A 72,089-nucleotide genomic window follows, 5' to 3' on the forward strand; every position below is an offset into this window, starting at 1 on the left:
GTAGATTCCAAACAGTAGGGGTTCCAGAACCGATCCCTGTGGATCACCACTGATTATGGGTCTGCTGGAGGAGGTGTAGTCCCCTATTTTGACCATATGATTTCTATCAGTGAGCCAGTTTGCAACACCCATGACAATATATGGGTTGATAACTAGCTGGGTGAGTTTATCAATGATCCCAGAATGGGGATTGTGTCAAAGGCCTTGGCTAAGTCTAGGTAGACCATATGCACAGATCTGCCTTTGTCTAGGGCTTTGGTGACTGTCTTGAAGAAGTCCACTGAGTTTTACAGGCATGATCTCCCCTCGACAAAGCCAAACTGGGTGGGGGTCAAGTGTTTTGATATTACCAATATCTTTTTTAATAAGGTCCATGATGATTTGTTCCATGACCTTGCAGATAAGACTGGTCAGGCTAATGGGTCTATAGTTCCCAGGGTTCATGGATGCACCCCATTTGTCCAAAGTGATGACAGTAGCTGTTTTCCATTCTGCTGGGATAAAGCCATTGCTTAGTCTGTTGATCGAAAAGTGATCCCAATAGTGTTTTAACCCATGTAGAACACAGTCCAGGATGTTGTCTGGCCCCATGGATGCAGTGTTTTTGGCCTTGGAGAGGGCGTTTAAGACCTACTCCTCAGAGATATTAGGTGGGGGACAGGTGTTAGGGATGCTTTGGAGTATATCTGACAGGGACAGGGGAGTGAAGTTTGCCATATCCACAGGTTTTGGATGTATAGTTCCATTAACTGTGAGTTCAGCGCAAATCTGGACCTTACCTTTGAGGTTACGGATGTAACTAAAGAACGCCTTGTGGTTATCCTCAGTTAGGGAAGCTAATTTGGATTTTTAGTTAGCTTTGGAGGACTTCACTAGGAGTCTTATTTGCTTGTTTATGTTGTGGAGGGAGTGTTTCCAGTTTTGAGACCATTCCTTCCTACTCTTAGACAGCAATTTCTTTCTCCTGTTGTATAGCCTGTTAATGGCAGTTGTCCACCAGGCAGGTTTGTCTTTCCTTGAAGATCTTGCTTTGGTTCTATCGGGTACATCAGAGTCAATACAATTGTACAGGTGCTCGTATAAAGCATTGGTGTATAACTCAGCATAGGTGTCTGTTCCATCAGTGGCAAGAGGGGCTATGAAGCTATTTATGCTGTCACATAAGAGGTTGTAATTGGCCTTGAAGTTTTTTAGTCTAGTTGTTGCTAAGCAGGTAGGAGGGTCATGTGTTATAGTTACCTCTAGTGAGACTGATTTGTGGTCAGATCTCACCAGGGTTGGCCGCACCACTGGAGGTGGTGCAGCTGTCCCCCATGTTGTTGAGTACCAGATCCAGGATACTTGAACCCCTTGTGGGTGTGTCAATCACGTGGTCCAGTGCATTGGAGTTAATGAAATCCAGGAACCTTTGGGCAAGTGAGTTAGAACATGTATAATTTACCCAGTCAATGTCTAGGTAATTAAAGTTACCCAAAACCAGGATGTTTGGTTATATCTTGATTGACTCAAGTAGATCCAAGTAGGCTAAGTGGATGTCCTGATTCATGGAGGGGGTCCTATAGCTGGCAATGACCTGAAGAGGGGTCTTACCTACAGTCAATTTCACCTGAAGTAATTCAAGGTAAACATGCTGTTTAACCAATCTAGAGGTGTGTTTATCTTTAATGAATATTGATACACCACCTGCTTTAGTTCTCATGCCTTCAGTTTCTGGTCTGAATGTGTGGAAGGAAATGTAACCTGGTATAGCTGGGGTGCTCTCCACAGCCTTAAATCAAGTCTCGTTAACAGCACAAATGTCAGCATCTTCCAAGGTAAGGACTACTTCCAGTGAGTGCAGTTTCTGATTTAGACTCCTGGTATTTAGCAACATAACCTTGAGGTTGTTTTTAGAGGGTATTTTTATGTTGGGAATTTTGTTCTTGTGACATTGCCTAAAAAAGGCACTATAGGGTTGGCAACAGCCTTAGCCAATAACCAAAATCCAAGGGGTGATCGATGAAGACCATCTCTGACAAAGCATCAAGGTCTGTTGACCATGTCATCCCAGGCTGACAGATACTGGATCCCCTTTGAATGACACCAGAAACCAAGCCAGTTGTCGAAGTCAATCATTTTTTGTTTGTATTGAGGTGTCATCCTAGGTGAAGGTAAAATGCTGCTTAAGACCAGGGACATACCTGTCTTATACACATAATCAGAGAGCTCAGTCATGTCTCTTTGGGTCTATATTAGTTCACAAAAACTCATCTTCAACGAACACCGTTTCATTGACGTATTCAGCAAAAATCACTTCCGCGATTCACAGAATTGTCCAAGGGCAATGAAGTAGTTGGCCAGCTACACAACTTTGCCCTTTTCCCCACTGTAATATGATCTCAGCATTGGTATACATAGTTAAGGGGTGTGGGAGGGGCTGAGACCCACACTTGGGTGGGTTTGATTTAGTTACTTTTGGGTTCCATTGTGCTGTGATGCAATTGTTTCATTTTCCTTGGAAAATTCAGTGAATCGCAGAACTGATTTTCGCTAAATACATGTCAATGTAAAGGTGTGTGCTGAAGATAAATTTTGGCAAACTAATATAGACCCCCTTTTCATATAGTCCAGTGAGGTATGTCTCAAATCATTCACACCAACATGGACTATGACAGAGTCATAACATTGCTTGTTGTTGAGAGACATGAGTGCGATTGTGTTGTGGTGGATCCTGGCACCTGACAGACAGCTGACCATGACCTTTTCCTTATTCAACCTAGTGAGGGGGACATCTGTGTATCTCACAACTGAGTTGCCTATGACTAAGATGTTTGTTTTTGTGTTATGCTTCAGGGGCTTGACTGGTGAGATACTGGTGTGTTATATATTATGTGTACTATGTTCTGCAGATGATGTATTATGTGAAGCATGCTTGTGTTTGGGAGGTCTCTGATGTCTGGGTAAACTTCTGGTAAGGACCTCTGCATACATAAGTTTATGTGTTGTTGGTTTAGTAGGTGTAGGAGGTGAGGTGTGCATGCTGACAACCTGCTTAGTATCAGCTGAACTGACTGGTGAGCTAGAAAGCCTGGATTCTAGTTTCTTGATATGGATGCATCTCTCACATAATGAATTTGTGTGGACTAGAAGAAGTGGGTTGTTAGTGTACATGAGACAATTGCTACATTGCCTCAGGATGCCCATGTCAACCAGGCTGGCTGGAGAAACTGAGGAAAATTGTCCATACATAACACTAGGTAAGTTGATGTGGTCAGAAAACAGGGAGAGGACAGAAGGGACCAGGTAAAGTACAGGACAGGAGAAGTGGACAAAAAATATGAAGGGCTAGTGGGTAGGATTTGTGTCATTACCTCAGTAGCTTTGCTGAATGTATCACCTGTCAGTGAAGGACAATCATGAGAACTCATAAATGGAGCACCAGCAGAGTACTAAGGGAAAATTTTCAGACAAAAGTGTTTGCGTCTATAACCACCAACGGTGCCCACTGCTGCGTGGCAGTGTGTACTGCACAAACATGGTGCTTATGTAGCAAATGAACGCAAACTGATTTAAACAAATTAACTAACAAAAAGCTCAGAACTGAGCCCTGTTCCAGCAGCCTTCAATCAGATGAGCTCTAACTGCACACTCCTGCCACTAGAGTGCAGGGGAACCCTTTCCAACCAAAGATGGCTTAGTTTAGTGCTCAAGTTATACAAACAGAGCTAGATTCAGCAGGTCTAAATCTAGTCTGTACTACAGCAAACAAACTGTAAAGATTTCAGAAAAAAAACAGTTCAAGTAAATAGTGATATGGTAAAAATGCAGTTGAAAAGTGCAATATACAGTGAAAACTTCGGCTTAAGCTTTGCAGAGATCAGCAGATGTCTTGGATTGATCAGATACATACAGCAGAGCAGTAGCTGGTCGCCAAACTCTGTGGAGCTTTGCTAAAATAAACAAAGATTATTTCAGAAGCAATCCAAATCTTGTATTTACAGTTGTCCAAGCCAGGAACAAGAGAGCTCTGAATAAATGAGCACGCTCTTACAAAAATGTAAGGCTTTTTGTAATTTGTATTACTTTTCTTACAACCAGTTGTTGGATAGCAAAATTCAACTCTGTCTACAAAACCTGTGACCTTTTTCTCATCTTCTATGTGAAGATGTGCTCCTCTATCACCAAAGAAATCTGCAGGCAAGTCAAGAGGCACGATATAGGGTATGAGTGACTCTTATGATGAGGGGGGTAAAGGTAGGTGTTAGCAAACTTAACCTAAAAAGATAGCTGGAAGGTGGCCTCACATTTATTTCTAATAAGCAAAAATAGCATCTAGACTGTTCTATCTTTACTTTTATATTTTGCATATGTAGCCCCTTCAAAATGACATGCTCCATTCACAATAAATCCTAAGAAAATCTAGCTTTGGGGTTTTCTGATGCTTCCGCAGTCATTTAGTTTGTCTGTATTCATATTTTAGTATCATTGCAGCAAGAGTTTCCAACCCTATCTATTAATAACAAAAGAAACACAATGGTCTATATTCATTATGAAATGGTGAGGTTAGAGTGGACTTGATTTATAAAATGAAAATCCTATTTCAGAATTTTGTGAAGATATATTTGTTGCCATTTAGACAGGGTGAAGATACATGTTTGTAGCTAGTAATTAGCATTTGCTTAATTATCTGATTTATTTGATGAGTAATAAAGGAGATAATGTATTTTTGTTACAAAAACTACAGCAGCATGTGTGGACAAGAGTAATGCAGTTATATTCAAAGCAAATGTATGTCTTTATTTTGAAAGTAATGTCATATAATTTCTTAACTAAATATAAGATGTCTTAAGCAGCCAGAGTGCAGTGAAGTCACAGTACAAGAAATGATATTGGACTGAAAGGTTAGCAAAATCATCAATAAAACTTACAGATAAAGGGAGTACAAATTATGACTGAATGAGAAGGCATGGGAGAGATATGCAAGATGTTTATTTAATTTTTGACAATGTTACTCCAAATGGATGAAGTCTTGTTACATTGGTAGCCTCGAGAAAAAAATACTCAGAAGCTAATTACAGAAGTTATACATATTCTGGAGGTTTCATAATGTAATAAATTACTAACATTCAGCAAAGTATCGGGGAATGAGTTCAGAGGTACTAAATCAAAATTCTGTAAATTGAGAAAGGTACTAAAAGGAACGCATCAAGCAGATACTAGGCAATTTTTATCAGAATCGTGCACAAGTCACATCATCAGTGTTTTGACAGTGTCCACTGCTCTACTAAAATTATTTAGTTTATTTACATCACTATGTATTGGGGGGCAGGTTTTAGGTTACTGTGCAGCTGTTGTGTTCTGTTTATAGGTAATGATTTATGACAAGCTGTTCAGATGTTATGCAAAGCAGGGCCACAGAGATTCAATAGAATTTTCAGCTGCTGTTATGAAAGTGAAATGCACTATCAAAATTATCCCTCTCAATTGACAGATTCAACATCTCTGAATATAATTCTGCTTACCTAGTTCATTAGCAGTGTGAAAAGACAATAAGAGATGCCATGTTCTCACAGTTTCAATAGATAATTTCTTGTTGGTACAAAAGTGGTTACATATCCATGTGTAGTAAATAATCAGCTGTTAATTATTGGGAAAGGTTCAAACATGCGGCTTGTACTGGCAACATCAGGTAGTTGTAACTGATCCTGGGGTGCTTGTGTCAGGAAAAGGAATCCTACAATTAGTTTCCGTTTCAGACAAACGGGTACAAAACTCAGTAATGTGCACACACACACACGCGCGCACGCGCACACACACACACACACACACACACTTAAGGTCTGGCAGCTTAGTGTACCTTGCTTGGTAAGCCATAATGCAGAGGTAACTTGGTTCTATCCTGAGCAGAATATGATAAGTAAAAAGAAGAGCTTACAGCTTCCCCCTCTGGCCACAAATACGATGTGGTACTCCACTCTTAAAGTAAGATTCCCCAGTAAAGTGCATTTTGCATATATTTTGCCCTGGGGAAAAGTAGGTATGGAATGCAAAAACATGCATCTATACTGTTCAGAATTGCTCTTTCATGTGCATCTGAGGTGCTTGAAATGGTCCTGTTATGAATCCTAGATGGGAACTCATTGTAACCACTCCAACCTATAACCTCAGAAGCCAGTCTGTCTCTGCTCTGCAAACCCCTATCACTAAGCTTCGTTGCTCTGACTACAGCTTCTCCATTCCAGCCCCAAAACTTTGTCAAACCTTCCCAACTTGTATCATTGAAACTTCCTCCAAGCAGATTCTTGTAATATAAGTGTACATGTAATAAAACAGGAAACATCACCTAAGTGACTTGAGAACACACTTCATCACCAGCTTCACTTTAACCACTGAAGCTATACTGTAAATATGCACACGGTCCTATAACTGTATTCAGCACATCGTATACTTTAACTGTTTTCTCCCATGCAATGTTATGCAACTTCTTTTTCTCTCTCTGTTATACAATATGGCCATCTCTTTTCAAATGTATATTGAGTGTTAACTCCAAGGTTCATTTATATTTTACTTAATTTCTATATAATGTTAATTTCCTCCATGAGTCTTTGTTGTTGTTCTGTTTTGGTTGTTAAATACAACCCGGCCTGAGACTTGGTCCTACTCTGATCAGTGTTCTACCCAGATAAACAAAATAAAATGAATAAATAAATAAATAAAAGAATAAAAGAAAAAATTAAGGAGAGCAAGGCAGAAGGAAGAAATAGTACAGCTAAGAACATGATGAATTAAATGTGTATTTTTAGTCCAAATGGCTCCTGCTTAACTTATCTGTAAGCACAGCAGCTTTCAGAGAGAAAGGGGAAATCTGTAACATTGTGTCATTGATGGTACACCCTAATTACACTATAACTGCTTTCCAATAATCACAGATTGTATGCTCTCTGTGTAATACAATGAATGATTCTTTTCTATAGTTATGCTATTGAATAAAACATAATTTCAGCAATTTCCTATAATTAAAAAAATATTATGTTGTGAGAACAGATATATGGACACATAAACAATATTCATATATATTGCTGGTGACCAGATTCCAAGTGTTCAGATAATGAGGCAAACTTTTAGAATGATGATTTGAGTAACTCATGCTTATAATAGTGCAAAACATGAGTAACTCATGCTTGTAATAGTGCAAAATAAGTCTCTTATAAATCACAGCATATTTTATAAAGTTCATTTCTTAGTTAATAACATTAATACTTCAGTTTGAATAAATACAAATTGAATACGTAGGTCTGAGGTGTTCAATGACATTTTATGCATTCTGTAGGAGTCAGGTACTACTGTAACCAAAAACATCTGATTAGGAGGCTTCTAACACTTGCAAAGTTGTAAAACTCTCAGGCAAAACATCCACACATCCAGCCAGTGTTGTCAAGTCACAACGGACTCCTTTAGCAGTGATCCCATAAGAAGCATATTATCCTGGAAATTAATTTATATAACTCTTGTGACATTTGACAGGTGCTGCTATTTTCATTGTCTTTATCATTCAACATAAACAATTGGTCCACATCTAAGCAGCTTGAAATTACTTAACAATGAATTTACTGTGATTGACAAAATTCATTGATAAGGGGTGATAAGTGGCACTGGGAAAAGTCATGGCTGCATATCTGAAATGAGCACTAGGAACTTGATGTATGTTTGCTGTTGTCATCTGCATGAAATAATGCTGAATTATAGCCAGGGGTATTTTTAATTCAGTGTATATTGAATATTACTGAAGCACTGAAATATAGAAACATAGCAGCGAAGATGCAACTAAAATTCATATTTTGGGCAGCTTAGAAGAGATTTATGCTGAAATATTTTGTAGGGGTTGGGATGAAAGCTGTAGCTTCCCTTATCATGTGTGATGGAAAAAGTTCAGCTGAACAGAATGTGTTCCTTTTCTCCTTATAACTGTGAAACTATCCTTATAACATTTATGTGATACAAGGCCTACAAACCATGCTTTTCCCCTACAGAGCCATTCTGCAGTACCTCAAACATCCATCCTACTACATTTCTGTGCTCCTTGGTGTCCATTCTGAGGCATCTCTTCTTCCCTCTGACCATGTATATTTCAGACTTTGAGTTATTCTGCTAGTCAGATATTTCTTTCCTAGTGAGTGCTCCTATTTGTGAATGTACTACAAGCTGTGAGAGTGCAGTGGGAATTATGTATTGGCTTTCTTATTTGAAAATGTCTCGAGCTGCCTATGTTCTCTTTCATGACCATCTTATGACTCAAGTACTTGAGTACTTTTGGGCACCCATCCTTTGATGCCCACATTCATTATGCTTATAAATAGTGTGGGAAGAAATAGCCAGGGAATTGTTATGGCTAGGCTTGTATAAGCCCTAGGGCCTATAGCCTAGTACCAACCTATGAACCTATATCACTCAAAATCTCTCAGACCCATCTTTGTTAGTGCAGCAACAGTGATCCCATGCTGTTAACTTGGGATTCTGCAGCATGACTCAGCTACACCTACCACCTACATGTCCATGCACTGTTTCCAGGAGAATTATGCATCGGAGTACCCATTTTTTTAAGGATTTCATCATGGAAAACTACATTCTATATCCAGGAGTCCTGATCCTGTCTGAATCAGGAAGCTATCTGGTTATGTCACTGTATGCCAGATTGTTCATAACCCACAGCCAGAATTGTACTACTCAATATAAATACTGTTTTCTATGCGCTTTGATCTCTACTGCTTAAAGTCTACCTTTTGCATCCACAGTTGTCCTGTATGATTCAAATACTTGGTTGAGCATAAGTTCTGTTGAAAAGTTTGAACTCTGCTTTTATAATTATGTTGCTTGAGTCAGCCATTGTTTCCCAAAAATGTTCCTGCTCCTGAATCCTAGAATACCACCTAATTTTATTTTCATTAGGAGCTGTTTGGTTGCTGGCCTCACATGCTCTGTAATGGAGCTAGCACTGTTCTGCATCTGACTTTGTAATTCATAAAGCAGATATTTGGCAATAAGTGCAGAGGACTAAAGCTGTGAACTGTTAATGCCCAAGATAAAGGGTTTGATTCCTTCCACCTTCATTTGCCTACTGACTTACTCTGAGCAAGTCACTTATGCTGACAGGATCATCCCTGAAAAGGGAAAATTTGTCCAATAGGCACACATGGCCTAAAATCAGGTAAAATGTCTGTTGACCTACTAGTGTAGTCCCCTCCCAATGATCATGTCTGAAAGCCAGACATAGTCTGCACATACATGATGAAGGCAGTCTTTGTAGTTTTCTACTGAAGTATCATCCTGCAGATTCTCAGCACTAGCTGATCGTTTGACATAAAGTGCCACATTTTCAAAGTATATGTGTAAGCTACAGGATTTAAAGTTTTAAGTCCATGCTTCAGGATGTAAATTGTAAGTACTTGCTGCAGGATTTGAAGTATAACTTCAAGCTGTAGGCTTTAAAATATTAAGTGCAAGTTACAGGATTTGAAATGTAAATACAAAGTACATGATTTAAATTATAAGTGCATGCTTCAGGATCCAAGCTATAAGTGCATGCTTCAGGATCCAAGTTATAAGTGCATGCTTCAGGATCCAAATTATAAGTGCATGCTTCAGGATCCAAATTATAAGTGCATGCTTCAGGATCCAAATTATAAGTGCATGCTTCAGGATCCACATTATAAGTGCATGCTTCAGGATCCACATTATAAGTGCATGCTTCAGGATCCACATTATAAGTGCATGCTTCAGGATCCACATTATAAGTGCATGCTTCAGGATCCACATTATAAGTGCATGCTTCAGGATCCACATTATAAGTGCATGCTTCAGGATCCACATTATAAGTGCATACTGCAGGAGTTAAAGCAAAAGTGCATGTTGCAGGATGCTTGTGTTTCACGCAGTAGAGCTTATGTGTTATGACAAGGAAGTAACATGACCAACTGATAAAGAACCTTAAATTGAAAGGTTATGCTATAGCCTGCAGTAAACCTGGAGCATTATTAATGAGATCTTCCAACTATGTGCCACCACAATAAAGCAGGTATGTTCTTCAAGTTACAACCTAAATATAAAAATCAAGTATAACTGCAATGAAGTACGTCACTTCACAAATCAGAACCAAAGTATGAAAAAGGACGGGCTGAAATCATCTGTACCAGCACCATTATTTTTAACTACATTCCCATCACTCTGTATCTATGTTTTTCCTGCATGAGTCAGGCATCCTCACATTTGCAGTTCTTTGATTCTTGACATAGTCATCCGCAGCCGTTTAACAGCCAAGCACTTGTTTGTCTCCTAGTTCTTTCCCTGAATCTTAGACATGTCCCATGATTTCATTCCATTTCCAAGTCAAACACTTAATTTCTTGTAGCACTTTATCTCTATGTGACAGTTTTCCACAGCTGCATTCATACTGCATAAAACAGGCCATTTCTACCTTGGGCATACTTTTCTCAGAAGAGCAACACCATCAATTTATCTAAAGTTTGTTTACTAGAATCTCAGAAAAATCCATTACATGTTTTGGATTTCCCTTCCTATACATTCATTACTCCTGAATCCCTTTACTTCTTATGTGGAAAAGTCTGCTTGAATTAAACACACATTTTATTTTGAGTCCTTTTCATGTGTTTGTATGCTAGAATTGTCCTATTAGCCATACTCTTCTTTTGTCACTTGTGCACTGCCATTTTCCGTCACTAGGTGGCAGAATTACAACACCACCGTGTTGACAGAGTGGAGCAGTACCTCACAAAAACTGCAACAAATAACCACAAATAGTTTTATAATGATAGTTTTATTTGTAGATCTTAAAATATACATTGAGTATGTTATTTAAAAGTCACAATTGTTAGTATAGTGGTCTACATATAAATATATTAAAATAATAACTTTCAGTTTTTGGTACTTGAATAAATAAATAAAACAATTTTGTATAGTAAATAAATAATGACCATAATGTATGTGTTTATATTGTTCTTAAGAAATATGGTAGGTGATTTACCACCATGAGTAAATGGTGTCACTGTCCACATATGGGATATTTAGGTGTGCTAATTTATTTTCTTCCATAGGACAATAATTTCAATCACTGTGCATATTTTCTCCTTTGGAGTAAGAGCACCATCTTCTTCTACAGCTGAAGTTACTGTTATAAAGCTTAAGTTCAATCTGCACTGAATTTTTTTTTCTGACTACATACACATATCCTTATATTCTAGTTTTCACTGTTTTAGCAGGTATGGATTATTGCCATAGTGTGGCAGATATTACTGGCAAATGTTTTTCTTGACAAAAAAAAAAAACATAATCAATATCTCACCCCACCCCACCCAGCTACCATAACTGACACAGACTTTTTTACCAACTTGTCAATCAGAAGGCATAACCCAGCCCCTGAGGTGCAACATCGAAAGACCTCACAAGCAGCAGCATCATACAAATTTGCCATGCCTTTGATTCTTCAGCTTTGGAGGATATTCCTTGAGCCAGATAAGTAGAATATATTTTATTATCAATAGCAGCTGTTTTAAAGTACTGTTTCTTAGTCTACCAAAAGGTTTTCACTTCTGCAGCAGAGTATTGTATAGTGCTGTGACTTAATTTAAGTGGAAACTAATGCTAATTTGAATATATATTTTATAGCTTCTTAAATCCTGTTACTGGCAGTTTTACTTCAGCATATATTTTGACAATCTGTTGTGGACAAGGTAAAAGGACATCTTTAATTGTAATCATTGTTACTTGTATTTATTATATAACATATTGGGGGTGTCTTTTATGCCCTTTATACTAAATGGATTGAATTAGTTTTGTAAAACAGGTTAGGAAAGAGATTTCCAAAACTGTCAGGAATGGCAGTATCTTTCTGACACTGTTGAAACTTAATTTCTGTATTGTACAATGACAAATGAAGATAAACTTCAGAGTATTTATTTTCAAGCACTGAGGATTTACTGAATGTTTTGTGCATTTATTTTAAAGTCTGAAATTTCTTTAGGTAACAAAAAAAATAAAATGAAAAGAAAATGTTTGATAGGAAAGCTATTTATATAGTAAGTCCCAAATGACATACCATTAAAAACTGCAGAAATGTGATCTATTCAGTTGCGTGGTTGATTCTGAAAGAAGTCAAATGCTCAGTATGCTGTTTCATAAAAAAAAAATTGAAAACATCTCTAAGGTTTTCTAAAAAATATTGTAAATGAAATTGGTAAGAAAAAATGATAACTCTTTTTGTCACTTTGAAATGGCTAAAAAAGCATAAATTAAATAAAATAAACCCTTTTTGTTGGTACGCATTGTTATCCAAAGCTCCCCATCCCCGTTCCTACTTCATTTACATGGATAGAAGTTTCTGTGTTTGAGAAACAGCTAGAAGGATTAATTGATTCCTCAAAAAAATTAAATTTTAGTGCCCTTTCTCCCTCTTATGTCAGAACACTCTGACTAGCGTGTTGAAGACCTTTCCAAAGACAGACGGCTTTTTAACACACTGACTGTGGGTATTCCTTCTGATTTTACTTCAGTCTCTAGGCCCCCCATAAAATTAGAATCGGGAAACTGGAAACTTTTTACCAATTTAAATACTTTCAGGATCATAGATATCTAAATATCTTTCTGTATCAAAGGTTGGTTGAAAAGGGTTCAAAGGCTTTATGTGATATACAGGATCAAGGTAATGTAATTTGGTAGCTGTCAAAATAGTAAGTAACTAGTGAGTATGTTTTCTTTGAGAGTGTTTGCTGTACGGAGAGACAAGATAAACTGTATGATGTTATATATGAAGATTTTTTTTCTATCAATATGACTTTGAGAGTTTTGCATTTGTTCATGTTTACTGTAAGGCAAAATCTCATTTGTATTCAAAAACTTGAACTCTAATTGGACAGAGCAACCCATGTGACTGCTAGAAATTGAGCTTTACCAACAAGAACAAGTTTGCTTTAAAAAAATGGTCAGAAAGTGCACTTAGTGTATCATCCTGTGCATGACTGAGCATGCACTTGAGTATGTTAGGAAGACACCCCCAGCTGTTAAATATTGTGAGAAAATATAGAAGAAAAAAGCTGTTCCAGTGCGCAATGCCATTATTTAAAAAGGTAAGAAACTTGTTTTTAATAACAATAACCCTTATCAGGAAATAGGTAATGCTTGCTTACACATAGCAAAATATGCCAGATCTGAGTAATCCAAGAAGTACCCATACCTAGATATGCATTACTGTTGAATGATAGTACATCAGAAAACATAAATCAACCATTAATTCATGCTTTACATGAATTTAAGATGGACAGTTCTGATGAGAGTGTACTTTAGATTTATAAGTCTCTCCAAGATTTCTTCAGAACATGTATCAAACAGTGTACTATTCTATTTTTCTTTTAGAGCTATAGTTAATTTATCTACAATTATAAAACATTCTTGACCCCATTCAGAGACAATAATGTCAAAGATATACACCCCGGGGATCACTTCTGTGGCTCTACTTGACAGGGGCACAGGAAATTAACTTTCTTGGGTGATGTAAGCCTGGGGGAACCTTGCTGGCTAGGCTTACTTAGGCCCTTGGGCCGATAGCCTAGCATCTACCTATGAACCTATTCATTGTAGTGGGTATTTTATCTGGTTATGAACCTATACATTGTAGTGGGTATTTTATTTGGTTCTGAAGCAGCTATACTAATTTATGAAATGGAAAGTAGAGGCAAAACTAAAGAGATTCTTTCTAATTAATTATTTATGTCTGTCCTTGATGGGGGTTTTTTTTGTAAAAAAACTTATACTATCAGCATTGTGGGGGAAGTTTGCTCAAAGTTAGACTATTTGGAACATACCTGGATGCAGTGGATAGGTCATTCAGAAAGACTGAATCCTATTCATAGCTTCATCCTTATTTCAGACAAAGGTACTTCCTCTGAAAAGATTGTGGGGGTCCATTGCTGTGTTACTGGCTGTGGGGTGCCCCTGCCATGTAGATGCAGGGATCCTTCCCTCCCCGCAATATGGTTTATTTCCTGCCAAGTATATAACAACTGACCAGCTTCCAAAAGCTTCAGGGCTCCTTCCATGCACCCAAACTGACAGGCAGCTCAGGCTGAGCTGACTAAAAGACAAGTTTGGGCACAAAGCTCTTCAGAGTTTTACTGCCCCTGAAGAGTATGCTCTTCTGAGCCCTTTGAGGATCGAAAGTGGGCTTGTGCTTTCCTTTTCTGGGCAAATAAGTTTCCTTTGGGGAAAAAATTCCATTTTCTTATATTTACTGATGTTTTATTACTTCTCTTCAGGAAAGTTATTTTAAAGTTACGAGTGTTGTGTTTTAATGGACTGTCAAGAGACTGCAATGTACTTTTAAATGAAGCATTCTTTTTTTCTGTCAGTTTAAAAGTAGTGTTAACTAACTGATAACATATATTCTGTGGAGAAAGTATATTTGTTTTTTTTGTTATGAAACTGCCATAGCATTTGTTAGTGCTTTTTACAGTATTTTTCTGTCAAAAAGTAACTTTTGTGAACCTGTAGTTTCACTGGCATTTGCTGCTTGTCTTCCCTGGGAAAGAGGCACCACTTTTGGGTTGACCATGGAACAAATTGTTGGGCCCATGGTAAGTTTTTATTCCAGCCCCAAAAACAAAAAGTTAAGCAAACATTGTTTGCCACACCAGCAGGCTAACAATTTGCCTCAGCCGCAGGTGAGTGACTCTGCTGTGGCCATTTGTTGTACCTCACACCACTCATATTTTACCCTGGATCCCTCTAGTTTAGCAGTTAAAGCGACTATCAACTGGGGGTTAGCCACATCCTCCACAGCTGTCGGAGTCTCCTCAGTGGGCAAGAGAAAGCCACTCTTGTCGGTCCTGGGAGAGGGAACAGGGAAAGTTTCCTTGTTGTGTCAGAATGCTGTGCCCATCCCTGGGAAGTAGCAACTGCTATTAGTAACATGGTTGGCCACATTTTCCTGTCAAAAAGAAACAGAAAACCAAGTATAAATCTACTCTTCCTCAAATTTCTTTGGATAGGAGTAGTTTACTGGGACAGGTTTGGGATTTAACTCAGGCTATTCATTCTTCTTGTAGAGTAGTTTCTGATAAAAGAAGGAGAGATGCCTCTTTTCCTGAAGAAATTCAAGATTCTGATCTGGACAGGAAGATGTAGGAATGGATCTAGGGTTTTGTCCTCAAATTTCTGATTCAGACTCAGAGGAATACTTGGTTTCTGATTTTCCCTGTGGGATTTTGTCTTTCTCTGAGACTATTACTAGAATGTCCCAGTATTTTCAGTAGGAGAACACTGAGGTTTCTCAGTTCCTCAGAAAATACTATGAATTACTACAGATGAATTTTCCAGAACCTACACTCATTCCTCGTGTCCTGGCTGCTTTAGAGGATGTGTATCCTGCTGCCTGCAATTTTCCTGATAGTCAGACAACTGTCACTAAAGAGGCAGGTAAGATGTATAAAGTTCCTCAGTTTTTTTACATTTTTATACACTTTTCTCAAACCTGACCAAGCAGATTTAGCCTTAATTGACTCCACTGCTGCTAAAAGGGAAAAACAAATGCATACTTCTACAACTTGAATTTTCGGAATTTTAAATTGTCAGGCTCATATGTTAAAGTCTGTTCTGACATATTGTGAAAGTATGAGGAGTGTTTGATCTACAGTTTATTCTTTTGAAGAAAACTCTGCTTTAAATAAGATAGTTTCTTGCATTGCACAGGTCACTACTCATTGTTTGCAGTGTGTGTATGACTCTGTTGATACTTCTTCTAGGGTTATGGCCAATAGTACCATTTTAAGGAGGTTTGCTCAAATGCATTCTCAGGACCTTCCAGATGATGTAAAGACTAGATTTTAAATACTCCCTTGAATATATATTTGGTATTTTGGCCCTGTGCTGCAGACGTGATCAAAAACTGATGAAAGGGTTAGGCTGATCCAGGGAATCACTAAGATTTTCACCCCCCCCCTTTTCCAAATTGTCCAAAAGATTTTCTTTCTCCTCATTCAGTTTTGTCAAAAAACGGAATTAACAGTCTCAACAGAAAGGATCAAGGGAGTTCCTAAAAGATGTCTCAAACCTCCCAAAACTAAGGACAGTCCAACAAATCTAAATGATGGTTCAAGAGACCTTTTGACTCCCTCCCAACCTAGCCCATTTTATCTTTGAAAGTCTGAATCTCCATTTTTCTCTTTGGCAGCAGATTGCTTTACACAAATCATTCATCAGGTTTACAGATGGCAGTTGGAGGAAATTCCTTCTTTCCAAGGGGGGGGGGGTCATTCCTCATCCTACAGATCAAACTCTTTTGTTTCCACCTGTTCTTCATCGCATGCTTTCCCAAGGAGGGACAGCTTTATTCAAGAATTTTGTAGTATCAAAGAAAGAAAGCAAGTGCTTGGAGACCAGTTCTGGATGTGCCCAAATTCGAAATTATGTAATTTCACAACCTGTATTTTCTTCTTCTTCATTCAGTTTTCCTGGTAATACTAGACTTAAAAGATGCTTATCATCACATTCCTATTCATCCAGACTTCAGGTGTTTCTTAAGGTTTTGTATGTCTGAATCACATTATCAGTTCTCTGCCTTAGTCTTTGGACTATCCACTACACCAAGAGTGCCCAGAAAGTGTCTGTCTCCAATTATAGCTCATTGCAGGCTACTATAGGATATCCACTTTTTTTTCATACTTAGATGTTTATTTTTGTAGAGTCTTTTCCAGAATGTCAGGAATCTTTCTCTTAGTTAAGAGATATCTTGCACAAGCTGAGATTCCAGGAGAACAATCAAAAGTTTTCTTGGCTCCCTCACACAGGATTGTGTTCCTAGAATGTTAACTAGACACCCCAGTTCAAAGAGCTTTTCTTATACAGCAAAAAAAATCTTTATTTAGATTTATTTCTAAGGTTTCTACTCAGACTTTGGTCTAGGTGAAGGAATACTTCAGTATTTTGGGTCTCATGGCATCAATAATTCTTCTGATACCCCTGGCAAAACTCCTCATGAGAAAGATACAGTGGTAGCTGAAATCTGTTTGGTCCCAACATCAACATCCTTTATCTTTTCAGACACCAGTACTGGACTTTGTCAAAAGAGATTTTTTTTGGGGGGGTGGAGATAGCAGATATCATTAATTCCAGGTTTCCCTTTCTTCCTCCTAGCTCCAAAACAGTCAGTCACCACAGATGCTTCTGACTACTTGCTCCAAAACAGTCAGTCACCACAGATGCTTCTGACTAAAGAGCAGAGGGTGTGGGACACCTAGGACTGATGCAAGCACATAAATATCAAGGAGATGCTTGTCCTGATCAAGGCACTCAACTCACTGAACCATCTTTCATTCCTGGGACCTCTTCAAGTGCTTACAGGCAATACACATGTGATACATTAACAAGCAAGGGGGAACGAAGCTAAGTCTCCTTTTCATGCTAGCTATGCTAGCTTAGAATATAGAATCACAGTACAATGTCACTCTACAGCCATCCTACATTCCATCTGAGCAAAACTGTGTGAGCAGGACCAAGGCAGACGCTCTCAAATGGAAACTAGATCAGAGTGTTTTCCGAGATTCTATCCATCTGTGGGGAGTTCCTGAAGTAGATTTTTTTGTCTCCGTTCTGAACAATCAACTGGCAAAATTCTATTCCAGGACTCTATGCAAGAAGACCTGAAAGACAGATGCCTTTTCTTTGGTCAAGAATGTTCCTGTATGCCTTTCCACCCTTTCCACTACTATCCAGTAAACCTCTGAAGATTTAGAAGAAATCCCCCAGGATCATTGTGGTAACTACCTTCTGGCCCAGACAACTGCAGTTCTCCCTTCTTTTGGATATGACCAGGAGTAACTGCTGCAAGCTTCTTCACAAAGTGGTTCTACTCATACAAGAACAGGGATGCTTGAAATACCCCTACATCAAACATCTTCAGCTGGCTGCCTGGATGACAGGGTCTTAATTCCTTTTAAGTACCTGTTTTTTTTTTTCTGAGGATGTGCAGCAGGTACTAATGGAGGCAAGAAAGCCTGTTACTGGAAAATCATATTAGCAAATGGGTTTTCCTCTAGAAAACAGGTCATTGTTCCTCTCTACTCATTCCTCATCAGACCCATTATAGAGTACAATGCCCCGTTTGGCATGTATATCACAAGACACCTATAATGATTGGAAAGGCCATAGAAATACCTCATTAAGAGGATTACTGGCCTCAAAAAGATGCCATATGCAGACTGTCTCAAAAAAACTCCGGCTCTACTCCATCGCATATCGCCTACTTAGAGATGATCTCTGCCTAACATAAAAAGCCATGTCAAACCCAGAGCTGTTGGACATGCTACACTTAAAGAAATCCCAATCTCTCCGAACCACACGCTCCAGGGACCTAAACCTTGTCACCACAATAAACAGAACATGCTGGAGGGATAGATTCCTGTCCAAGAGACTTCCCATACTCTGAAACAAACTACCCATTCATGTCAAGCAAAGCTCCTCATTGGGCCTCTTTAAGAAAAATCTTGATGACTGGATAGGAAATAGAAAATTCACCCCGGGGATCACTTCTGTGGCACTGTTTGACAGGGGCAAAGGAAAATAATTTTCTTGGGTGCCAAAAGCCAGGGAACCTTTTTGGCTAGGCTTATATAGGCCCCAGGGCCTGTAGCCTAGTACCTACCTATGAACCTATGAAAAAGTTTTCTAATTGGTGCTAACAACATAACTGGCACCCATTCAGGGCTAGTTGTTATCTGGTTTTACAGTAATTGTGTGAGATACTATCCTATGACCTTTCTTATTTCCCTATCAAGGTTCATTTATCGGCTATTTCAGCATGTCTGCTCATAAACCCCCTCTTTCAAGGCAGTCTCATATCAAAATATTCTTGAAAGGGCTTTTGCATAAGAGGCCTCCAAGTAAACTGGTGGCCCCTTCTTACTATCTTATACGTCTATATCATAACATCGAAGACGAAAATGTCGAACGCTCACAAGAGCAAAAATGCCATAACTCTAATTCGGCCATACCCCCCACTAAATATATATTCCAACTCTGTGATCACACTACAGTGAGGAAAGGGCAAATATCCCATTCTTCACTGTACTGTGATCTGAAAAATGGACCTTTGACATTTCAGCACTTTTGTGCCGTTCAACACAACATTTTGATTTTTCGATAACATGATATAGATCCATCTTAGTTTTGTGTTAGAGAAGTTAACATTTGCTCCATTTGAACCAGTGAATCTGGCTGACTTGAGGTTTTTAACATGGAAAACAGTTTTACTGATTGCTCTGACCTTTGCAAGAAGGGTATCTGAGTTGCAAGCTCTTACGGTGAGTTGCCCTACCCAATAGCCAGATTAAGCACTAGGCAACCTACGCAGTTGCGTACTGCCAGCTGACTGGGAGTGTGCCCACTGGACAGAGGGAGCTGCCACACCATTTACTTTTTAATTAAAAAAAATGCATTTCTTCTTTAAGGGTATTTGTTCTTCTTTAAGAACACCTTCTGCATCTGTGGATTGTCAACATACACACCTGCTGTTACTTTTTCTATTCCACACCTGCACATGGAATTTAAACACAAAACAAACATTTCTTCTGGACATGGAATTTATGCCTGCTTCTGCCCCATGGAATATGAATGAAGGCGAGCATGTGCGCGCTCGTGTGTGTGTGTGTGTGTGTGTGTGTGTGTGTGTGTGTGTGTCTGTGTCTGTGTGTGAAATGCCCTAGTTAGGAATGGCAGGTTAGTTAATTTGGTCAGGCTCAAACCCTGTACCTTACAACAGACAAGAGTGAGTTCTATACACGAAATACCAGACTACTCAAAGTGCTGCATGTATGTGTGATATTTATCAAGGAATTCAGTTTCAGTGCATTTTCAAGGAATTGTGAGCTTCAAGGGATGAGAAGTTTATTGCTGCTCATGCTAAGCCTGTTTTCAATGTGCAGCTGGTTTGTTTTGCAAATGGTCATCACTGTTTGTGATATAGAATTTGAAAGCTGTGTTAATAGCACAATAGGTAGCATACTTGTTTTTGATGGAGAAGGCTATGCTTTATACTCACTATTGAAACTGCGTTGTACTTTAAGGTGAGGTGAGGGTGCTGCAGTCCTGAGTGTGTCCTCCTTTGGATAAGATGCCTAGTAACTATGAATGAGTTGACAGTTTGCGATCCATTTCCCATTGCAATATTTCTAGCTAACCATTTTTTAAATGCAAACTAAGAAATTTATTCTTCAAGGGCAACAGGTACTAAATTTGTAGAGGAAACATGGAAATATAAAGTTGTTTGCTAACATTAACCTTTTCATTAGTTACAGATTTCTTTAATGTGGAATTATTCAGATGACTTTTACTTTTGCAGAGATTGTACATATTGACTGATACTGAGCGGCCTTTTACAGTTGAAATGTTCTGAAGTGGGCGGTTTTGTCATTATTCGCTCATATGTTTTGCTTCATTGCATACTGGAAAAATATCCAAATTTATAAATTTAAAACTCAGTCTAACAAGTGGTGCTGCATTATACAAGGAGTATAATTTAAGGCAATCAGGAAGGTGAATCAAAGAACACATGCATGTCTGCAGGGTCTTAAAGATGTGTGCAAGGGGTCTATTGTTTGAAAATAGTACGACAGTAAACTTTATCCACCACTGGCCAAATGCATTTTCTTTGAATGTGGGTTTCAATGACATTAAAATGTCAAGGGCAGAGAAGTTTACTGTTAATGTTAAGTCTGTTGTCATTGTGAGACTGTATTATTTCATTTAACAAATGTCTTTCAGTGTTTGTGCTATAAAATTTGAAATAAAAATTTTAAATTAAGTCTGTAATCATTGTAGAAGTAAAGAAGAAAACAGTATGTACACTGACAAGTTTGAACAGTGTTTATGGTAACTGGGGAGAAATAACCAAATAATGGGACACTGGAATGGCTGCGGGGGGGAAGTTGTTGTGTGTGTGTGTAGGGGCCCTGATCCATTATCCTGCCTAGAGTCCCATTTGACCATGATCTGGCTCTGACCATACCTCATTTTCCAAAGGGACAGGGTTTTTTTCAGTACTAATCCTTTTATGCCTGAAGTGGAATCCAAGTTTACTTTAAGCCAAACTATCCATCTCCATATTTTTTCCTGAATCTAAAAATGAGGGAGAAAGGATAGTCCATAACTCAGATGTCCACAGACAACTCAAGTACTATCTTAACAGAACTAAGTCTTTCAGATCGTTGGATCGGTTGGTCATCTCTTGTGAAGGTAAAAAGAAGGGACAACGTGTCAAAACAAACTATTTCCAAATTGTTGCCTAAGGCTATTACCTTTTATTATACTCACCATGACAAATCTATTCCGGGCAGGGTCAAGGCCCACTCTACTAAGGCCTTGGCTTCATCTATGGCTTTTTGGAAAGGGTTGAATTCTAGACGTATTCCGGAAGCTGGTACCTAGTCCTTTGAACATACTTTTAAAAAACACTATAAGGTTGGTTGCTTGATTCCTTCTCCAGGTCTAGATCTTTGCTAGTACCATTCTCCATGGCTCTTCTCCTTCTACCTCCCAAATATAGTGGCAATCTACCCATATAGCTAAGGCTCCTGCAGCAATGATCAATAATCTACCCATATAGCTAAGGCTCCTGCAGCAATGATCAATAATCTACCCATATAGCTAAGGCTCCTGCAGCAATGATCAATAATCTACCCATATAGCTAAGGCTCCTACAGCAATGATCAATAATCTACCCGTATAGCTAAGGCTCCTACAGCAATGATCAATAATCTACCCATATAGCTAAGGCTCCTGCAGCAATGATCAGTATGAAGAACACAGTGCAGCATTGCTAAGATGGCAGCGCCCTGAATGGCAGCAGCTACTTTGGCTCCCGAATGTGCATTACATGTTTTTTTTGTATTTGTATATATTTTTTTGTCAGTATGTCATCCATTTTGTGAACCATTTTTTTGTCGGTGTGTGGTGAATGCAGCAGTGGTGTTTTTCTGCTTGGTTCTTGTGGATTTGCCTTGATTTTGGATCTTTTGGCGACCATTGAGCTGACTGTTTGTTTTTTTTTTTTTTTTGGTGTATTTTTTTTTTTTTTTTTGCCAGGCTTTGGACATTTATTTTTTGCTATTCCTAGCATTGTCCTTTCAGGGCTCAACCTCATTCTCTCTGCTGGCAGGAAAGCTCTGAAGGGCTTCACACCCAAACTTGTCCTTTAGTCAGCTCAGCTCAAGCTGCCTGACAGTGTTTGCACAAAGCTGGTCATCTGTTATATCCTTGGCAAGATATAAACCATAAAGCTAAGGTTACTGCAGCAGTTATCATTTGAACATCTACTGTTATGGTAAGTTTAACTTACACAACTGTACTTTCTGCCTAACATTCCAGAGACCATCTCAGAAAATGTCAGAGCTTCATTATTCGTAGGTAACTGGAAAAGTATTTGAGATTTGTTGTTGTTGTTGTTGTATAGAGTATTGGAGGTAGGTTATGGAATATAATTTTTTTTTTACTAGAACCTATGGGTAATATAGGTCAGGAACTTTCAAATCTCTTGCAATCAGAGCAGGATACTTTCCAAACAAGATTTTAATGAAAAAATATTTTTGAGATTCACAGTTTTCTTACAAGGCAACATATTATCGTATGTTGTTTCTGTTTCCTTAGAAGAAAAAGAACAGGATATGTATAACAGAGATGTTTGACATGAAGAAGTATCTAAAGGCAATGAAATTCAAGATAGTGACTCCAAATTATTTTTTTCTTTCCTTTAATCAAGGAGGTTTGGGTGGTTCCATCAGATCTAAAGAATGGTTAACAGCAAGTTCTCATGTTTCATCTACATGAAAGATTTCATATCAAAGGTCAACATTTTCAGCAGCAATTTTTCCTTGTAGTGTGCCAATAAATACCTACAGTAGCTCCAGCATCAGTTGCTCTCTGCTTGAAGTATGTTCTTAGTTCCCCAAAGTCAAAGCATTGTTTTTTTCCCCCAGACTTAATCCAGGCTTTATTTAATGAACTGTCCTGCTCTGGAACAAAATTTTTTGGATACCCACAGTATTAATGTCAGCAAAATAATGTAAGATCTGACTGTATCCCAGAGAAATGTGTTTTCTGACAGTCATAATTGAATTTGTTTTTTTTTTTTACTGGGGAAAAGAAACATAACAAGAATTATCTGTGTCAGTTCGCAGTTTCTGAGGCTAAGATGTTATCTAAACTATTTCATGTGAATGTATGGCATATATTAACCACTTTTGTGATGAAACAGAATGCCAAACTATGCAAGAAATGTGTGAGAATAACCATCAGGTTCTCTTGAACAACTATCAGTGATTCCATCCATAATAAAGCAACTCAGATGGCTGATGATGTGATCATTTCAGAAGTTAAAGCAGACATTCTATCAGTCCTCCAAAGCAAATTATGATAACAGAAGCATTGGACTCCAATTATGATGCACATCTGGATATATTCGCAGTACAGCACATGTGGCTCAGCACAGAAGGTGCACATCCACCTGAAAGGGATTGTAGCAGAGTTTCTGGTAATCAAAGTTTTCAAGAATTTTCTGCCTTTGACGGTGCTGTAGAAATGGATGTACAATACTGTAGTCATGAGGTATGTAAACAAGCAATGAGGTACATGGTCTTACCAGCTACATAGACTGGTCACACAACTGATTGAAGAGGATAAACAGATAAGGATTTGGCATTTAAATGGGTAAACTCTAATGTGAGCATTAAATTAATAACAGTGAAAAATCATAACTCAGGGTTTACGGTGTTAAACTGTTTCTGCAGGGAGACTTCACTCCTTGCACTCCCAGTGTGAGGGAGCTAGGTCTGGGACTGTGATCTGGTTTCATCAAAAGAAAATGAATTGTGAGTTGCCTATCCAGTTATCAGTATGCCAGAGCAAGAAACTAAGGGAGTGGTTTTCTTTTATTTCACATTTATTTTACATTTGTTAACCAGAGTAGTTTGGCTGGGCACAAAGGCTATTCATCATAGGCCCAGAGATTTTCCATCCTTTCCATTGAAATAGAAATTCCTTCTACAGCAAGAAAAGGAAAATGCACACAAGATTTTCCAGTCCAGATTGCTGTGGTTTCCATAAGGAAGGATTGCAACAGATTGGTGACTTTTCTAAGTCAGCATCTTCTTATTCTGAGCAGTAGGGGAAAGTGCGGCATTATGCACTTCAGTCCATCCACACATTCTTACTCCTATGTCAACAAATATTTTTTTTTCTTTCCATATCATAAATGCCCTGCAGGAAATAAGAAAATTCATTCATGGAACATCTTATTTATCTAAGTGTACTAGATTTTCTCACCTATATCACCGGAGAATGTTATTCCTGCTCAGGTTTCACAAGTTGCTGTTTATTTGTGGAATTTACTTGCTAAAGAGTTAGCACTGCTGATCTAGCAAACACACTGCTTCTACATCTGCTTGTTTGCCACATTAACCTTCTGTGGCTTTGCAACTGGCAGCAAAAATTATCCTTTTTGCATCTAAATCCAATCAGGAATTTTAACTAATTGGGATCTGAATTTATTGCTAGAAAGTACTGTCACCCCTCCCCCACTCTAATTGGTTTTCTGACCAGAAAGACAGTGATCCTTTTGGCAGAGGCTTTTGCAAGGCTATTCATTGTTAATGACCCCAAACCTTGCTCTATTCTCCATGACAGTTGGCATAATGGCTAAAGTAGTTCCTTTTAAACACAACGTGCAAGGTTTGATTCCCACATGGGGTAATTGGCTAGACTTAAAATTATCTACAGGGGCAGTTAACCAAGTGCTAATCTATGAACCTATGGCAGCTGTGGCTGCTATTCATTGCATTATGCCAAAACCTTTGATGGAGGTGACTTTAAATAAAAAAAAAATCAGCTTCCTGCTTTACACCTTCATTTTTATATGAAGACAACAAGATGTCTCACTGTGCTGATCCAAGGAGATGCTTCCATCGCATTTCCAAAGACAAAAACACGAGGAAGGGAGATCATCATTTTGTTTCTTTTCTGCTAAGTAAACTGATTATACCATTTGGTGGACAGATAGTTTCTCACTGGGTTGTGTAAGAAACTGGGCTTTGTTTCATCTTACTGGGAATATCTATACTGAATCTAGTCAGAGTACAGTAGGAATATCTGCTTCCAAACATTGTTCAGTTTAAAGGTGGGGAATGCTTAAGTGGCTTCAGATAGTGAGACGTTAACTTTTGCTAAACATTGCAAGCTGAACTGCACTTTATAGGAGGTGGTGGAGGTTGGTCTGCTGCATTTGTCTAAGGTGTATTACCTGGAGTTAAGTCTACAACCTTTCTTTGGCTACAGATTTTCATATTATACCTAACCAGACAAAGCACTTTAAAGGCATAGATAATCGCATGCTATATTACACAGTTCTGTCACAAGCACTAAAGTCCCAAGCATTCGAAGACCACTGTCTCAAACCCAAGGCCTTGAGTGTCTTGTAGCTCATTCAGGCTGCCACTTGAACTTGAATATGAATCTGGGAAGCAACTTCTGCTCCTTACCTGAACTCATTGTTTGAGTCTGAGTGAAAGAAGTGCACCAGGTGTGGGAAGGAAGTGGGATAGGAGGGCGTGTCAATTAGGGCAGTGGTCAGGAAGGGGATTTAGGATTAGGAAGTAAGAGGAGAGTTTTGGGTTAGGGAGCGGCAAGGTAGTTTTAGTTTAGGGAGCAGAAGGGATGTTTTGGTTTAGTGAGCAATCAGGGACAGTAGGATTAGGGAGGGGGAGTGGAGCTTTAGGTTTAGGAAGTATTGGGGATTTTAGGTTTAAGGAACAGGAGGCAAGTTTTAGGGGTGGGGAGCACAAAATCAGGTTAGAAAATGAGCTGTAGTTTTACAGATTGATTTAAAGCTCTGGTAGAGCTATACAAATTCATAGGGTCGGGTGATGGGGCTAAGTCATTAAGTAAGATTGGGCAAGTGTGAGTCAGAACACTTGGCTTTTCGAGAAAGTGTTTCACGAGCTACTCACAAGCCACTACTTCTAGTAGATCCATATTACGGCTCCCTATTGAACTGTTCATACTCAAAATGCTGAGTGCTGATACACCCCCCCCCCAAAAAAAACCCTGAAACTCCAGAAGAAGAGTTAATATCAAACACTGCTCTTGTCCTTTAAACTTTTTTGCAGGGGAGCAATCTGCTCTGCACCTTCCTGATGTGATGCGCAAGCCCTGCTCACCCATTCAAGCTTATATATTCTAAATTCAAGATCACCATACCTTAGAAGAAGGTAATATTCTAGGAAATGGCAATCTCAGACTTAGGATATGTACATCCATTTTTTTGTGCATTCAGTCTCCATGTTTAGGGACTCATTCTAGGGGGTCCTGACATTTCACATGGTTAACCCATATTACACTTGTGTTGGTGCTCACAGGAACCTTACATGATAGAAGTATCCTTCATAGTTTTTATACTCTCCTGCATTCCTTTTTGTCTTGTGTCCTTTGGTTTAGAATTTGGTAATTAAACTTATTCAGTCCTGGTTAAATGCTGGAGAGTGAATGAAGGTTTCTGCTAAAAGAATGGTTATGACAGTCTTTATCAGTTTTAAGTAACCAGATTGTGTAGAATTAAAATAAAGCAGTAAGTTTGAAAATAGTTGTGCACCATAAACCCTTTATGTTTCTGCCTACAACATGCAGCTACATAGGGATGCACTGCACATTGGTCTTGCTTTCTTTTACAAGATACAGTGAAGTCTAAAGGTGTACCTGATTCTGGCACCATATCATTATGTCAGTATATTTCATAACTATTTGTTGACAGGCAAGACGGACACTGACATTTTCTGTTGCATGCCATTTGCATCGCAAAGGGTGAAGTTGTATTTATTTAACTTCAAAACATATATCATGATATTTTCTAACAGGTTTTAATTGTAAGATCTAAGAAAACGCCACCTCAGAGATCTTGGTTGGAGTTTCTCATTGGCAGACAGGCAATTCAGCAAGACCAAAGGGTGTACTATTTATGCACTGATTAGAAAACTTTATAAACAGGATGATTTGGCTCTCTGTTCTTATCATACAGAGAATTTTTAAGAATGCTGCACCATGCTAAGACTTCAGCATAACTAATAGTGTGATTGTATTAGTGTAATTAATAACATTACTGTTGTTGAGTTGTGGTGGTAATTTAAGTTGATGAATAGCATTTACAATTTATTTAATTAGAATTAAGATTAATTTTCATTTTCTGCAAACTGCATTTGCCATAGTATCATTTGTAAGGATAGCTGATATACCCTTTAACCTTCCCCTTTAGAACTAGTCAAGTATTAACATGAGGTAACCCCCCCACCATGGAGTATTACAGAAAAACAGTTTATAGTTATAGTCCATTACATATTTGTTAATCTATTTGCCTTGGAAACAGCAGGAATGTATGCATATACTTATTCATAATGTACAATATACATTGTCTAGTTTTCTTAACAGTTATCATGGTTTGTAACTTGTATAAAAATAATTACACTGACAAAACAAGGTATCCAGTGAAACAGAGTGCAGTACATCTTTGATGCCTGTTATTGAAATTTAGGAATCTGTTCCTTAAAATTTACCAGTGAATACTTTCACTGTAGATTGTACCTCTGTACTACAGTGCCACAGCATGATAACTGCAACTCCTCCTCCTTCCTGAACAATTTTACCTCAGTGGGATGAAACCGCCCTCCCCTCCAAGATGCTAAATTTTCAAATTTTTGTTCAGGCCCTTAAGCAGGGAGACTGAGCTAAAATTCAGTCAGGTCTATTACAGTACTGACAAGACCATTTATAAACCATACTGTGTAAAGAGTTTAACAGCCTTATTCAGGCGACATAAACAGTGTAACAGCCTTACTCAGGCGAATGTTGACATTTTAATTTTCAACACACCTGAAACCCTATTACTGGAAAAAGCCCATCATATCTTACTACATTTTTGCTCTCTTCAGAAATATGCTAGCACAGGCAGAGTGCAATTGATGGATTGTTACAGAGCAAGATGACTTTTAGCCTCTCAACTCAGTACTGGCGTAACCAGTCAGGAGGAGAAGGAAACCACACTCACTACAATTCCACTCTCACATAGACCTACCACGACAGCAAACCAAACACATAAACACACAAAAACATGCCCAGAGGCTCTAAATAAAAATCTGCCTAAGCAACAGAGACCTCCAAAGCAGACACCCAAGCAACCGCTACCCCAAAACAAAACACATGCAACACATAGCTCACAAAGCCAGTGTGCCGAACAGTCACAGCCCTTAAGGCTAAACAACACACCTGATACACTTGTAATAGGTGACTCTATCATCAGGCACACTGGCTTCCCGCTCACCAGGCTGAACAAGGAGAAGGTCACGGTGAGCTGCCTGTCGGGCGCTAGGATCCGCCACATAACACAAGCACTCAGGTCACTCCAAGGCAAGTACAAATATGACTCAGTCATTGTCCATGCTGGTGTGAATGACCTGAGATGTACCTCCCTGGACTACATGAAAAGAGACATAGAGGAGCTCTCTGAGCATGTAGCCCAGGCCGGTATGACCCTGACCTTGAGTAGCATCTTACCCTTACCAAGAATGATGCAACAATATGAAGACAAGATGATCAATTTCAACAATTGGCTTAAGTATTGGTGTCATTCAAAGGGGATCCAATGCCTGTCAGCCTGGGATGACATGCTCGACAAGCCACAATGCTTCGCTAGGGACGGCTTGCACCTGTCACCCCTGGGCTTTCGGATATTGGCAAAGGCTCTTGCCACCCCCATAGTGCCTTTTTTAGACAAGGCTCAAAAGACAAACCCACCTCCATAGGTATCACAAGGGATAAGAAACTAAGAGTAATGCTATTCAATGCCAGAAGTCTAAACCTCAAGATGCACGCACTCGAAACTCTCCTTAGCATGGAGAACATCGATATCTGTGCAGTAACAGAAACCTGGTTCAAGGCTCCTGAGAGCACCCCAGCACTACCAGGTTATACTCATACCATGTTTTTCGGCCCCAAAACTTGGACCAAACCACAAAAGAAGGGGGAGTATCAATATTCGTCAAAGATACCCACACCTCCAGGTTGGCGGCACAGCATGAAGCATCAGAGACTACCCATGTGCAACTAACAGTGGGTAAATCTGCCTTCCAGTTTATAGCCTGCTACAGACCACCCTCCCAAACCCAGGAACCCCACTCGGCCTTCCTGAGAACACTGGAAAATATGAAGGTCTCTCCAAACACCATTATATTGGGTGACTTCAACTACCCAAACATAGACTGGGAGCATTACTCTAGCTGCAACACCCTAGCCCAAAGGTTTCTAGAATTTATAAACTCAAATGCTATGGAACAGCTTGTTACCACTCCCACAAGAGGGGAAAACATACTGGACCTGATCATCACCAACATGGGGATCTCTATGCTCCAGACCAGAAGTGTATCCCTCACTGGTAAGATCAGACCATAAACTAATCTCACTAGATATTCACATCCCGACCCCAGCCCCTGCTCAGAAAAACACAGTGAAAAACTTCTCTAAAGCAAATTTCACACTCCTCAAAACCGAGGTGGAATCCTTCAAAGCCCCCGGGCCTGTGGAAAATACGGCCCAGACCGCAGAATCCTTTATAAACACATTCTATGAACACCTTCAGGAATGCATGGATCATGCAGTCCCAAACAAAACCAAGACCCAATCCTCCAAAGGCAGGTGTCCTGTCTGGTGGACCCCAGCCATAAACAAACTATACAATAGAAGGAGGAAGCTACTACATGATAGAAAAAAATCCCAAAAAGGGAAGGCATCTCTGATCAGTATTAGCAAAAAACTACGGGCACTCATAAAATCGTCTAAGGCCAGCTTCGAGAGAAAAATTGCACAGGACACTAAGGATAATCACAAGGCTTTCTTTAGTTATGTTAGAAACCTGGGTGGGAATTCCCAGATATGCTCAGAATTAGTCCAAAATGACAAAAATACACGAACCCACAGACATTGCCTACATTCTAGCTGACAGGTGCAGCACAAACTTCTCTCCCCTTCCCACCAAAAGGGCAAATATCTATCCCAGCAGAGTGCTGCCCCCTGACATCTCAGATGCTCAGGTAAGAGCTGCCCTCTCCAAAGCAAAAAACACAGCATCAGTGGGACCAGACGGTGTCCCGGGCTGCATCCTACATGAACTCCAAGAAGAACTAAACCCAAACATAAAACTACTGTTCAATCTCAGCCTTACTACAGGATATGTACCCAAAGAGTGGCGTACAGCAACAGTGGTCCCTCTCCACAAAGGTGGTGCCTCAACGGATCCTGGAAACTATTGCCCCATAAACCTGACTAGCTTGGTCTGCAAAGCTATGGAAAGGATCATCATGGACCTCATAAATAAAGATATTGGGGACCTACAGACACTGGATCCTACCCAGTTCGGCTTTGTTAAGGGCAGATCCTGCCTCTTAAACCTGGTCGATTTCTTTGAAACAGTCACCAAGGCCATTGACGAGGGGAAGGTGGTACACACAGCCTACCTGGAACTCGCAAAAGCCTTAGATACAATACCCCACACAGGCATTATAGATAAGCTCACCAGCTTAAATATAAACCCCTATGTCACTAGATGGGTTGCAAACTGGCTCAAGGACAGAACCCACATGGTTAGAATTGCTGGAGCCATGTCAGACTCCAAACCAGTTACAAGTGGCATCCCACAAGGCTCAGTCCTGGGACCTCTCTTGTTCGGTATATATTTCTCGGAGGTACAGGCCAACACGTAAGGACTGTGGCTGACCAAGTTCGCAGATGACTGCAAACTGGGTGCCATAATCGACTCTCCAGCCGACACAAGCATCCTACAAAAGGGCCTCATAGAAACAGACAACTGGTGCCAGAGCCATGGCCTCAAGCTAAACACCAAAAAGTGTATAGTCATCCCCTTCGGCAAAAACAAAGTGCCCACAAATTACCACATAGATGGTAATCCATTAAGTACGGAAGAAGTAATTAGGGGCCTGGGGACCCAAGTCGATAGCAATCTCTCATTCGACAACCACGTGGCCAAAGTGGTTAGAAAATCATTTTATATAGCCCACCTAATCATGAAGGGATTCACATCTAGATCGGGGAGGTCATTGTGCCTCTTTACTCATCCCTCATCAGGCCCATAATTGAGTACAATGCCCCTTTTGGGGTGTACCTTACCAGACACCTGCAGCAACTGGAAAGACCCCAAAAGTACCTCACCAAGAGGATCAAAGGGCTCAAACAGATGCCATATGCTGCCCGGTTAAAGAAACTCCAGCTCTACTCAGTGGCATACCGCCTGCTCAGAGGCGATCTGTGCCTGACGTATAAAGTCATGTCCAACCCGGAATTAATGGACATCCTGCACCTCAGAAAATCCAAATCCCATCAAGCTATGAGCTCGAGAGACTTGAACCTCAGCACTGAAATAAATAGGACATGCTGGAGGGACAGATTCATAACCCAGAGGCTCCCTTCACTCTGGAATAAAATCCCAGTCCAGGTTAGGCAGAGTCCCTCATTGACTCTCTTCAAGAGGAATCTTGATGAGTGGATGGGAGATCATAGATTTCCTCCGGGTATCACTTCTGTGTCACTGTTAGACAGATGCACAGTATACTAACCTCGAAAAAGGGCATAGCAAAATTAATTTTAAAATGGGTGGCGAAAGCCAAACACACTCTGGCTAGGCTTGTAAATGCCCTCAGGCAGATAGCCTAGTATGAACCTATGAACCTATAAATGCCAGGGTTCAGTACTAGGTCCAGTCCCATAAGTGGACGTACACTGGATCTGAAAATAAAAATAAATGTAATTTATAAACATGCATGGATTTGCAATGTGGTTGATACACAAGTGTAGGAAGACACTTGATAATATTGAAGGAAGGATCAGAAATCTGGAGCTTTAAAGTCAAGTAAAAAAAGCAATGTGTGAGGAAACAAAGAAGAGCAGATGACTAAATACAACAACAGATGGCTCACTGCTAGTAAAATGAAAGTAACAAAGTAAGAATAGCTGGGCAAATCCTCAAGTGTAAAATAACTGGATATGGAGAGAAGGTCAAAAAATCAGGAGGTAAAAAATGCACATTTTTGTCAGCACTGATCTAAAATGTTAAAGGAGTGTGGGGTGATAGTTCTCTTCCGCACATAGGTTCTGTTTGCAAAGTGTTTGCTGATGCCATCACTTTTAATCAACTGTTTTACAACATGCAGGCATAGGCATTAATAGTACTTAAGAAGTTAAGCTTTCTTAATGCTGGCAGTATTTAGTTAGGTAGCAATTTAGCTGACTAGTTGGGATGGTTGTAAAACCATTTTCAGCAACAGCCTGAGCATAAATGGGGAGAACTATCAGGAATAATCTGTGCACTCCTGGAAGCTGCTTTATTACAAAGACATGGAATGGTAGCAATTAGAATGTTTCCTCCACGGGACTGAAGCTCTATGTATTGATTTCACTGGTTTACTTTTGGTATTGCTTTAGCATCTGATGAGCTTTAAGATCAAATTAGTACATGCATCAGAATAAAATGAGGACACAGTGGTTGCAATGGATGAAATTATGGTGTCTGACAGTGACAAAGTGTCCCACATTATAAGGCTAAGGGCAGTGCTTCAGACCATTAAAGAGTTAAAACAATAAGTGAGAAGGTCACACTGGAAAACAATCAGTAAAAACTAAATGAAAACCCCAGCCAAGTTGAAACTTCCAATGAGTGACTTTTCAAACCTCTTTAATCAGAGGCACATGGGATATATGCAAATATATGAATTTTCCTTGTGAGGAACGTTTGTGGTTTCTCCAATTGCTGCAGGTGCTTGGAAAGGTACATACCAAAAGGGGCATTGTACTCAATTATTGGCCTGATGAGGGAGGAGTACAGGGAGGTTGTAATTTCTTTTTTTTTTTGGCGGCAATGCCCTTATTTATGCGATGAGCAATATAGAATGCCCTTCTTTCCACTGTGGAGACATGGTGGTCAAAGGTAATGTTGCTGTCAACCTGTGTGTCCAGGTCTCTCACCACTGAGTGCATACTAAAGGTGTTGCTATTGATATGGTAGTTAGCAAGAACATCACTTTTACCAAAAGGAATGATAATACATTGTTTTGCATTGCGTTTAAGGCCATGACTTTGGCACCAATCATGTGTCTCTTTTAAGATGTTGACATCATTTGGAGATTCTATGACCACTCCCAGTGTGCAGTCATCAGCAAACTTTGTCAGCCACTGACCTTTAGCTTTTGCTTGTACTTCAGAGCAATAGATTCCAAACAGAGGTCCCAGGACTGATCTCTGTGGAGCACCACTGGTTACAAATCTGCTGTTGGAGGTGGATTCCTCTATTTTGACTATATGAGTTCTACAATGAGCCAATTAGTGACCCATCTAATGATATAGAGTTGATGCCTAGTTGGATAAGTTTGTCAATGATGCCTGAGTGGGGGATAGTATCAAACACCTTGGCTAAGTCCAGGTAGACTGTATGCACAGATTTCCCTTCATCCAGGGCCTTGGTGACTGTCTCAAAGAAGTCCACCAGGTTTAACAGGCATGATCTCCCTTTGACAAATCCAAACTGAATAGGGTAAAGTGATTGGAGATTACCTATATCTTTGTTGATAAGGTCCATGATGATTCACTCCATGGCCTTGCAGATAAAACTAGTCAGGCTAAGAGGTCTATAGTTTTCAGGGTCAGTGGAAGCATCACCTTTGTGCAAAGGGAATAACGGTGGCTGTTTTCCATTCTGCGAAGCCGATGCTTAGACTATGATTGAAAAGAGTACCCAACAGTGTTGCTAATTCATGTTGGAGCCTATGTAGAATGCAGCCTGGGATGTTATCAGGTCCTATAGATGCTGTGTTTGTGGCCTTAGACAGGGCATTTATAACCTGCTCTTTAGAGACACAAGGCAGGGGACAGGTGGTAGGGATGTCATGGGGTACATGTGGTAGGGACAGGGAACTGAAGTTTTCACAGAACCTGTTAGCCAATAGGTTAGCTATGTCATCAGGCTCAGTATATGTGGTATCATTAACTACCAGTTTAGCACAAATTTGGTCCTTTCCTTTTAGGTTACAGATGTAACTATAGAATGGCTTCTGGTTGTCCTTTAATAAGGAAGCTAATTTGAACTCGTAATTGGCTTTGAAGGGATTCATGAGAAGTCTTATTTGCTTGTTTAAGCTGAGGGAGGGGGTGTTTCCAGTTTAGGAGGGCTCAGAGCCTATTACTCTTAGACAGCAGTTTTTCCTCTTATCGTAAAGCCTGTTAATGACAGTTGTCCACCAGGCAGCTTTGCTCTTCCTTGAGGAACTTGTTTTGGTCCTATCAAGTATGGCCAAGTCAATGCAGGTATACAGGTGTTCATATAAAGCATTGCTGTAGAGCTCAGTATAGTTGTCAGTTCCATCTGAAGGAGGAGGTGCAGTGAAGCTATTTATACCATCCCCTAAGAGGTCATAATCTACTTTGGAGATGTTTTTTAGTTTAGTTGCTGCAGGGGGAGGGGGTCAGGTGTGATAGTCACTTCAAATTAGATTGATTTGTGGTCAGATCTCACCAGAGAGGATCTTACAGTGGGGGTGCTACAGTGGTTCGCCATATTGGTAAGCACCAGATTTAGGATGTTGGCACCCTTTGTGAGTGTGTCAAGCAGCTGATCCAGGGCACTGTAGTTAACAAAGTCAAGGAACCTTTGAGCAAGTGAGTCTGAGCACGATTAATTTACCCAGTCAATGGATGGGTAGTTAAAGTCATCCAAAACCATGGTGTTTGGATGTATTTTGATAGACTCAAGTAGATCCAAATAGGCAATGTGGGTGTCCTGATTCATAGAGAGGGTCCTGTAGCCGGCATTAACTTGAATATGTGTCCTACCAACAGTTAATTTCACCTGAAGTGTCTCCAGGGAATCATACTGTTTAACCAATCTGGAGGTGTATTTATCTTTTATGAATATTGATACATTGCCTACTTTAGTTTTCATGCCTTCAGTCTGCGGGCTGAACATGTGGAAGGCAGTGTAACCCGGTGTGGCTGGGGTGCTCTCCACAGCCTTGAACCAGGTCTCTGTGACTGCACAAATGTGTGCATCTTCCAAGTTGAGGACAGCTTCCAGTGAGTGCAGTTTCATGTTGAGACTCCAAGCTTTTAGCAGCATAACCTTGAGGTTGTTTTTAGATGGAGTTTTTGTGCTGGGAATTTTGTACTTGAGACACTGCCTAAAATAGTCACTATGAGGATGGCAAGAGCCTTAACAGGTAGCCAAAATCCAAGGGGTGACAGATAATGAACATCTCTGGCAAAGCATTGAGGTCTGTCGATCATGTCATCCCAGTGTAGATACTGGATCCCCTTAGAGTGACACCAGAAGCTAAGCCAATTATTGAAGTCAGTTATTTTCTATTTGTATTGTGGCAGCATCCTAGGTGAAGGTAAAATGCTGCTTAAGGCTAGGGACATACCTGCCTGGGACACATAGTCCAAAAGCGCAGTCATGTATCTCTTCATATAGTCCAGAGAGGTACGTCTCAAATCATGCACATTAACATGGACTGTGATGGAGTCATAACAGTGCCTGCTGTTGAGAGACTTGAGTTTGTGTGGTATGGTGTATCCCGGCACCTTGAGAGGGACATCAGTGTGTCTCATAATGGAATCACCTATAATATGTTTGATTTCATGTGTTGCCTTAAGGGTTTGACAGGTGAGACACTGGTGATGATCTATTATGTGTACTGCAGAGGAAGTATGTGTAGCGTGCTTGTGTTTGTTTTTGGGAAGTCTCTGGTGTTTAGGTATGTTTCTGGTGATTATGTGTGATGTGGGTTTTGGTTGGAGTAGGAGGAGAGATGTGCATGCTGATAGCCCATTCATTATCATATGTACTGACTGGTGTGTGAGAGAGCATGGATTCAAGGTTTTTAATATAGTTGCATCTCTCACATGTTGTGTTTGTGTGGACTAGAAGTAAAGGGATTTCAGTGAAAATGAGGCAGCTGTTACACTGCCTCATGATGCCCATGTTGGCCAAGCTGGAGAAACTGTGGGAAATTGTCCATCCATAATTATAGATAAATGTATATGACCAGGAAAAGAGGTCACACTTAGGAGGGGCTAGTGGGTAAGAGGTGTGTTGGTACCTCTGAGGCTAGGTTTAGTGTTCCACCTGACAGTAGAGCGGCAGGACCAAGAGAAACCTCTGGAGGACTCCAAGTAAAGTGCTAAGGGAACAATTAACAAGCAAAATGTTTGCATCTATAACCACCAATGGTAACCACCTATACGTGGCAGTACACAGTGGAGCAGTACAGGCAAACAAGTGCAAACACGAGGCTTAAAGAAAACTAGAAAATGTCCTTTTTAGCTCAGACTAGCCAATAAGAACACTCTGAGCTCTACTTCAATCGCCCTTGATTAGATGGGACCCAGCTAGCACTCTCCTCACACAAGGGTCTTCACCCACAAAGGTGGCTTGAAGTTAATGCTTAAATATTACAAAACAGACACAGAAATAGCAAACTTGGAACTGGGCAGTGCTACAGTTGAACTAGTACAGTATACAGTAAAAATGTGACAAACAATAGCTCAGACAATTTAAACAGACAGTGAAATGCAAATACAAATTAAAAGTACAATATTAGAGCAAAAACAGGCACTTATAGTTAGTTGGAAGCAACAGATGTCTCTGATATTTGATGTCTCTGATATTTCAGTATCTCCATGAAGTGGGAGTCTGAATCTAACCTATGCAATAAAATGCAGAAATACTAGAAATTCAAATTGCATAAAATCAGTCACAACAGCAGAAAGAAGTTTAAATAATGTAGCAATTGACCAGCATGGAAGGGTATAGGCCACACTCTCCCGCCACAATAGTCTAGACCACAAACCTTCCTAAAGTAAAACAACTGGTTTGGTGCACAAGTGCATAAGCCAGAACTAAGACATTTCAGAATAGCAAGCAGAATAAGTCTTCAACCACCAATTCTCAGCTTAGAAGGGTGTAGGCTATACTCTCCTGCCACAATATTCTAGACCACAACTCTTTCTAATGTAAAATAACCAAAACAAAAACATTTAGAACAATAGGCACAATAGCCCATCAATCAGAAATTCCCAGCACAGAAGGGCAGAGGCTGCCCTCTCCTCCCACAAGAGTGTAGACCACAAATCTTCTTAATGTAAAATAACTGGCCTGAAGCCAAAGTCCTTTAACCAAAACTAAGACACTTAGAGTAACAATTACAATTTAATCAGACTACTAATAAACAGTAATAAACGCAGCAGAATAAATGCAATGGAACACTTGGTAAGTACAAGCAGTAAAAGCAAGATAAAGTAATAAAGTAGGAAGATACACAAAAACAGTAAATTAGCTGAATAAAGTGCTTTTTTAAGTTAAGTAGGAAGGGAGGAAACAGAAGATAATTCAAGGTTAAGAAATTAAGGGACACAAATACAGTAAAAGCAGCTGAATAAAGTTTTCTTAGGTAAATAAGAAGAGAGGAAACAGAAGATAATTCAAGGTTAAGAAACTAAGGGGGCTGGTCTTCCCAAATGATCTTACTGTACACAATAGAATGAGTTGATGTAATGGGGAGGAGTGTCCAATATCAATTTTATAGCAGAGGAGGGCAACTCAAAACCCGACATGTTTTAAGAACACAATAAAAATTCAGCAGGTGGGTGGGAGAAAAAAATGGAGACTGAATCAGAAGGGAAGTAAAGACAAGTAAAGTAACCTTGAAACAAAACCCTGAGATATGTTCACAAAACACAGCTATTGCAGAATACTGTTAAAAAATTACAACCTAAGAACAGCACAGGATTGTTAAATATCACCAAAACAGTTAGAGAGCAAAAAATATATACTTATATCAGATTTGTATACTTATTATCTGGAGCATTTCTCCCCGGGCCCCCACTGAAAATAGGATCTATGGAACCTAGTCGGACTTTCCCGGTCAACAAATGTAAAAAAAAAAAAAAAAAAAAAATATCAGCTTTGGATTTCCAAATAGCTTTAGAAGCAGTAATTCTTGTAACCAGCCACAGGTGAAGCCACAAGCCAAGCCAAAACTGTAGAATACATTACATCCTTCAGTTTTCTAAAATCCTAACAAAACGAATAACATCTCCAGCTGACAACAAATTGTCTTGATTCTCCAGTTGGTTCATACAATCTCCACCTCCTGTTTCTATATTACTGCAAAGAATTCATAGTTACCCATATGTCCTATAGTTAAAACCTGTGCCTTACAAGAACCACCATGCCTTCAGTCTACAAATCTGCACTAATCAGACCAGTACCATATGAAACTACACCATCCAGTATGAATTCTGCCCACTATCTGTTCTTCTCCCCATTCTAGGCAAAATTGCAAAGAAACTTATCAGTGACCAACTCATAACCAGTCTTCAGAAATATAATTTATTATCCAAAAACAATATTAATTTTGGTCTGGGAGATGCACAATTAACACTCTCTGGACTCTTCCAGATGTTATACTTAGCAACATAGAGGCACCTAACAGGTGCAGTCTTCATCAACATAACAAGAGCCTTCAACATGGTCAGTCATTCCATCCTGATAAGATGCTTTTTTAACATAGGAATAGTCCTCTGACTACCATGTATTTTCAGGTCTTCCTAACAAATAGAACCATTAGAATGGAAGCTGGCTGTTACTTCTGAAAATCAGCCCACATTTTCTCTAGTGTTCCAGAAGGCTCAGTTCTAGCCACCTCTGCTATTTTTCATTTTCATTGATACACTCCCTTTTGATCTACATCAGCTAAAACTCCTGCTGTACACTGATGATACAGTTATCTAGGTCTAACTCAAATCTCCTTGATGTAAAGCAACAACTACAAGCAGACCCCCTGTGACTAAACAACTCGCTTTCCTCAAACTCATAGTTAAATAAAAGGAAAAAAAAACTATGATTTCTGATACAACCAAAAGACTATTTAAATGCCCTAATATATTTAACATCCTTGACTGATATAGAAATCCCAATTTAAACAGCTGCAATCTTTAGATAGATACCTAAGTATTTGACTAAATCAGTCACATAAATTTCAGGATAAAGAAATCCAAAACAAAGATTAGCTACATGTTTTTCTGGGCACAAAAATCTCTCTCTTCACTAGCCAAATCAGCCATTGCTAAAGGCATTCTGCTTGCTCAACTAGAATACAATTTACATGTATTTGCCTTAGCATCTCTCAAAAACAAAAACACCACTATAATCCATTTCATGTAAAACTTGTTGCTTCATTACTAATCATCGTGTCACCCTCTCTAAACCTAAATGGTTACCAACAGAAGGCAGATCAACTATTCTTTTGAGATTCCTCCCTTTCAAAGTAGTCCGTCAGGGCAAACGTTCATATCTTGCCATGAAACTTATTGTAGCAACTCCACCATGCAACCTCGGGAATCAGTTCAGTGTTGTCTGATCTCATCATACTCCCACAAATAAACTGCAGTGCTCTGACCACAGCATCTCTGTCATAACCCCCACACTCTGGCAATCCCATCTTGAATATTTGGCTGATACTTCTGACTTCTGTCACTTCAGACCCCAGCTCAAACAGTTCTTGAAGAAGCAATACGAATATAAATGCCTTAATTTAGGATACATCTTATAACTAAGCACTATTCTAGCCTATAATACCTTAACTCCATTCTTTATAACAAAATCTTACTGCATATAGTACTGTTATTTATAAATATGTACATAGCACCCACCCCCTAACTTATATCCTCTAATATTTGCTAGTCTTCCTTCAATGGGCACATGTGCATTATTCTGTTTTATTTTATTTTACATGTATCTGTTATTTTAACACATGTTGTTTAAAATGTCATGCTGTGTTGTGCATTCAGCCTCTGCTGAGCCTGAAACCGGTCATGCTTGATCAATGTTCTACCTCAGTAAGCAAATGTAAATAAATAAATAACTTGAATAAAGCTGAATGGGAAGAAATGCATTCTATTCACTGTTGTATAGTTTTTCATATGCAGGTGTATTGAGTGCATGGAGGAATGGAAGGGTTGCTAACTATTAATTCTATATTTTATATGCAACCATTACATTTGGATTGTATCAATAAACATATTTTTAGAAAAAAAGTAATTTAAGTTATAATATTTTAACCAAATCTACTGTACTGCCAAGCCCTACAAGATCAGGGATAACTGATTTTATGACTTTATTGAATATACAGTGATAGCTGTAAACAGTTTTTGTGTTTATAAGAAATATTTTGCTGAAAATTAGTGTGCAGGTTTTATACTAGTGAAAAGAGTGGAACGCAGACTGTTTTAGGCCTCTAATTTGAACCTTTAAGAGTGCTGCTGCTATTGGTCAGTGTGCTCTTTTGAGCTGGTTCTGTCTTGCTATAAATGTGTCCATTTGTTCAGCACTAGGGTTGCAATATGCACTGTATACACACAAGTGATCTGATTTGAAATTTGCACTTGTGTGCCTTTTGCATCTATACATTCTCCACAAGTTGCATTAGTATCGCATTCCCTATCTGAGCTACCTCTGTAAGACAACATCTAAATTAACTGTCCCCTGTCTTTGTCTTACTGCTTCTATGTGTGCCGTGAGTCAGGGGTCACTGTGAATTGTTCTGTAGTATTATTATACTTTACTAACTGTATTCTCAGGTGAATTTAGCCTTACAAGACTCTCACCAACCAGTCTGATGACAAAAATAAATCTGCTTGTATCCCTTTTGTTGCCAGCCATATAGCATTTGGTATTCTTAGGCAGTGTAGGAGCTGCCACATTCTCACCAACAATGAACTATTTCTTGACACAAATGATTCCATCTGTAAGAGGTGTAAGTATCTATACAACTTGGAGACTAAGCTCTCATCAAACAAACTGACTTGTGAACCATACCTCTCAACTGTCTGGATTTTTGCCTCATATTTTTGGTCAATTTCTCATAAAAGTTTGGTTTTCTGGCAAATCGCTGGCAAATCATTGAGGACTAAAGTCAGGAAATAATGGCAGATGATTGAGTTTCAGACTTCACATCCTTCAGAAAATTCAGGCTAATGCAAAACCTGTTATTCTATCAACCTTCTAAGTTTGTAAGAGAAATATTTAAAAAGTGTCCCTATTTTAGGCCTTTGTACCCCCATTATTTGTGGCCTTTTCCAGATTTCTTGCTCTAAGAGGTTGAGAGGTATGCTGTGAACACATTACAGTGCTACCTACACTTCGACATGAATCTATCAAAATAACATATGCTGAGGCCATCAAAAGGTGCCTCGCCAAGCCTCCTAAAACTAAGCATCAATGGACATTCACAAACATTACTCACCCTCCTTACACATAGGAAACGTTTGCCAGGCCGTAGCAAGTAGACCATTTGCTATCACTAATTCCATGACTACGAATAGAAATTTTCTAGTAAGAGGTGAGTCTATTGTCAAACACTCTGTCTTCATACTTACAAGGCTAGACAAGGAAAGAGTTAAGTTGTCTCTCTCTCTCTCTCTCTCTCTCTCTCTCTGGCACTAGGATCCATGATGTTATAAGGGTTATACAGCCCCTTATACAAGGCAAATAAAGTAGGTATGAATGACTTGATGTGTTAAACTCTTATTCTGAAGGGGTCTAGTATGTGTCTGCTTGGAATCAGATGGCTGACTTGCTTTGCAAAGAATGGCCTGCACTTCTTTCTCTACAGCTTCCATGCACTGGATAAATCCTTTGCTGTCTCCATAGTGCCTTTTTTAAGAAGAGTCCAGCAGTGGGACATCTCAACAGAACAGTGAAAAACTCAACTAACTCAAACTGCAAATCTGACTGCATCAAGGTAACTCTTCTTAATGCCAAAAGTTTTGATAACAAATTGCCAGATTTTGTGTCTCTGTTGCAACTTGAGCGCACTCATAGTTGTGTTTTAACTGAAACCTATTTTCACTGTAGAGAGAGCACTCCCTGCATATCTGGATTTTGCACCTATCATGCATTCAAGCCTGAGAGTAACTGAAGTAGCATTTCTATACTTGTCAGAGATCATATCCCTTCTAGGCAGATTTTCGGATACCCACAAACTGAATGCATCAAGCTCCAAATGACCCTGATAAAAAAAAAAAATCAATTAATAGCCTATTATAGAAGGCCCTTCTTTTCTACAAAGAACAATGACAGTTTCCTTAATGAACTCACTGAACTGCCCATAGTATAAAACTCCTTTATGATGGTCAATTTCAGTTGTCCTTCAATTAGCAGATGCTATACATCAAACGCTGAGCATGCCCAGATATTTCTAGACCTAATAAATAGAAATTGCCTAGAACAAATATTAAACTAGCAAATTAGAGAACATTCTAGACCTTGTCCTAATGGATATAGTCCCACACTTATACCACTGCTTTAGTATCCCTGTCACTGATTCCATCTGTCCACAGATCTGTCACTTTTTCCGTGAAAGTTTCAAATGCCTTCAATGTCAACACATCTTAATTTAAGAATTCAGATATACAAATCTACTCAAATTCATTGATGGACTGTCAAAATGTATGTATAATATCACCAATCCTAATGCAACAACAGTTGTTACTTATGGAAAAGAGTGCCAGTCTCAGCTAAAAATTGTTTAAATTCAGCTGTCCTACTAAAACCATAATACTTGTGCCTTTTCATATCATTAAACAAATAGTACTAACAATTATTGCTGGCTTACCATACTTCCACTCCGCTAAAGTTAATGGCAATTGATAAGTGTCCTGTACTCCCAGTGTCTTCTTTGTAAATCCCATCCAGAGTGCCATAATAAAATCCACAGTCTACTCTAGGCTTTTTCACAGGCTCTCAGTTCAGCCTCAGATGTGTTTCTTCTTGCCTCATTTTTCAGCATTACCAACTGTTAATGAATGTAAACTAAATATTAATATGCATTGACTGCTTTGTCATATTCATAAAGTGCTTTGTACTTTATAGACAGCATGTCCTATTGCTCATGTAAAAAATCAGAATCAACAGCAACTTTGTAGATCTCCAGTCTTGTAGTATATGCATCTAATAACCCAGTTAAATGCCTTAAATCATGTAGACTCCCTTGTTCTGTGATTCAAACATCCTTCATTTTAACTCTTATTACTATCTTCTTATCATTAGTGTCACTTTCAGATCAAGCCACTGTCTCTCACCTGAACTCGGTCTCCTTCCACACCCAGCTCCTTAACCTTTTTCTCCAGTTCTTAATGTTATGACATACAACATATTTTCCAGTACCTTCAAATTTGTTTCAAATTAATTTAAAAATAATCTTGCAAAACAAAAGCACTGCTTCAAACTAACAACTTAAAAAAATAATCTTGCAAAACAAAAGGACGAGAGGAGATGCCCAGCCAAATGAAACAATGTTAGATCGCAGTACATTTTTGTAGGTCTGATATTTATTTTAACTACTAGGTTCTCTGTGCTGTTGTTACTCCACCCCACCCCTACCAGGTGTTGCATTCCTGGCATACAGTTTCAAATAAAACCACATCACACAGTGTGTTTCTCGACCAGGCAACACTCACTATTAAGTAACATCTAAGAAACAGATTATAAAGGCAGATCTTAAAATATTTATGAATTGTTCAAATGTTCAAACCACAGGATTTTTTTCTTTAAAGGAATGACTTACCTTTTTAAGTTGTTTTAGGTGGCTTGTATGAAGGCTACAAAGTGCAGTACCATATCCAACAGTAGATCAAATTAGTGAAATATAAAGTTGGACACCGAGTTCCTTGGAGTGATTACACAAGCTTTTTAGACTCAGGTGGATTGCGTTTTTCCAGCTTTGGTAGATACTGCTGGATGCTATTGCTCCTAGATCTTTAATACCAGTATAATTTTTTTATGATAATTTATGTCCTTTTTGACATATCATGATAAATTGTCCTTTTTAACATATATATATATATATATATATATATATATATATATATATATATATATATATATATATATTTATATATATCACAATGCCGACGTGCACTTGCACGGCTATGAAGTATTCGAACAACAGATGTTCGAATACTTCATATTTCGGCAGGTGATGTGAGCGAACGTTACCATTGCGAATGGACTGTGCATTCGCAATTCTAACATTCGCTCATGTGAGGGGATCGCAGTACAGTGCGGTTAGGGAAATACATCCCTTTCCTCACTGTAGTGCGATCTCGGAGTTGGAATATTAAGGTAGGGGGGGTGTGGGGGGCGCAGCCCCCCTGCATAACTGTGAGTTTAGGCTAGGTAGGTAGGTAGTTACGGGATGAGTGGGAGTGCTGTGTATTGCTGTAAATGTCGCGAGCGACATTTTCGACAATACACAGCTGTTTTCGACTTTAGGTTAATTCGGAAATGTTCATTTCCGATGTATAAATTCGAAAATGCAGACACATTTTTTTCTGATTTTCGAATTTATGATAGTAAACCTATATATATATATATATATATATATATATATATATATATATATATATATAGATCTACCTCACTAGGTCTACACACTACAATGTCGACAGCAAGACACTCCACAGCAAAAGTTTGACAACAGAAATACTGACAGTAAACTGCACATAGTTGAGTAAAATCCTCGCCACATGCAACCAACAAAAAACAATATAATAGCCCCCCACACCCCCTGCTATTTATATATACTAGCTTTGAGACTGCATAATCCTGGGGAGAGGGAATATCCATTCACCAGGGGATTATCAACCTCACACAACTGCCGACCTTTTGCAGTTGGCTTTCTTGCTATCAGCATTATGGTATGTTGATCTAGTGAGGTGCTACCATACACACATATGTATTTGTAGAGAATCAAGAACAATGGGAAAAGGAAATAAGGGAAGTAGGAGGAAAGTAAGAAGGTTAGGGTAGGTATTAAGAGCACACAAACAAACAAACAAACATGGAAGACAGACAAAATTGGCAGGCGGATGACGACAAATTATGTGAGAGGGACATCATGCAAACTCAGGTTAGACAGTAGTCTTTGGCAGGATTTGACAATGAACAATGGTGGGCAGAGACCCAAAATGGAGGTTAGCACCAAGGTGGGGGATAGAATGGGGTTGTACAGCTGACATTCTGCTAGTCATAACTCGTGGGAGCTTAAATGCTACCCTGGGCTCCCTCAACACTGTGCCTTGATTTAGATGGAGGAACCAGTGCAGTGAAGTGCAGGAATGCAACTCATGAGCTGCTGAAGGAGATTCTCAAGATGTCAGATGTGAGCATCAAGACATCTGTCAATCAACCCCCCTCAATATCAGTCAGTGACTAGTGAGTCATGAAGCTGTCACCTGCTCTACTGCTGCTATCACAAGGAGCAACAATCCCAACCTTCGGTCTAGGGCTGGCTGGTATGTCCCCCGCAGCCAATGTCTGAGGTGTAGAGGTGACTTTGGCAGGCTGGCCTGCAGATGAAGTGGATGGTTGTACTGCATGTGGAAGACTGACAGCCCTTGCTGGACCGGTGGGTGCAGGTCTAGATTCTGCTACATATTCAAGCATAAATGGAGAAAAATTAAATAAAATGTAAAGTAAGTGTATGTAATACAAGCACTCATAAGACAAAGACTGGGAGAGAGAGAAGTAGATATACAATAAAAAAAAGGAGTTCATACATATTTTCCCTCTTATGTTGTTATGTGGACTGTACCTGAAGCTACAATAAATGTGCACTGCAAAATACCAGTGATGGCATGATATACAGCCAGCGGTGGGAATCATACCTGAGTACTCCATCACATGCAATCTAAAAGACAATTCCTGAATGTGTTCAGCTGTTTTTATAATTTCACTGAAGCCTGCTTTCACACACAGAGTAACAGCATCAACCAGTCATACTGCTAAACACAGCACTGGCAGTCCTGCACAAAACGTATACATTGGTGGGCTACATGTATACATACCATGATAACAGATTCAGATGTCTCAGTGCCACGGATACTTGTTTACATGCGTGTCAACATTTAAAGCACTCCATCCTCCTCCTCTGCATATGAGCTTTCTCTGCTCTAGCTTCTGTAGCTACAGAGAGAGAAAAAGGAGTGTGTAAGAGCTGTGGAGTTGCAACTTTAACCACCTCCTACTGGCCAAGAATGTTAGAATGGCATCACCTCATGTTGCTATAGTGATGCTTTGTGAATGTGATGCCTCTCACACCTGTGATAGCACTTGCTACAGCATTCCAGGCCTCATTTTTAGTTTGTGGTCCCTCATAACCCTCTTCCAGTAGCTGTTGGCTGTAGTCATGGCAGAAGAGATAGTGGAATATTCTTGATTCCTGCTGCATCACCATTTTGCAATGAAAGGTGCAGTTCTTTCACCCTCAGAATGTATTTCTTGTTCTTTTACAAATTGCAGAGAGATATGTCTAGTATTTTATAGCCACACTTATAATCCAATTTGCCAACTGCCATGCAATTTAGGTTAACTGAGATGCACAAACTATAATGGAACTAGCAAATATATGTACTATATTCCAAAACTGGTGTGAAACATGGCAGCACAGTTTCTGCTTCAAGGATATGAATAAAACAAGTACTACAGCGACTCCATTTCTAATATGTAAAGTGTGAAATTACAACCCCCAGAGCTATGGGGAGAATTACAGTTGAGCAGTTCAGCCCACAGGTGCCTTGATGTCTGCATAATGCTCTATAGAATCTAACATAAAAATTTGCAGGCATGCGTGATGCACAAATTGTGTTATGCAAAAAAAAAAATAATTAGTTGACCATTCATTAGGATAATCACGGCATTCTGACAGCCAAATTTGAGAACATAAATGTAAGAGAAAGCTGTGAACCTTATTTCAGTGCATAAAAATTTGCAGTGCTGCAAGATTTAAATGTGCAACAAGTGTATCCACTACTAACTGCCTAAATACACTAAATCCCAGGTTGAATAAGGCAAGTGCTACTTTTTCAGCTTCACTTTATCAAGTATAGCTACTGTTAGCTGCTGTGTTACTTATCTACATCATACAGTAGATATGACATTCCTTTTGAGTAGTGGAGGGAGAGTAGTGGTAAGCTAGCTGTTGCTCTGAATGATCGTTAAGCCTAATGGAAAAAACACTCAGCAGGAAGTACTCACGGTACATGTAAATACATTCATGATGGGTATTTATTAGCATTTTGTGTCAAACCATTTGCCTGTTGCATAGCTTACAACTACAACACATGTGCCATGTCTTTTTAATAATAAGAGGAAACACACATGTCACCATGGAGTGGAAATATTAAGGCTCTTGCAATGTGGGGGACATTTTGTCAGTAGTGTTATAGGTCTGACATTAGGTAGACTGCCTAGATAACCAAATATGAATATCACCCACATCACCAGCAAGGTATATGGACAAGAAAGGCAACAGTGTGGTAAAGTATTACCTTTGGCAGTCATGGCCATCATGCAAATACCACTGTTTTCCATGCCTACATAGCAATGTGTAAAAACTTATGAAACAGAAAAACAATGACTCTTTTAAGAAAACTACTCAGAAAACAAAGTTCTCTGAGACAGAAAATTAGGTCCTTCTTCAGGTCTTTCATCTCCATTGCAGCAACCCCTAAAATAATCCCATGGTTTGTTCTTATGAGCAAAGAGATTTAATTGCTTTCATTAACACCACGATAAGAGCTTCACGTTACTCACTCTATATATTTTTATTTGCTTACATGGCACCAGTCATTTTAGTAATGTACCATCTGATTATACCACCATTTTGCATATACCATTGCCAGCACCGCTGCTCGGAATACAATCCTCACAGCATCGTGTGTCCCTGAATCACGCACACACACCCTGAGTATGGCCACTAGTCATGCAAGATCACGTACCACAATGTGGACAAGTCTTCTGAATCCTTCAGAATGGTACTGGTTATTGAAGGCCTGAGATTGACAGAACGGAAGAGTGCCTCAGAAGAGCAAGAATTCAAAACTCCCATCAACAAGGCAAGAAACCTATGCCTTACTCAAGTAAACAAAATAAAAAGCCGACTGAAATAAATATAAAAATGGTGAGAAAAATAGGATCAGAGCATTGTTATATCTGCTAACTCTAGAAGAAGTATTAAAAGCAAATTAACAAACTCATCCCAAGACATAGTGTTGGTTTGTTGTTTAAAATTATATCACTTTTAAGCACTAAATTTACTATTCATGAGTCTAATACTGTTATTTTTGCATCTGCATCAATGAGGCAGAAAGTAAAGATTATTATTATATCATGCTCCAAGAAAAAAGCTGTATAAAGGACTCCATCTACAACTACTATTATTATAATTATTATTATTATTTCTGTTTGTTAACTGGATGGTTTTGCTAGGCAAGAGCCTATTTATCATGGAAACCCAGAGAGAAAAGCTTCAGCACAAATCCACTTAAATAAAAAATACTCTGCTTAAGATTATTAGAGTTATGTATAAGTAAACAGACTTTATTATCCTACAACAATAACAGGGGAAGTTACAGGATAAGATTGTTTAAATTCATCATGTGCATAGTGAATGTAAGTATATACTGCATTAATCCTCAGTATATACAAATGTCAACAAATACTGCAGATGTAAGTACACATTGCATTAATCCTCTGTATATACACATGTCAGCAATACTTTCGCAGTCTAGTAAAAAAACAGCTAGAAAAACATTGATAGAAAGTGAGACAGGCCACTGGAAAGTGTTAGCGGAATAAGAAAACATAGAGCCATAATGAGTGCAGGGAGAAGGGGTCATCTGTCTGGGTGCAAGCTGTTACAGTGCACAATCTGTAGTTGCTCAATGGTCATGATTATAAAAGAGGCATTCTTTTAAGAAACCATGTGATATTGTGAAGAAACCATGTGATATTGTGGTTTCTGAAACATTGGTCAGGATCTGTACAGACAGTACTGTAGCAAACTCTGTGCTGCAGTTGTAGCAAAGTGCTTGTTGTAGTTACAGCTGCTAGTTTACTCATTAGTTTTGGAAATAACTTTTGTTTTGTTTCTCAAATTTGAGTTTTAAGTGTTACCAGTTGAGTTAAGGGGGAAATCAATATATGGATGACCTAGCTACACCTTAGATGCTAACTAGTGCAAAATGAGCTGAACATATTTTTTAACTGTAGGGTAAACAAACAACCAAACCTGCACTGCAATAAAGCATGACTTTTTACCCTTTGTTGTGCAAGAATGATAAGGAACACCTTGTGTTATCCTCAGTTCACAGTATATTGGGTTCCAGCAGCAGGACAGAGATACATACTGTCATAAATAGTTTCTGAATGGCTATCCTTACTGATTCCAACTGATCTGATATCGTCTACATTGTACTAGCTAATGAGAAAAAGGAGGATTTCATTCTGGATTTCACTACTAAATCAAATATCTGTACAGTACAGATCTCGGCCATCCAACAACTCTCCAAATACCCTCTTCCCATTTATTCTCTTCATTCTTTCAAGCAGCAAGTCCTTTTTGTGATTACATTAATGAGGTGTGAACAATATAGCTTGGATGAATAGATAGCGCTTTGTTCAATACAACTTAGCTTGGTTAGTGGCATCATGAAGGGTGTGGGCAATTCTGAGACACGGGTAGAGTGGTTGCACAAGGGTCAAAATTGTATGATATATAGTACATGCTAAAAAGCTCATAATGACATGGAACTAAGGAACCCTGTGTAAATGAGCCCCATGGATTATTCAGATGATGACGGCCAAAATGGCAGACTGCTTAAGAACTATATAAGGTGGACATGCTGTGTCATGATGTATAGCCATGTTGGGAGCTGATAGTTGTGGAGTACATGCTAGGAGCAATGATAGAAACTGCTACAGCTGCAGTGACATGCCAGCATGTCCCAGCAGCTCCCTTTGTAGTCAGTGCCCAAAGTTTTGCTTGTTGTAGCCATCCTTGCTAATGGAGGAAGTACAGACAACACCTGACAAGGTACCAGATCACAGACCAGCAGACTGAACAACTTCCATGGGGACAGTAAGACTATAGGGGACCTAGTAGAACTGTGTCACCCAGATATGGAATTGAGGAGAGATGCATAGTATGCCCACTCTAGTAAATACTAAGATATGTGTAGCCTTAACTGTCTTAGTCACAGGGACCTTACAGTGACTTACAAGGGACATGTTAATGTTATTGTGTCAGCTTTATAAATTCTAAACCAGTTTCTTAACATTATGCTACAGTATGTAGAGGACAATAGCTGATACCCCAGGGTTGCAGGGGAGAGAACTAGCACCATGTGGGCATTATACAATATAGCTCATTTCCTTGTTGTCCTGTGTACCACAGAATGCATACATATTGTTGCCAAGGCTGCACCTGAACTGCAGGTCATGTGATACACCAAAGGAATGACTTCCATTCCCTGAACTGCCCTGTGGTTTGCATAGTCTAGAATATTATCTATAATATGTCTGTGCACCACCCAGGAAGTTCACATCATTCACACATTTGGCACATGTCCAACCTATATCAAAGGTTCTTGTAAGTGGACTTCCAACAAAATCATCTTGTTGGTAGGTATAGAAAAATACTTATTAAGCAGATCTATAAACACAAGCACCATGCAAACTGGGGACAGGCTACATGTAATATGTTGTTTGCTATGTTTCAAGTAATGCTGTACATGCCCTAGAGCCAGAGATTAGGACCTCTGTATATAGCCTCCACACAGAGGCAATGGCATGTGTTCAGACTACTGAATCAATGCTTCCGCTGTCTAGAGTCCTCAGGTGAGGCACTACAAAAACATCCAGAAATCTCCTGCAAGATTTTTGTTGTGATTGCCATGCTGCATAACATGGCCTTCTGCAAACCAGTAGAGCAACAAGTAAACACCATCCAGGCATAACTGTAATTGTGCTTGTAGCATATGTGTGTGATACATTTTCCCATTGTGAGATCTTTCTGCTAGTCCAGTTGTAGAATAGGAGGAGCAGGTGAAGCTGTGGTCACCTCTGGCTGTTCTGCCTCCTCTGGCTAGAAATGTACTGGAGGAATCATTACTACCCTTAGTTTCTGCTTCTCAGGAAGGGGGTGTGAAAACTTTTCAAAGTAGAAGAGCAAGATCTCCCATGGTCTTTCAATGTCAGTTGCAGAGGCTGTTGGCTTCTGAGGTACCCAAGCAACTAGATGCCTGCCTCAGCAATATGGAGAACCTTCTGGAATAACTAGTGGATCTATGCAACTATCAAAGTCTGACCACTGGGCCACAAGAGGAAAAAAACACTCAATAATATCAACCACCCAGGTGAGTGATGCCTGTGTTTTTTGCCCTCTGGGCTATACTGGCATCTAATCATGCCAGGAATGCACCCAATCTTCATTCTGGTGTTATTCCCCACTTCCTGATCATTTTCTAACCCTCCCTATCTGTGTACCTTTGCCCATAACCTGTCCATCCCACCTTTGGCATGTACACCATATCTCTCTATCTGTCTGTGTTCTGCATTTGTCTTTCTACCCCAGTTGACTGCCCTTCTTCATCTGTTATCTCATCCATAACTATCCTTCAATACTGACCCAACTGATTCTTCTTTTGTAAATCTTATGAAAGGGTATTTTCTCTAAAAATATTCTTCCTCTCCCCACCTCTCATACTTTATTATGATCCTTGTATGTTTAGCTCTATTTACTAATCTCCCCTTTATTGCTTTCATATCTACCCCATTTCCTCCCCATTTTACGATCACCAGGGTTGGCATGTTGCAGTCGACATTCCACATCCACATTGATGTATCTTGTAACCATTACGCTGCACTTCTTGTGAAAGATGAGTGCATGATGCAGCCAAGTGATGCCAAATTGTGTGTGTGTGTGTGTGTGTGTGTGTGTGTGTGTGTGTGTGTGTGTGTGTGTGTGTGTGTGTGTTTGTGTGCACGTGTGTGTGAGCATGCATGAACATGTGTGTGTGTGTGTACATGTATTTACTCTGCTGCTCTAGCATGCCCTAATTGTGACATCCATCACATAGACTTTGCATCCTACTATAGTGCAGCTTCAGCCATAGAGTAGCCTTGTTGTGTCTTTTGGCTTTTCCCTGTTAGGGGGTCACCACAGCGGAACTTCGGTCCGCTAATGATTGGCAGTAGATCTTTACATGCCGAGTTGCCAGCCCTGACGCACAACCTTCAACGAAGGTATGCCCATTCACGCATGTCTCCACACAGAAGACGCTCTAGCTGAGAATCGAACAGGACAACGTCTTACTATGAGGCGACAACGCTACCGCAGCACCACCACCGCAGTCCAGCCATAGAGTAGCCTAGTAATGTTTATTCTGTTATCAATCTCTATGCTTCATTTAATTACACAATCCTTTCTTCAGACCACCGGGACTCTTCAATGCCTAATACAGGTCACGGCTCTTAACTTAATGATCATCTTAAAAACATGTGATATCTGTCAAGCTCTCTGCCCAAAACCTTGCCAATGAAAATCTTAAAACAGGGTCTGAAGACATACATTCGAAGTATATATATGCTGCGGTTCTCAAGCATATAGGAAATTAATGCACTCAGTATTGCCTTTTTAATATTTTATCTTGGTAAAATATTTTAGGCATTCAACATTATAAATATTTGTCTTTCTAGAAATGTATTCTAATTGATGGTACTTTATAATTCAGTATTAAGCCTAGTAACACATTCTTGTACATTTCTGGATGTTTTTGTATGGTTTTAGGATTTACTATGAATAACTATTTCATTTAGTTGACACAGACTTAATCAAATCTAAAATGTCTGACATCTTGGGACGTTTCAACTCCAAATACTGACACTTTAAAGGTAAAACATAAAATATATTTTTTTTCTCTGCAAGAGGCAATCCTCCTTTCACCTTGAAATGAGGGCAAGCCTCCATACCCCTGAACTATTTGCATGTAGATTTACACACACACACACACACACACACACACACACACACACACACACACACACACTCTCTCTCTCTCTCTCTCTCTCTCTCTGTCACACAGACATGCATGCATATGCACAGAGATATATAAACGTATCAAATAACCCAAGGTCTTCAAAAACATACCACTCATCTTCTCCCTCTTCTTCACTTCTAACATACATTCAACCAGTATAGGGATCTCCACTTAACACATTTTGAGTATCACTTAACTAGACATAGGCAAACAGTGAGTTTTCATTGTTGGCAATTACTATTTATATTGCTTTTATTTCTTTATTAGCTAGCAATGAAGCAATAAAGCAGCTAATCTTAAAACTGAATCCAGTAAAACACATAGCTGGAAATCCGAGTTTAAATCTGCCACAATCTCATCTTTATAACATGTAAACTTGAGTAAGTCACTTCAGCTGTTTGTATCCTCAATCACACCAGAAAACGAGGTTCTGCTTTGTATATTTCTAGATGACCAATTTCTCTTTCTGCTTCCTTGTGATGTTTTTGTCATTTTCTACTTTTCTGTGTTGCAGCTGAAGTCTCAGGAAAGGGGTCCACAGTAAAAAAGCCTGTTTCCTTATCTGTGAGTTATGTTTAAAAGTCAATAAATTTAATTTGTTATATAAGTACTATGTGTGTGCTTGTCCCTTGTAGGTTTATGTTCGCAGCATAAAAACCCAGTTTAATGCATGCAGGAAGTCAGTTGAGCAGGCCCAAGGCTTATCACTAAGAATGGAAGCCGAGTAACATCTTTTCATTCTGAACATTCCTGGGGGTTATTTCTTGCATCAGACATGCTTTCGTCTAGACGGCACATGTATCACATTTAGGCTAAACACATATAGAATGACATGATATGAGGGTGATATGGGAATTACTGTAGATCTGAATCTAACAGTGTCAGTAACAAAGGAGCAGTAAAGAGCTGTCACATTGGATCATCTGTAATGCAATCATTCAGCGTAAGAAGCTACACATAAAAATATACTGTCTGCTTCACCAGCAGTTTAATTACTTTTTAAGAGCATTCAGTTGAAAAGAAATCTCTTTGAGAGTGCTCTACGCTGTACATTTTCCTAAAGGCTTTCTCTAATAGAAATCTAAAGATTATTCATGAGTGTCAGAATGGAGCATTTGTTACAGAAGGTATGAGACAGAGTCGGAGAAAAAAGGCGAAAAGAATAAAGTAAGCAGAATAAGTGTATTATACAAATTTAGCAGCATCCCCCAAAGAATACCATAATACAGAATCCCTGAGGCTGAAATCCAGAAGGCTTACTAAGGCACCCCATCCTAAGGGTGTCCATTTACTTAAGCAGTGACACTCATTGCCATATTTTATTTGTATAATTACTGAAATATGGGATTCATTTAGTGTTGATATTTCACATTTGTAATACCCCTGCTAGACAAAGCCAGCATGTTTATATGCTCATCTACAATGTCAGCATAATCAAGCAGAGAAATGAGAGTAACGCTTGAATTGTGTAGTGTCAGAATGTCATAGTCAGTTGCAGTCAGCGGAAATAAACAGCAACAGTTTTTGATAACTCCTACAATTGTTTCACATGTATGTGCACACATATGCATGTAAATGTTTGTGTGATTATGTATTTCTGTAGTCACATACTTCTTAATGAATGTGTGTGTGTATTAAATATACATACATGCACACATACAAACATATGCATGTAATATATACATATATGAGCATGTTTGTCTGTGTGTGTTTGAGTTATTGCTTCACGCATTTCATCATATGCTGAAATGGTGGTGTTTTTGTTGGTGGTACAGTTGCTCAAATTATGCAATGGTCGAACTTCATTATGCTGAATGATTCCTTTTCTTTGTGTTTGCATGACCCTGGAGTTAATTTACTTTATGGGGATGTGGGGGCATTTCTTTTTTCTGAATTGGAAATGTAACCTATTGGTTTACATTTGCGATTACTTTTTTTTCATTGATTTTAGTTGCAATTAACAGTATTCGCTGATGAGTTTGTTCAACGTTTTGTATATATTTGTTTGTGTCTTTCGGCTTTTCCCAGTTAGGGGGTCACCACAGAATGATTGGTAGTGGATTTTTATGTACTGGGTTACCAGCCCTGATGCACAACCTTCAACGAAGACACGCCCCATTCACGTATGCCTACATTCAGAAGACGGTCTAGCTGAGAATCGAATGGGACATCTTGCTATGAGGTGACAACGCTACCGCAGCACCACCACCGTGGATATATATATATATATATATATATATATATATATATATATAGAGAGAGATATATATATATATATATATATATATATCTATATATATATATATATATACAATGCATGTCTCTAAGGCAAACTCCAAATGCAAATGGATGTTTCATGAACTAGTCAAGAATTCAGGAGGCCATACAACAATCAGATGATTGCTTCACTAATGAGCCATCTCTGCCTTAGTCAGCATATGAGGTGAGAAGATCGGCATATGTGCTTAGCCCTTCTTTGCTGTGTTGTGTCAAGGCAGACAATAGGCAAGTGAATGCTGAAGGACTCAAACCTAGATGCAGGTAACAGCTCATCTTCAGCTGAGAGCCTTACTCCACTGTGCTGCATGTTGGACTTCTTTCTTCCTGGCTGCAAGGTGTTGGGAAGTGTGCAGACATTATTGAATAAGGAAGCAATATCAAATATTGTAGTAATAAAATAAGCCAACAGCCAATGCAGACTATAGTCATCAGCTGTTAATGAGCTGTTGCCTGTAGTCCAGGATGTGCATCTCTCAGAGTTTATCTGTCTACTATGTGAATGTGAGCAAATCACCTACCCAGACTGTGAAAATGTGCCACCCCTGACATGGGGACATGTATCTCACCATTGTGAACCTTAGTCAAATACAGACTATACCTATGGGTCAAAACCTAAATCCTGGGTAGCAATGACTGTCAGGTATACAGTGTGATGGACCATCCCCCAAAAATGCTAGTACATTTATGTGACATGAGTACAGCAACTGCTAGTGGTCTAATGTAAAAAAAAATGTTTGCTCACACTAATGCTGTTCAGTGATGGGCCACTGCATTTTAGGCATTACAGTCACAGATACCTAGCAGGTAGTTTTTGACCCATGTTTTTTTCTTTCTGCATTGTTAGCCTTTCTTACTGTATGTGTGCAGTGGCTACCTTACACTCTCCAACACATGGGAAATATTTTGTTCACTCACCTTCATTGTCAAGATGCAACATGGCTACTTGTGTGCTTCCATCTTATACTGTTTAACCAATTTGACTCAGTGACTCACTGACTCATGCCTGTGGCTATGTTGGATTGCAAATTAGCTATTCAAGTGATACAGGTTCATAGGTGTTTACTAGTCTAATGACCACAAGGGCCTTTTTTAAGCCTAGCCATGCATCCCAAATCTCTGACAAGTTCTGATACCCTTGATAAGTGTAAGCAGGGCCTTGGGATATGAAACATTTACAAGCTAGGGCCTGGGAGATGAACCATATGAAGTTGGTAAAGTTGCTGGTATGCTTTCTGAACATATAATTGTAACTAATGAGATAGCCACAGGGTGCTGGGCCCTGTCTTGTTTGGCATTTAATTTACAGTCATCCAGGCCAATACATCAGAATTGTGACTGACCAAGTTTTCTGATAACTGAAAGATGCACACTATCTCACCCACTGATACTAAATGGTTCCACCAAGGAATGGAGTATGCATATGCCTGGTGTACCAAAACAGTATCAAACTTAAGTGCAAAAAAGTGCAGCATACAAGAATTTGCCAAAAAGCTGCTCCCACCTCATATGTTATAAATGATACTGCTCTTTACACAGGGTCTTAAGAATCCACAATGGTTATGTGGACAACCATCTGTCTCATTCAGTCTTCATGGTTTCACCAAGGTCAGGAAATCCTTCTAACTGACCCAATTAACTTCAAAAGAATATCCTTAAAATACCAAGAAATCATCCTATCACTGCACTTTTCCACTACAAGACCCTGTGACGTCCCCACTCTGGGCCAGTAATCAAGGAGCCTGAACCCTGACCACTGACACTGGAGAGGGATGTTCACATGGAATACAAATGGGTACACTCAGTATTTCCAGACACAGACATCTCTGCATCAAGCACAATTTCCCTTAAGAGCACACAGGGAACACAGTCATCCTGGGCTCTGGATTTCTTTATATCTGTCTCCCTCCAGGGCCCCAGTAAGGCTCTTCACTAGCCCAGCTATAGGGTTAAGTCCTCAGCTAAGTGTCCAAGCCAAGTCCTCCAGAAACCTCTCTATAAAACCAGTGCTTTGTGTCCCTGCTCCAAGTAGCTGACACACACACTGTGAGATTTGATTTTCACACACACACATGCACGCACGTGTAAACATACATACACACAGACCCCTGGGAAAGACTGGCACAGATTTACCCACTGTGCCCCTTCTGCCCAGACTATAAGGTAGTTATCACTGTGACCAGATACTACAAAGCCAGCTACCTAATGATCTTGCAAGGGTACCCAATTATACTGAGTGAAATTAATATTAATGCAAATGGTAATGTTGACCAAACAGCCAGGCTTCAGGAGTGGCCACAGTGTCACCAATGGATATAAGTACTCTCAAAAAGTTAAAATATTCTCTAAAAGATCAGCCACATTTTAAATATATTTAATAATAAATAATAAAAGAACATGAAAATACCAAATATCTATTTACAATAAACACCAGAGTTTTAGAAACAGGAAATATTAAAAATAGCACAGCTGGAAAGATTCACACAGTTACAGAAAAACAATACTTAACTATTCTCACTATATTTTCCTGACTGATCTAGAGAATTACTGTCCCTACTTACTTAATAGAGCAAGGCAAGGTGAAGTAGGTGAGGGATCCTTCTATATCAGGTTTCAAAAAACATACAGCCAATGCCATGAGAATTCTGTCTCACCTAATATTAAAACATTATTTTTCTACAGAATGACATCACATACATCCAGTCATCTTGACTTCTGGTTCCCATGCAACCTCCCATTGCTAGAAACTGCCAGGATTTAGCACCTACATGTCAATAATACACACACAACAGCATTGCTCAGATCTGGTGCAGCTTCTGGAAGTCATAAAACAATTACAAACTTCCACTCCTCCTACAGAGATTAACAAACCATGCTTCTTACAGACATTGCATCTCTGGCTTCATTCAAAACTGTGAGATAATATCTTTATGACCTAGGCCCAGTAATTTAATTTCTTAATGTTTTCCAAAGTTTTTAACACAAGCAACTTTACAAATACATTTTCAACACAAGTATGTGTGCAAATCAGTTGGATATTCAAATAACATATAATGCTTTACAAAATTCCAGCTAACTGTGCTAGCATATGTTACACATCAACTGCCCTACTCCTCTTGGCATAGCTGGCAATGTCTCATATCGTCACAGACCCATCATTGAATGCAATGCCCCTTTTGCTATATACAAATAAAGTGTATTGCTGTATAGCTGAATTGCTTTGTTGCCTGTCTCATTTGATACACCACAGTGGGATTTTACATGTTTCTTTTCATCATCATCATCATTAATCCCATTTTTCCTGTTTTGTACATGGGTCAGGTGTCTTGTCAACTGTCGCCATCTCTCGCAGTCCAGTGCCACTCTTCTATCTTCTTCAACAGTCATGTCTGACTGTAAGAAGTTTTCTTTCACACAATCCATCCATCTCTTTACTGGATGCACTTGTTTCCTCTTTCCTTCTTCCTCCCTGTCAAAAATCGTCTTCACCACTTTTTTTCTGCTTTTCTACACATGGGCCCAAACCACCATATTTTGTTCTTTTTGACCTTCTCTGCAATAGCAGTGACTTTGGCTTTTGCTCTGATGTCGTAATTTTTTTTTCTGTCCCACAGTGTATATACCTCCACCCATCTCAGCTACTTCATCTCCATCACCTCTAGCTTCCTCAACTGTTCTGCCTTTACTGCCCAGGTTTTTGTACTATACATTAGTACTGGTTACACCACTGTTTTGTACACATTACTTTTCAGCTTCTTTGACATTCCTCTGTCATGCACTCCCCCTATCACTCTGTGTAAGTTGGATAAAGCCCCTTTGATTCTAGACTTAACCTCCTTATTCAGACTTCCCTTCTCCTCCACCACCCTTCCCAGATATTTGAAGCTGTTAACTGTTTTCACTATTCTCCCTTCTATCTCATTTTTCAACTTCTTCTGATCTCCCCCATTTTCTGTCATTAGAAATGTCTTAACAAGCACTCGTTTTTTTCCCTTGTGCCAACACCTGATTAAATCTTTTCAATATTTCAATATTTGTAATCAGCAAAATGTACAGAAATTCCTCATTCATTCTTATTGAGCAGCTAGCAATCCAGAATAATTGTTTTTGACCACTTCTATACCAGATCTGCAGATTATTATAACTTATTTGAATATTTTTTGAAAGCACAGTGTTTTGGACCTTCATGTGAAATCTAGTAGCAGCATAATGGACCAATCTGTAGTGGTACCAGGAATATGCTTCAGGAATGTAATGATACCAAAGTGATAGTGGTTTAGAGATTGAAGGTCATTGCATGGTAATGACAAAGTGCATAAAATGTTCACCATTTCTGTCAGATTTCCTGTATAACAGGTCAAAATCCAGAGTATTACACTGGTCATGTCTCAAATGGAGCTTCATTAAAAAATGGGGAGAAATATCATATTGTAAAGCAAGTGACAGTTCTGTACTATGTCTTTGTTATTGTTGCTGCTAGATTTAGGCAGTCATTTATATCCATTATTTACCCTTCATGTATCCATTTTCTGCACCACTTGTCTTATTGAGGGTTATAGCTGTAGTCGCAAACTGAGAAAAGCAGACCATCTTTTTACTGTTCCATGAAACTTTCCTCATCCCCAGCCATGTCTAGTCAAGATGAGAAATATCAATTTATCAATCAGAGGAGAAGTTATGGATAGCAAATAATAAAGACCTTAAGGATTTTATCTGGGAGGGGAAGACTGCAAGAGTCAAGTGGGATAAGCTTATTCTTTCAACTGAATAAGGCAATTTGGGATTACCTGATTTAAAGGGGTGTTTCAGAGCTACACAGTTAAGGTTCTTATACATAGCACAAGCAAAAACCTGTAAGTCAAAGTGGAAAGGGATAATGATGAAATGGGGGGGCTCAAGAAACAAGGAGAGACTGGGATTTTGGATGCAGATCCTTAAGTAGAATAGCAATAACCATACAGAATGTTATATACATAATGCAGCTGAATGTATTCTAAGAACTAAGCTAACATGAGAATGGAGAAAGGAGATTCTGCCAATAGGCATGACTACAATTAGGGAAGCAGACAATAGGCAAGAGAGGCTGGAATTTATTGGAGAAAACTGGCAAAGGAACCAAGGTATTGGGAGTAAAGAATTAGAGAGGGAGAGGTAATACAATGGGCAGAGGCCAAGAAGTTATTTGTACTGCAGGCTAGAGGTTGTCTTCCCTAACGAGGATCGATATCAGAGTGTAGGAAAAAGAGAAAGAAATACAGTGAAAAACCAGCACTGGTAGAGGTTTTAGCAGAATCCAGAACAGAAGCTGCTGTTAAAAATCGAATAATTAGTAGTGTATATAAGAATCAATCAGAGGAGGTTAGAAAAGATTGGGAAGAGATATTGAATAACCAATTCACAAAGAAACAATGGGAGATATATGTATATTTCCAATATATGCAACAAAGTCTAGAAGATTTAGGATCTTTGCTTGGAAATGTTTACATATGTATTTTTATACCCCCAAGTAGACTCCAAAGCATTTTTCCTCGGGTAGACAGCAAATGCTGGAAATGATGTGGAAGAAGGAGGTAATTGGGAACATATTTTCTGGGAGTGTAATGAGATGGAAGACTTAAATATTCCATGCAGGCTGCTCTCTCAGATATACTGGGTGAGCAAATCAGTGTAACTAAGGAAATGACTGTTTTGATTTATGATACAGAATCAGAATTGCCTGGACATAGTAAGGCCTTGCTGAATCTAATTAAGGTAGCAGCCAAAAAAACAATTACATGAAACTGGAAATCAAAGTGTAAATCAACTTTACTAGAAGTAGTCAATATAGTAGAAGAGATAAAACAACTAGAGTTGGGATCTTTAGAAAAGGCTAGGAGCAAATTACATAAAAAATGGGAATTGGAAAAATACATGCAGAGGAGGAACCATTTTTAAAAGAAGGCACGATTTAATGAGCTGTATAATGTTTACTGACAATGACTGGCTAGATTATAAGTGATGTGTAAATGTTTACAACTAAAATTATGTCAATATGGTTTGTTTTCATGTATATAAATGTATTATTGCCTATGCCATATGTGATAATTTAATAATTATGTTGCTTGTTAAAAAAAACAGTGAAGAGGTATGCATCTGAATGGAACTGAGAAACAAAAAGATGAGAGATATCAGTTATGCACTCTGCTCTGGCTCTGTTCTAGGGCATCCTTTGTGTGAGCTTTTCCTTGTACACCTGCTCTGGGAGACACCCAGGAGGTATGCTCACTAAGTGCCCAAACCATCTCCACAGGCTGTTTTCAGCCTGAAGGATCAGTGAATCAGCTCTGAGATCCTTCTAGTCTTCCAAGATCCTCAGAGAGTGGGCCCAGTAGATCTGTGAATGAATTTCATCTCCATTGTTTGGACCTGTAATCTCATTCTTTTGGTTACACTCAAGGCTTTTGACCATAGGTGAGGATGCTGAACATAGACTGACCCAAAATAGAGAGCTTCCTTTAGTATATCAGCTGTTGCATCACCACCACATTGTGGTACAAGCTCGGCAGTAGAACTGCAGCTACATGCATTCACTGGTCACTCTTCTGATTCATCTGCAACTGCATGCATCCATTGGTCTGTCTCCTAATTCACCTGGTAGCTGGATGCATTCAATGGTCAGTCATCAGAGTCCCCTCTAGCAGCATGCATGCATTAATCAGTCTCCTGATTCAGTTCCTGCTGCATGCGTCAGTTGATCAGCATTAGAGTCCTTCTAGTTACATCCATTGGTTAGTCTCCTGATTCCCTTCTTGCTGCATGCATCCACTGACCAGTCTCCTCATCCCCTCTAGCTGTATGTATTTACTGGTCAGTCTCAGATCCTCTCTAGCTACATGCATCTGCTGGTCAGTCTCCTGATACCTTCTATCTGTTTGCATCCATCACAAATTCATGGCACTGTGGCATACTTAAAGTTTTGCACTTGAGGTAACCATATCTCCTCATATGCAGACAACAGTTTACTTTTTTCTAAGAGAGAATCATAACCTCAGATTTGAAGGTGCTGATCATTGTCTCAGCAACACCACACACAATAGCAAACTACTCATGCATATTGGAGATCACAGCCACTGGAAATCAAGAAGGCAACATTGTCTGCGGGCAACAAAGATGCATCCAACATGTCTCCACACCACATATGGTTTAAGTCTTGAAAGCACTTTATCATTCTATCCATAAAAATCAAGAAGAAGAGGGGAAAGAAGAGAAACATTCATTGAAATGTTATTCTTGCCTTGAATGTAGTCAGGTTAATGCCAAGAATGCAGGTACAACTCTTGCTGTCCATGTACACAGAGTGGTGTGCAAAAGTAGTTCTTCACACAACACTTTCTAGGGGGCATCTGATATATGCTTTCTCTATGCCCACAAAACATATCTAGAGAGTACTGATAAATCCCATAATTCTTCCAATATCCATGCAGAGACTAAGTTTATCAACTCTTCTACAGCCTAGATAGAATCCACAGTATTTCTTCTGAACTAGGTTTCAGATAGTTTCCTTTCCAGTACCCCCCCTGTAGGCTTTCTTAGGGAGGCTGTCAAATATGACCCTTCAAAAGTGGAACACGACCATATGTCCTGCTTTGAGAAAATCGGAGCCACCACCTAGTCTCTATATCCAGAGGTACAATCCACACTTTCATTATTCAGGGTACCTCAACAATGTCCATTACCTTCAGTATTTCCATATAGAGGTTATCCACCTCCACAGTCTCACCACTATTGAATTGTATTTAGAGATGTGGACCCTATCACATCAGTCATTTTTAGCACTGACTACTCAAAGGAGGGCATATTCACCAGGTTCAGAAGTTCTCCATGTTGTTCCTACACTTCCAAATAATGTCCCAGTTCAAGGTCAGTTATTAGAACAACCTACAGGTTGGTTTGGCTAAACATCTTTGAGACTTTCTGAGAGTGATGTTCTATGGCCTCATCAAACTCCTCTCGCACTCAGGCCTTTGCTTTCATAGCTAAAATAGCAACTGCCTTCCTGGTTTGTCTATACCTATTAGTCATATCAAGAAACAACTGATATCATTGCATGGAAGGTCTCTTTCTTTAATGCTTTGTTTTCCCTCACCACTGGTATTAACCGACAGGTCCTAGAGTTACCATTTTGATAAGCACTGACCACCTGCTAATGACAGCATTTTTCCTTTATCTCAACTACAGACCTCTGGAACAGAGTCGCTTTGGATTCTGTATAGCACACCCTGCTTTATATATGGGAAAGCTTTTCTTGCACTTCTGAAGATAAGAACTGAGCTCAATCCACACAGAGACATCCACTGGGTATTCACAAGACACTCGCAATATGTTTGTGTTTCCTGCATCTATCCAGACAACATCCTAACCCATCTGACCCAACAAACCATCAGGTAGTGATCACCTAAGAATTTAGCTCCTCTCTTAACTAGAGTGCTCAAAATATATCGGGTCTTGTGACACTACTACAGAGACAGTCATTGACCTTTACCCCAGGGTAGTCTTATGATCAGCCATGTGTTTACAAGCATATGTTCTCAGTAATCGTGTGCCATTCATGTTATTATTAGGGAAGACATTGCTTACAATCATGTCTCTCTAATTATCTTGAGCACTGAAGTCTCACATAGGATTATTGAGTCAGTAGGCTGTACCCCATCAAATGCAAAAGCATGGCTTCTGAGAAGAACAAATACACCAAATACCTGACAGCTGCATATGCACAACCAGCATGCAGAGTTTTCCTTTGTCTATATTCCACTGCTGCCTTACCAGGAAGGAGTGGAGCTATTCACATTCCAGCTATATGGTGTCATTAACAGGCATGTGAATATCTCCATCCCTTCCAGAATAGAGACTGCCCCGATCACATCTACTTCCAAAAACAGCAGCATGTATACAAGTAAAACCAGCAGTATCTAGCTGGTACTTTTAGTGTACCTCTCAAGATCTTGCTTATTTCCAGAAATTAAGTGTGAAATCAATATCGCAGTAGACATCTTACATAATCAAAGACTGGTATATCCTAATTTGGCCTATATTTGCCTGCCGTGTGAATTGCACTACCTCCATCTCTCTTCACTTTTGGGGTGTCAGCTGAGCTCACTGAGTGGCCTTGCACAGCTTTTTTGGAGCTAAGCATGGTTAGACCGAGTAACCACCTGGGCACCAGGCCCTTACCAGTGAACACTAACCCCAGGTTTAGGAATGCTTGGTTTTGATGTCCATATGGTGAGCAGGGTTTTCTGCTTCTTTAAATTGTAATTTTTTACACAATTCTAGGAATTTCTCTATCTACTAAATAATCCATTGTGCATTTTTTCACAAGTATGTGAAATGTCTTTTAGGATGTTGGGCCTGGTGCAGCATATCAGACTCATGTGAAGGTATTGCTGCTACTTCATAAAATCCCTGAATATAAAGTATTTATGTAGGAGGATGGGAGGGATGGGGAATGCTCTCAAAGGAATAAACTAGAAAATTCTAGTGATGTGACTAAAATTGTTTTGTAACATAGTCATTCAAACGTTTCGTGAGTGCAGACTATGCAACTGTAAGTAATGCTAGGCCAGAAAGCTGCCTTCACTAACACATAAGGAAACCATTTGTCCTCCTAGCTGTCCAAAAAGATAGCCTCAGAGACATGCTGATTTTATGGTATCTAGTTAATAGTTATGAGTTTTATAAAAATACATCAGAAATATCAGCATGTGTATAAGTATTGCAAGCCTCTATTTATGAAGACATGATAAAACATGTGCGTGTTTTACTTGAAAAATAAGCTATTGTTTCATTACATTGACTCATGAAAGCAGAATGGTGCTAAAGTCTTTAATAATGCATTCATGTCTGACTACACTATCTGCCGATAAAGTTTACTATTATTAGGGCTCATCGTTATAGCATATATGGAAAATCTAGCTCCTTTCTGAAATGTTCATTTTTAACAAAAAGTTTCTGCTGTATTTACCTTTGTGGTTGGTACTAAATAATGTAAAGACAAAAGGAATATCCCATAGACAACACCTAGAAACCAAATAAAAAAACATGACAAAGAGCTGAAATATATGTATGGATATATCTGCAATTTTGTTTTATCAAGGCATCATGGGAGATGTGCAGTTTTTCCTATGAAAAAAACATATTTTAGCATACTGAATCATGAATACACAATGATGCAAAGGATTATTTTAACAGACCAACAACCTAGACTCCAGTGCCTGTAGATGACTCTATTATGGTACCTACCCCTGAGCGAAATGTGTCAGTCTTCATTTTAAGATAAATGTTTCAAAACGTAACTAGAATAACCACTTATGTTATTCTGTTTGCTTTAAGGATGAGCTGTCATAAATATACTTTAAAAGGCATGTGTGCTCTTGTGCATTCATGATTTGCTTGATCTGCTGACAGAAATCTACACAGGTCCTGTAATGTTTTGATAAAGGAAGGTTTGCAATTATCTTTCTTTGCAGATGTTTTGCTAAGATCTCTGTGGTTTGGTCCTATATGCATCTGCTTTGGTACCTCTGCTCATTCCCTCCCTCCCTCCATCCATCCTCAGCCCCTTTTTCTTATTTTGCACATGGGGCCAGGGTATTACTTTCAACAGTGACAATCATTTCAAACTAAGGTTTACACTGCAGGATGGCTAGCCCTGCAGCAGTAGTTTACCCATACCACTCACTCACACACACACTTGCAACTATGGCCAATTTAGTGTCCAATCTACCTACAATCTATCTGCATGTCTTTGAAATGTTGGAAGAAACAGGAGCACCCGGAGGAAACCCACGTGACTGCAGGGAGGACATGCAGACTCCACACAGAAGGCACCCCAGCCGAGAATCAAACTGGAGGACCTCTTGCTGTGAGGCAACAATGTTAACAGCTGCACCACCGCCATAATATCAAATTATGTTAAGTACTCCAAAAGTTATAATGATTTTACTAACAGAATATACCCACATATTTGCAGAAATAATGGACAGAATTATATGACACTCTTTGAGGTCATGTTTTCATCATTCTGAATGTCTTGACTATGATATAATATGATAGTGAGCCCAAGTAACCTATTTTTTATTTAATTATTTTTTTTGTAAAAATATGATAAAATCTATGAATTAATTTTGTGCATCTTTAAGTGTCAGAGAGGGCAGTTCTAGTGAAGTTTATTAACAATACCTTTTGTGCTCCATACTTATGTGATTTGTAGGCAGAGGAGCATGCAGGAATTTTTGCAGGGGGGTGCAAACCCAGAAACCTCCATGCAGCATCCCCAATGCCCCCACACACACACACACACACACACACACATACAGCCAGTACATTGTCTCATTATTTAGCTATTTCTCCCCAGTTGCCATAAACACTGTTCAAAACTCTCAGTGTGCATACTGTTTTATACTTTACTTCTGCAATGACTACAGATATTTGGATTTAAATTACAATTTTTATTTCAAATTTTATAGTGCAAATACTGACAGACATTTGCTAAACAAGGCAATAGTCTTACAATGAAAACAGACTTAAAACTTACCTGCTTTTGAAACTCACATTCACTGAAACAGCATTGAAACCCACATTCAAAGAAAATGTATCTGGGCAGTGGCGGGTTAAGTTTACCTTTGGGCTGTTTTCAAATCATAGGTCCCCTTGCGCACATTTTTAGGACCATGCAAAAGTTTTTGATTCACCTTCCTGATTGTCTTAATTATAATATATAATAATTGAATTATATTCCTTGTATAATACAGCACTACTTGTTAAAGTGTGTTTTAAATTTATAGTTTTGAACATTTTTCCAGTAAGCAATAAAACAAAACATATGAACCAGTAATGACAAACTGCCCAATTCAGAACATTTCAACTATAAAAGGCCACTCAAACTTCTGTTATTACAATCCACCAATATCAGTCAATATGTACAATCTCTGCAGAAGTAAGTCATCTGAATAATTCCACATTAAAGAGACCTGAAACTAATGAAAAGGTTGTTGCTAGAAAACAACTTTATATTTCAGTGTTTCATCTACAAATTCAGTCCCTGTTGCCCTTGAATAATAAATTGCCTATGTTACATTTAAAAAAATGTAAGCTAGTATATTGCAATAGGGAATAGATGGCAAGCTGAAAAGGTGCATGGTTACTAGGCATCTCATCCAAAGGAGGATATAATAATGACTGCAGTACCCCACCTCCTTAAAATATAAATCTACATGTGAGAGTAGAACCAACAGCCCTCTGCATCAAGATGCAAGTATGCTACCTGCTGTGCTACTAATGCTGCTTTAAAATTCTATATCACAATAATACCATTTGCTAAACAAAACAGTTGCACATTTTAAGCAGACTTGGCATGAGCAGCAGTAAACTTCTCTTCCTTTGAAGCTCACAATTTCTTGAAAATGCACTTGAAAATAAATTCTACCTGCTAACTCTAACTACGGCATTTCACTCTGTCTCTCTCTCACTCTCACACACACACACACACACACACACACACACACACACACACACACCTCAACCTCTTAGTGCAAGAAATCTGGACAAAGCCTAAAATAAATAGGGACAGATTATAAATATTGCTCTCATGAACTTATAAAATTGCTAGAATAACAGGATTTGTGTTAGTAAGCATTTTTTCTAAAGGATATGATGTCTAAAACTCAAATGTCTGTCACTGTCGTTAACCAGTATACAAGATATAGTTTCAATGTTTGAAAAATTATTTATTTTTGATCACTGTGCTGTTTATGTGGTTAGAACAGCTTAGATTGTATTGAATATTGAGTATTAAATATTATTTTCTTTTTGTGTTGTTTGTTTTGAGGGTGGCGGCTATTTTTGCTCCTTACCTCTGGAAATCTTTGAGCTTCCTCCTGCCTACCTAGCTAACCTGTTTGTTCATTCATGAGGTGCAAACATACTAGGGCAAGTGCTGATTGGTGGGAGAGATGCTGTCATACTTCTAGAAACTGGGTTATTACACAGAGGTCCTGTCTGCTTGATCTGAGAGTAAGTCTGGTGTATGTAACAGATCTCATGGCAATTATTAAAAAACAGCAGAGGGTTTATTAAGTATGGCATAAAATATTTACAAACCATCAGAATCTCCTGGCAACCAAATAATCTTCTACAGTGCAGCACAGTGTTTATTCATCTCTCTCTGTCAATATTTCTTGTGTCCCTTATCTTTTTATATAAGAAGGTTCCACTCCTCTCCATCCACAATTGTCAATTACAACCAATCAGAGTAGGATATTATTATTATTATTATTATTATTATTATTACTGGCAGTAGATTATATATGGAAACAGAAAATAATTAGCATAATAGTATACCCAATCAGCAGTGTGTATGATGCACTGCAGACATATCTCTAAATTTCATATAGTTATAATAATGTGAGACATAGAGCCAAGAAGTTGAGAGAGGTACAGAAAACTCGTAACTACTGCTGCTGCTGCCAGGGGACTGCTCAGTCACTCAACACTCTGTCTGACGCTCTCTCTCTCTCTCTCTCTCTCACACGCGCACACACACACACACACACACACACACACCCACACACACACAGTCTCTTCTGCTTTTAAGCATGCTTTCATTCATATACACGCACACAGACAGCAACATAAGCACACACAACTTTTCCTTTTTCGATCGCTCCCATACACACATACATTCTTACACACAGACATAAACACCAACAACAGCACCACAGAACCACCTCCTGGAAGGCCAAAAAGCCATATTAGAAGTTGAACTTAACTAGTATGGATAGTCAAGCATCATGGATGTGGCGGGGAAGCTGTTAGCCTCAGGAACTGTCTGCACCTACAGCAGAATGGGCATCGGGATGGGAATGGGGTGGGCACTAGACACCAGGGGAAATTACTCTACAGGGCACTCAGTCTTGAGTGCACAGCTTTCACATTTTGACGCCAAGCTGAAAGCTGCCATTCAGTATACAAAAAAAAAGAAAAAAATACCTCAGGATCTTCTTGCTTGTCTCTGACTCCATGTGATCAACCTACCTGACAGCTTCAGTTGTTCTCCAAAACTATGTGCTGCACTACTCACCAGTCACGCAACACTGTATGCTGTCTTACTCTTTTTTGTCTAAAATCTTTGTGATACCATCTACCACCCACTTTTGTAAAAACTCTACTGCAACTGTTAACAGTTGGAGATGCGGTTTGAGGAGGAATTGAGGCTCGTCATATGGATCATGTGACTGCAACCTCCAATAACATCTTCGATGCATTCACTGAAGAAAAAAAAAATGTAAGTTGAATTGGAAAAATGTACGGTTTTGCTATTACATTTTCTAATTTCAACAAATCACAGATGTAACTTAAGTCAAAATCCAGGGGGTGCAAGTGCACCCCCTTGCACCTGCCTTTGGGCACCCTTGTTTGTAGGGTACTGAAATCTAAAATGTTCACTCAGAAGCAGATATGTTTACTAACCTGACAAGGTCAAGGTTTAAAAGCTCAGAAGTACTCTATGAAACAAATATGTAATACAGAATTACAGAGCTGTAGGTCAGACAACAGTATACACATTTCACAGAACTGCATATTCTTAAATTTATTAATGTGCCATTTATAGGTAAAACATATATAAACAATATTTTATATATATATATATAGTTACTATTACAACCAGAACTTGTATTTCTATTGATTATTGCTTATGATGCTATCTCAACAGATATGATTTTTGAAATTTACAACAGACTAATATGAAGCAAGATGACAAGATCTGATTGTTTTTTTCTCAGAGATGTTTTAGATTTTGCTCCAGTAAAAGAAGATTTGCACTCTGTGATGCATTACATTACAAAATGGTTCAAAAATCATTTCAAAAACAAAGAAAACTGCAGCTCTAAAGTAGTTTTGGATTCAGATTTAGTATAACGCAAACAAATCAGGGCTCTCAAAAAAACAATTATTTCAAGAGATGACATTGAATAAACATCTCACACTGCATTGCCTGACTGAGTGTCGTTATGATAGATTTGCTGGGTTTGTTTTATTGATTGGTTTATTAATGTATTTGTTTATTCATTTATTTATTTATCTGTTTGTTAATTGGGTAGGTGGGCTGGTCCTTAGACCTTTTATAGCCATGTGCCAGGCCAAAAAACAAAAGCAATAGACAGAAAATACATTAGGTATATTAAAAGTGAAGCATTCGTTGAAAGAAACAATGAATTATATACAGAGCAAATGATATACCTAATAAGCAAGTGTACCAATGCATCATATCTTTTAAAATTTTTCCTGATATATTACATGTAATGTCAGCATCCATTTTCTTTCATATAGGTGTCATATATTAGCCACTTATAACTGAAAAGCCCTTTAAATAGTTCACTCCTAGAAACCTGTGAGGAACTGCACTGAGTGCTGGTCTATATAACTCCTATTCAGAAGTCTACAGTTTTCTTCTTTGAAGTACTGCTTATGCAATGAAAATGAAATTTAAATGAAGACTAAAAGTACTCTTCTCAATGACTCCACAAATACAAGGGAGTTTGTACAGCGATGGGTGCGACACAGTGACTCATATTTTTCTTCCTTTATCTCGCATACTTCTGCTGCAAATTAGTATAGCCTTAGCACAACAGGAGTTAGGCAACTCACTATGCAGAGCAGTAGTTCTTTGCAATAATAGAAACGTTCACTAGCATAAGCTTATATAGGACACTTTATACTTTCCAGTACAAATGGTCTCTCTTAAGTCACACACATTTTTTTGATATTCTTCCATGTTGTGTTTATCATGCATTAGTTATGTCTATGTAGCTATGTGCAATACACCAGGGTGGGGGTACACTGCACTATTGTCCTTGTATCTAATGCATACAGTGAGACAATAACATTCACATTATAATTGCAGTGCACGTTGTGTATTCTTAATCCTGTGACTCATAACATTCACATTATAATTGCAGTGCACGCTGTTTATTCTTAACCCTGTGACTCTTGAAAATGTTCACTATATAAGTAATGGTGGAGACTAGCTACATACCTAAGAAACCTACATTACTATAATGTGCATGTTAAAAACATATGCGTTCACAGTCAAACACTATTCTTGTCTACCTGATAGATGGAAAGGTTTCTGTACATGGGATAAGAGCAGTAATTACAAGAGAGAGTCTAGTTACAGTCTGATAATGATGTTAGTGGTAAAGAAGAAAGTCTATGTAATTTATTATTAGGAATGACTCATTCTGTTTTCAATCTCACATTGTTTTGGCTAAGAAGCATGGATACAGTTCATGCAGAATACAATGGAAATGTTAGAGACAGCAAAACTCTGCTCTCAGTCTAATGATATTTTTTTCTTTATTAATCAAGTATTTAGTCATTCATTAGTTTACTCACATTTTCTTTATCAGACTAAATAAAATTATATCCATTCCTCTACTTGAAAGAAAATACATGTATATAGAGTTTGGGTTAATTCAATGAAATAAAAACAAGAAAATCTAGCTCAAGTGAAAGTAACTCACTAAATTGCAATGCAGCAAATATGCAATGAAACTGAGCAAATAAAATAATACTGAAAAATATGCAAACATAAAATAGCATTGTGGGGAACTCTCCTGCATTCTCCAACTGTAGACATTACTGATTATGCAACAATGCAAGGTTAAGCCACATGTCTACACACAAACACACACACACACACACACACA

Source organism: Protopterus annectens, chromosome 4.part0, assembly GCF_019279795.1.
Source record: "Protopterus annectens isolate FY-2018-M chromosome 4.part0, PAN1.0, whole genome shotgun sequence".
In the NCBI taxonomy this organism is placed as follows: Eukaryota; Metazoa; Chordata; order Ceratodontiformes; family Protopteridae; genus Protopterus; species Protopterus annectens.